This window comes from Salvia splendens, chromosome 19, assembly GCF_004379255.2.
Source record: "Salvia splendens isolate huo1 chromosome 19, SspV2, whole genome shotgun sequence".
In the NCBI taxonomy this organism is placed as follows: domain Eukaryota; kingdom Viridiplantae; phylum Streptophyta; class Magnoliopsida; order Lamiales; family Lamiaceae; genus Salvia; species Salvia splendens.
In genome coordinates, this window is record NC_056050.1 from 951,932 (window position 1) to 1,023,396 (window position 71,465).

The window sequence follows — 71,465 nt, forward strand, 5'->3', positions numbered from 1 at the left end:
CCTCATCTACTGATTTCATCCCGTTGAGCCGCAAGTCCCCTTGATTTAACACTTGTGAATCACCTTCAACTCCCAAGTATTCCTCTTCACAAGAAACAAGCTTCGTAGCGGAGTGGAGGCTTGGTAGATGCGAGGAGGGGGGTGGGACAGCAGCAGATGCCATTGGTGGTATTACTGAGCGTTGGAGACTTGTCGGACTGAGCAGCGGCTGCAGCACAACAGTGGGCTGCTCGTGGCCGGATCGGCTTTGGGTTGTGGCTGCCGGGAAATTTCTAAACCGATTGAGTGGCTCCATATGTGTAGCAACAGGTTCGTGTTGCTGCCTATAGGCGTGTGTCTGCTGTTGCCTCTCGTAGGCGTGCCGACACCGCTGTGCGGGCCAACAACTTGGGGGTGAGCGTTGCGGTGGAGGCCAGCCGGGAGGCTGTTCGTGGCAGGGGTGAAAACGAGTACGTTGCTGATAGGGATCAATATCGTAGTTGGACGAGTAACGTCGATACGCTGCTTTTGATGCCTGCAATTTGCCACACGCTCCATCGAATCCAATCTAAACTCCAACAGATCGAAACGTGCTAGGATCAATTCCACATCCTGGGGCGAAAGATCGCCCGCCCCTGCAGCGGCGCGCTGTGCGTTGCTGCCCTCCGGTGTATCGCGATGGGGCAGACGTGGGTTGCTCTCGCTGCGTCGGCCGCCCGCCTTGAAACGCCGCGATGTGTCACCAATCAACACTTGAGCGTTGCCGTCCATGGAGAGTTCAAATGAAAGACACCAGTTGTTAAGGATCTTCCTCCTCAACGTCGAAGTCCACACGTAATCAAAAAGAAACAATTGCCGTCGATGTCGAGCGCCCGAACGTTGGGTCGGCGACGTGAACAGCAAAAGGGGTTATCGAACACAATCAAGAAACTAGTACCATCGTCGTCGAGCGCCCAAGCGTTTGGGTCGGCGGCGAGTCCGGCAGAGGGGGTGGCTGAGCGCGAGTGTAACTCGTCGGCAGCCGAGGGTTTGTTTCTTGAAGCAAAACTCAATTGAGCTAAATACGTTTATTTCATAGATGGGCAATTAATTACATAAAGGCTCTATTTATACTACTAAAAACCCTAACTTACCAAACAAGAAAATAATATATGGAAAGATTTGGTGAATCAAAGATAACTAATTAATTGGAATATGATTGTATCAAGTTGATACGTGTTTATTATTATTATTATTATTATTATTATTATTTAGTTTAGATATTATAGGGATTTAGCATATCTTTTTCTATATCTTTGTTTTCTTGTTCATTAAGTCAGTAGCATTATAAATAGGATAGACTGTTATCTTTTCTATTCATTCAATCAATATATGAAATTATCATTCTTTTGGCTCAATTGAGTAGCAAACAAGAAACATCTCCTAAGGTTGCCGACGAGGCTGATCTCGCGCTCAACCGCCCCTTTTTGCCGTCCAAGTCACGACCCAACGTTGGGCGCTCGACAACGACGACATCTCGTTTCTTGATTTTGTGTGGAAATCGACGTTAAGGAGGACGATCCTTAACAACTGGTGCTTTCATCCAGAGCTCAGCATCCTCCGTCTGCGTTCATCCATATCCCCAAATAAATCACCACCATTTCTACCGCAACCACGATTCAGTCCATCAACATGTCATATGACTACGTCGGCTATCGCCGTCGTCAATACGACTTCCCTCAGGCCACACAACCATTCCGTCCCTACCAGCCGGCCCAACCTCGCCGTGTAACCAGTTGGGACCCTCCGAGCAGCCGGGTGGAAGTACTCCGTCCGCCGTCGTGGCCTGATCCAGAATCACCCTACGTCTCACACCACTTGGATCCACCTGATCGTCGCCCACGGACGAGATACCAGCCCATCGGGTACCACGATCGCGCGCAAGACGCTTGGCCCCGACACCGCGGTGGCTACGTCGAGAGGGGTGGCCACCTATCTGATCGCGGAGATCATCAGACCCAATTAGGGTTTGATCGCTACCTGCCAACCCCAACACAGCGGCACCGCCCAACCTGCTGGGACCCACCGGCTCAACAGGAGGACCGCGGCTACCCGACCGTTGACCGGCCTCGACGCTCGGAGACGTGCTGGGACCGACCTCGCCCTCGGGAGGAGGTGAGAGCGCGAGTCCAGCCCGCCTCCCACCAGCCATGCTACTCCACCGAAAAGCCAACGCGGGACCTGTACAGTCAGCCCGCTCGTGTGACCAGTCAAACTCCAGAGCAGCCATGCCTGCCGCTAATACGGGTCTCCCAAGCGGAGAAGTCAGAACGGTCTAGGTTGGGTCTATGCTAGCACTGTCCCGAGAAATGGGTGATGGGACATGTGTGTAAACAACGCATTCTCTGTTATGCGGATGATGGGGAGGAGTTTGAGGAGAACATTCAAGATGAGAATTTAGCCAAAGAGAAAACTAATAGTACTCCCACGATAGGATTCGGTGATGATGTTCCCAATGACATTACCGATGTTCACAATGATGGCGCTCCTCTTGATGTTCCAAACAACGAGTCCCCTGGAGAGTTCGTCACGAACAAAGGGATTGTCATGAACGACAACAAGTCACTGCAAGTGCTCGTTGGGGTATATGATGAGAAGATTGGTGAAAAGGAGGAGACATTGCTAGAAGATAAAGAGAAGGATGGTTCTATTGGTGATTACACTGTTTTCCACGAAAGTGCTTGTGTCTATAAGGATTTGAATGTTGGTGATGTTACAAGTCTGAATCAACAATCAACATCGCTCGACGCCGATCCAAGGTTGATTCCTTTGCGAAATAGCACGCCGTGTTTGAGCATTCATGACTGTGTGGCAGAACTTTCCATTTTAGTGTTGAATTTGGACGACCACATTAGTCTACCTTTGTTGATTTTTTATGGAGGTGAAGAAGGGAGACGTTCAGCTGTTCGATGTGTGTTTGATCCAGGAGGAGTTGCCACGCCGAAGCTTCTGATTTCAACTCTCCTTTTTGCTTCGTGGTTCCCACCTTGAGGACAAGGTGGATTTTAACCGTGGGAGAGTTGATACGAGTTTATTATTAGTATTATTATTATTATTATTATTATTATTATTATTATTATTATTATTATTATTTAGTTTAGATATTATAGGGATTTAGCATATCTTTTTCTATATCTTTGTTTTATTGTTCATTAAGTCAGTAGCATTATAAATAGGATAGACTGTTATCTTTTCTATTCATTCAATCAATATATGAAATTATCATTCTTTTGGCTCAATTGAGTAGCAAACAAGAAACATCTTCTAAGGTTGCCGACGAGGCTGATCTCGCGCTCAACCGCCCCTTTTTGCCGTCCAAGTCACGACCCAACGTTGGGCGCTCGACAACGACGACATCTCGTTTCTTGATTTTGTGTGGAAATCGACGTTAAGGAGGACGATCCTTAACACCAACTGTCGTGGAGCAGCAAGATCAGGACGAGGAAGTGATACCGGACATGAAGGAGCAGCTGGTAAGGGAGAAGGATAGCTCGACGACGGCGAGGAAGTTGAGGCCGAGAGACAAGCTCAAGGCACCGACCAAATTCAAGAACTTCACCACCAAAAAGGCGTGAAGTTCATAACGTGGCAGCAGCTTTATTATTATGCTTTTCCTTGTTAATTTATTTTATTATTTATTTTGAGACATTAATTTATTTCCGTTGAGTCGGGCTAAAACTATAATTCCCCGTTCGGGTTTTCTTTGTTGGTTTTTTCCCGGATGTTTAGGTTAAGTCGAACCAACCCTAGGATCCTAGAAATATATAAATAAGCTATTTCATTAACATCCTTTTGTCAATGAAATATTTCGCCTAAAAGTTTTAGTGTTTCTCAAGTTAACAAACCTAAGGTGATACGGATGTTGTTGGAGGGGAGTGGTCTACAAGCGAGGAAAGAGGGAGGTCGTTTGGCCATCAAATCCGGAGGAATAGCGAGAAGATTTGGAAGTTAGGGCTAGCACAAATATCTCGGCGTTTGTTAATTCAATTCCTATCCTTCTTCAATTATTGTTATATTGTTATTTCAGTTCCTAGTTTAGTGTTAGCAATCCTCTATATATAGGGAGATAAATAGATGATAGAAGCATCTTGGAGGGATCAGTTATTGGACGAGTTTTTCTCGTAGGCCCCCTTCGTGAGGATTAGGCCTCTGTGGAGGATTTCCCTTTCTTGTTTTATCTTTTGTTCTTCTCATTCCAGATTCAATAAAGCCGAGTTCAATTTCCTAAAATTCTTGTGATTTCATTGTGGCAATTCATCAAATAGTTGGTGTGTGAGTTCAATGTGATACAATTCATCAAGCACAGCTCGTGCTCGCATCCGTTCGGCAGTTTTCACTCCTAACAATTGGTGCGGTGAACGTGGGTCAACTCTAGGGGCGATTCACGCCTAGACGGTTTGGAGAAGGCTACTGATGAACTCAAAGCCCAGTTCCAGCGGACGGACGAAAGGGTCTCGGCGTTGGAATCGAAACTCGACTCCTTGATAGTCGAAGTGCGCGCAGGTTTCGCGTCCCTCGATCCCAATTCCAAAACACCACCGGAGGACGGCGCGTCCTTTGAAAATCGGGAATCTAATTCGGTGTCTGCCGGCAACAAATCAACGTCGCCTATGCCTACCTTTGATGGCTCGGACGCCCTCGCATGGCTTGCACGGGCGGAGCAATATTTTTTTATCTCGGAAACCCCTTCCGAGAACCGGGTAGGCATCGCAATGATGGCTTTGGCAGGCGCTGCCCTCCCTTGGTACCAGTTGTTGCGACAGCGAGTTCCGGATCTGACGTGGACTCGGTTTGCAAGGGAGTTGATGAAACGCTTTGGCGGCAATGGGGCGTTGAATGAATATGAAGCATTCGCCGCAGTACCATCTCCTCCCCGTTCACCTACACTAGCAAAGGTGACAGCTCCGGTGTTGTCCTCTAGTCCGCCTACAACAGCCAAGGAGAACACTCTACACACCATCCAACAGCCCCTACCTATGCAGCAAATGTGCACACCCTTGACAATACAACAACCCATTCCACCTCCAGTTTTGGTGATTCTACCGTCTCCTCCTAGTCCACTTACACCAGCAACTCCACCTACACTAGCACTAGTGACAGCCCCGCTGTTGTCCACCTCCGGCCCTTACATTCTGCAGTTTCAATCTCTGTTCTCGTCCTTGCAGCGATGTTTAATTTCCGCTACCCACCAGTCCACACCTATGGCGGTTTCCTTTCGAGGATCTCTATTTTCATTGGCCGGCGCTCCATTCTCCTATCTGGTCATGCTGCGATTCCAACATATCGTTGGCAATCTTCTATGGTTCGATGCTCTGGCTACTACTCGAAAGCATGAGTTTGAACCTCCAACGGGCAGAGTGATGTATTTTGAATTTTAACAGAGCCTTGAGGACAAGGCTATTTCGAGAGTGAGGTAGTTGATACGGATGTTGTTGGAGGGGAGTGGTCTACAAGCGAGGAAAGAGGGAGGTCGTTTGGCTATCAAATCCAGAGGAATAGCGAGAAGATTTGGAAGTTAGGGCTAGCACAGATATCTCGGCGTTTGTTAATTCAATTCCTATCCTTCATCAATTATTGTTATATTGTTATTTTAGTTCCTAGTTTAGTGTTAGCAATCCTCTATATATATAGGGAGATAGATAAATAGATGATAGAAGCATCTTGGAGGGATCAGTTATTGGACGAGTTTTTCTCGTAGGCCTCCTTCGTGAGGATTAGGCCTCTGCGGAGGATTTCCCTTTCTTGTTTTATCTTTGTTCTTCTCATTCCAGATTCAATAAAGCCGAGTTCAATTTCCTAAAATTTTTGTGATTTCATTGTGGCAATTCATCAAATAGTTGGTGTGTGAGTTCAATGTGATACAATTCATCAAGCACAGCTCGTGCTCGCATAGTCTTCACTCCTAACATAAGGCTGTTGTCGGAACTCGAGTTCTGCGTTCAGCATCTCTTTTCTACTCCGAGAGGATAGTTTCCGGAGCTGTTATGGAAGACGTCCGTAACATTGTGCGATCGAGAGAAGCTAGAGTTTGGGAGAATAGAAAGATTTGTATTAAGTGATCATAATCATTTGTAAGATACATCTCTTTGGGAAAAGAACCAAACAAAGAAAAACCCATGAAATAGAAACGACTACCATCGACCAATAGTAACAGAAACCAACATCTCAGGTAATGGTAATTGTATGTTGCTGAGGCCTTGTGGTCACTCTTATTACAAATTTGGCTTTGATCCTCTTTAGCGTGGCTTCCGCTTCAATCATGTTGATTCTTTCATCAGGCGAAATGCCTAAACATTTCATTGCCAATTCAAACACAGATGTTATCTCACTCATCTTCATATCAAAATGTCGATCTCGTACCGGAAGCAAAGCAGGGGCTAACACTTGGATGATTTCATTTGCTAGCAATGCTTCACTCACCCACTCCTTCAAGCTCTTTTCCCCATCGAACATGTCATCTGTCGGCTTTTTTCTTGTGAACATCTCCAACAACATTATCCCAAAACTGTATACATCAGCACCCGTGGATACTTTTCCTTCCGACCCGTACTCTAATTACAAGTTTACAATTATAAAAAAACGTATTCATACATAGTAAAAAAAATTATTTTCTTATATAATCTTTTAAAAACATCACCTGGTGCTGCATAGCCGATTGTAGCAAGTGTTTTGGTGTGGACCATGGCTTCCCCCTCCTCAAAGAGCTTTGCAATACCAAAATCAGCAACACGAGCAGTCATATCTTCATCGAGCAACACGTTGCTTGGCTTTATATCGCAATGCACAATGGGGAAAGTATTACCGTGATGAAGGTACTCCAGAGCTAAAGCAACATCAATTGCGATATTCAACAATTGTAGAATATCTCCACAATAACCATTCGAGTATAACCATTTCTCCACACTTCCATTTGGCATGATTTCAAGAATCAAGGCTTTGAATTCCATGTTGGTACAACAACCGATAATCCGAACTAAGTTCCTATGTCGAATGGTGCTTAGTATTCTACTTTCAGTTTCGAAACTCTTGTTACCTCCTTCCAGCTCTATATTGAACACCTTCACCGCAAAATTCAGTCCATCATCAAATAACCCTCTAAAAACTGAGCCAAAGCTTCCCCTTCCAAGGAGATTCGTCTCGCTAAAGGAATCCGTTGCTCGTGATAGTTCGATGTATGAGATTATTCTCCAAGGATTACCTAACGAAGTCGAAACTTGAGTTCTCACTTTTACAAGCTTCCATCGTCTTATGTGAATAACTACAATGATCACTATAGCCATAGCTGAAACAAGAGGAGGCAAAATGTACTTCATTAATCGAGCAACACTCTTCGATTTGGATCCTCCATCAACTTCTGGACAAGGCGGCACTTCAAATCTTGCTGGTCCGCAAAGAGCTGAATTGTGCACAAATGATAGAGCGGTGAAGTTGGAAAAACAGCTTCCATTTGGAATTTCCCCTTCCAATCTATTGTAAGATACATTGAAATACTCCAAGAATTTGAGATCTTGTAAAGATTTGGGTATCATTCCAGTAAAATTGTTATTTGACAAATCCAGTGTTGTCAAGCCTTTCATATTTGCCAGTGATTGAGGAATGGATCCTCCAAAGTTATTGTTTGACAAAATTAGGTAATCTACTGATGGGCAACGGCCGATGGAGCTGGGAATATCACCGGAAAATAGATTAAAGGATAAATCTATTCCGTTGATTACCTTCAAGTTTCCAACTTGAGGTGAAATCTGACCGCTCAAATAGTTCGAGGACAAGTTTAGAAAGACGAGGTCTTTCAGATTCCATAAATTGGAAGGTAAGGTGGAATTCAACTTGTTTGATTCAAAGGAAACCATTCTCAGCGATTGCATTCCACCCAAACATTCTGGAATTGGACCTTTGAACTCGTTGTTGCTCATGTACAGCTCTACCAAAGAACTCATCTCACAAAACTCGAGCGGGATTGATCCTTGCAACTGATTTTCATAAAGGGATAATCTCCCAAGTTTCTTCAAATTTCCCATCGTTGCTGGAATTGATCCACTCAACTGATTATTATGTAGTTCGATATCAATCAAACTGGCCAAGTTTCCTATTTCAGAGGGAATGACCCCTCTGATACCTGCGTCGTGCACCAGGAAAATCTCAAGCGATTGGGATAGATTTCCTATGGAATTTGGGAGAGCACAACCCAGTAGTGGATTTCCTGATATTTCAACAACCTCTAGGTGCTCGGAATTCGTTAATGAAGAGAGAAACTCCATTTCTCGAGTTGCGCTCAAGCTATTTATGCTGAGTAAAAAGCTGGTCAAGAGCCTTAAACTAGGAAAACTGGGAATGAAGCCGGTAAATGAATTATCTAGCAAGAATAATTCTTCAAGTTGAGAAGCATTGTTGATAGAGGCAGGAATTGGGCCACTGAGTTTGTTAGAATGTAAATGGAGGTTTTGGAGATTGGGAAGTGAAAGCCCTATATTTGAAGGAAGAGTACTTGAAAAGTTGTTCCATGAAAGGTCTAATAGTTGCAAGGTTGTTATGTTGAAGAGACCATGTGGGATAGAGCCAGATAAGGAATTACCTGACATAAGGATACCATTTAGGTATACCAAATTAGAAAGCTCACCTGGTAATTCACCTGACATAGGAAACATTTCTTTGGTAAAATTTAAACTAAGTGCCTATTGCAGTTTTTCAAAAAAAATAATATAGTGTTGTTTTTTGAATTCAAATCTAACATTTAAAATTTAAATGCACTATTTCTAAAAATATTTATTTACATACAGTATTATACTTCGGATGACATGAGTTTTAATGTCATCTGAAGTATGATTAATAAATTTTCAGAAACTTATAATAATATTCTTTTGAGTTCAAGGATTTAAAAGATGCAAGCCAACTAAATTTCAATTAGAAAACATGCCTGTCAATTGATTAATCTCAAAGTTTAGCACTTCTAGGGAGGTAAGGTTCCCAACTTGCTTTGGTATTCTACCTGAAATGGAAATATAATTATATACATTAAAAGAACTAATTTAAGAATTAATTGCGAGATGATACATACCTTTGAGTTTGTTTCTCCATATATGCAAATCCTTAAGCATGCTCAAACTTCCAATTTCACTCGGGATTTGGCCGCTGAATTTATTGAGTTGCAATTGCAGGAGCTCAAGCTCTTTGCATTTGCTTATGTTTCTTGGAATTTCCCCATCAAGTTGGTTCCTATAGACAGTGAATTCTCTTAATCTTGGAGTATTACTGCATATGTTGTTTGGTAGCTTTCCTGATAGCATATTAAATCCCAAATTGACTGACATCAACGAAGAAATGTTGAAGACAATATATGGTATGGATCCCTCCAACTCATTGCTTCCTAAACTAACACTTTCCAGGAAAGAAAGCCCAACAATCTCCTCTGGGATGTTTCCATCGAGAATATTGAAGCTCAAATTCAGATTCTGAAGCCTCGAAATATTGAATAGAGAAGAAGGGATTCTGCCTGATAATACGTTGTCCGACAAATCCATGTGTCGGAGCTGGGATAAGGCTCCGAACCATGATGGAATCTCTCCGGTGAAGTTGTTAGCTGCGACGTTTATCTCTTCCAAACGTCGCAACTTAGACAGCTCAGATGGCAAGACTCCTGAGAAAATGTTGGAGCTGATGTCTAAAACTCGAAGAAACGTTAAGTTTCCGAGATGTGGAGGGATGGTGCCTCGGAGCCCGAAGGTGGAGAGGTTAAGGGAAGTAACCCTTTGGTGTTTGGAGCCACAAGAGACACCAATCCATCCACAAATGGGAGTGTGAATTGACCAATTTTTATGCAAGATGGTATAAGAGTCGGAAACAATGGAGTTTTTTAAGACAGTGAGAGAGTGTTGATCGGTGGTGAGATTGAAGAGTGGTGTTGAAGTTGTCAGGGAAATGTAGTTTGATATCAACACCGAAACACCAAAATAAAGCATGTAAATCTCCATGAATGGTTTCATGTGATGATAGGTTTTTTTGTGTAACAATTGAGGGTATATGTTAAGGATGAACTCCTTAACCTCGATTAGATTCCTCCGTGAGGTCGCGGGAACGTTTGCCCGTCGATCGCACACGACAAGAACTAGGATCAATTCCTCCGTGAAGTCGCGAGAATCTTTGCCCGACGATCAACGACGATAGGAACTAGGGTTTTGGGATTGTAGAAGAAAGGAAGGTTTTGTGATTGTAGAAGAAAGGAAAATAGCGTGAATTATCTTATTTCTTGATCGAAATAGAAGAATACAATATCTCCTATTTATAAGACTACTCTGACTTAGGGAATAAGAAATAAAGATACTAAGAATATATGGAAAGATATGCTAAATCAATACTAAACTAAATAAGAGAGATTTGGGGATATTCGTAGAGATATTCTACGTATCAATATAGAAATTGATGAAAAGTAAAATGTGGGAGAAATGTAAAGATTGCATTGTGATTGACTTATTATTTTTCTCAATGATTGGGCCACCTTTTATAGACTCTAATGAAAATATATTCTAATTCTACAAGTATTTCCTTGATTATTTGATTTTATATAATCTTTAATTGATTTCCTTCATTATTTTTTATCATATTTTCATTTCTTAATTTCTTTGTTCTCCAATTAATTGACTTCTCCATTCCAACAAAATGACTATATATACAGAAGGAAAGGTTCAATTTTTTTAAAAAAAATTAAAGGTGGAAGTGTAGAATCTGAGTGAAAATGCATTTACATGTTCAATATGGTTAGATCAATTTGATTCCAAACTTGACAAGGACTTAAGTGCTTTTATAATTATATAGCCATCACGTTAGAGGATTGGAGATAAATTATCTACACCCTACTTTTGAATTTATCAACTCTAATAATCAATTTGATTCCAAACTTGTAACTTTCAAATTTCAGAATTTAAAGCATACACATGTGCCGTGTGATGACCGCAGCCTGGAGTTTAAATCGTTATAACTAAACTCAAGAATTATGGCCTCTAATAAATACATTAATTTATTATTGTCAACGCGTCTTGTAGCTTAGAAAATATACAAAAAAGCAAATATTGTATATACATACTAGAAATTCCTGAACACCTAATTAAAAGCAATTCATGAAATATGGAAAACCAGTAAATTGCTCGAGATTATTATTAATATTTGAGATAAGTAAATATTGGATTTGTAATACTTTTAAATTTGAAACAAAAGATCATGAAACAAAAGAACTTCCACTTGTAGGGTTAAAGAGGTTCATTATCGATTTGGACCCGTCATAACATATTGAAAATGAGTCACTTATCCTCTTAAAAAACCTCATAAGGAGAACAGTTATCCATACTTATAAATAAAATGAACTAGTATTATGAACATATCAATATTACATACTCCCTCCGTCCACCATTTAAAGAGCCATTTTGACTCGGCACAGATTTTAAAAAATTGTTTGACTTTGTGAAGAACAGTAAATGGAGAAAGTGAGTGGAATGTGGGACCCATTTAAAGTATTAGTTTTATATTAAATTGTAAGTATAAAAAGTTGGTGGGATGTGAGATCTACATACTAAAAGTGAAATAAAGTAAATGATTCTATAAATCATGGGAAACCAAAATGACTAAATAGTTCTTTATACCATGGTCTGAGGGAGTGCTTGACTAAAGGAGACCGTATTTAACAACACTTTCATTCATTATAACAGTATTTATATCTGTAAAAACAATTACTCATACTCCTATCATTTTTAGTCGAACATAATTAGACAAAGTGCTTCGCACTAAAAAATAAAAACATATTTTAATAAAATTTACACTTGTTAAAATATGAATCCAAGCCCCCTAGCTCAAGTGGTTGAGGAGGGTGGCAAGGATACCGCGCCATCCTGGAACTCGAGACCTCCAGGATGGCGCAACTTGGGATTAATTTCTCCTGTGGGCCTAAACAAGGCTTGTTGCCTTGGGGCTTTGCAAGCTTACGGGCCTGGACCCGTCTGGGGGAGGCAGGCTAGTTCATGCGGCCACGAGGGATTGGGGGAGGTTAGTTCGCTTGTCAATGTATCTCGAACTCGGAAAAAAAAATATGAAAAAAAAATATGAAAAAAAATATATGATAGGAATTTGCAGTAGGCTTATTATTATCAAGGTTTTGGGCCATTGAAGATTTGTAAGCCCCACTTCCAAATTGGGCCTCTAAATATTCCGTATACCCATTTCCCAATCCGGGTCAAGTCGATTCGGGTTCGGTACTATCCAATAATCGACGGATATATTCAATCCATTGGAAAAACGGAGCTCTCAATTCACTGGCACTGCAGTCGCCGGTGAACACCGCCGAATCCGACACACCCGGCCCGCCTCCAGTTTCCACCACCATCGCCGGACTCAGCTCTTCAGCTACCGCCACTGATCGCGCTTCAGGTTAGTTGTTTGCCTCGAATTTTGGTAATGTAGAGAGCTCGAATTTCTTTCTTTTTGGCGTTGTTTGAGTTATTGTGGCTGCCTGAGTAATTCTGTAGTCGATTTGTGGAAGTGCTGGTTGTTTGCTGCATTTGTAGTTGAGAAATCGCCATTCACTGCACATAACTTGTTCGATGATATGCTTGTTCAGGTTTTCGCATGATTTTTTTTTTAAAATTATGGTTATCCGATTATTGTAGTTGAATCTGTTTAACCGAATATTGTCAATTTTGAATGAAAAAAACTTTGATGCTACAGTTGATTATCGTTTTAATTGATTTATGAGACGATCTCAATCATTATAGCACGCATATAAATTATTATTATAAATTATTTCGTAAATAATAAATAGAGTTAATGCCTATCGCCTAACTTTGAATAATAAATCATACACCCAACTACTTCAGTTTCCCTCTTCTTTTGCAACCTCACTTTCATTTCATCCGTGGGTTCTCGCAGTTCAACTCGATTTTAGGTAATTTGACTTTTTTTTTCTTTGCAAACAATTCTTGATTTCTTGTACTAGCTGGGCTTTTCTTTTCTGGGTTCAAATGAATTTTTGGAACATTTGGTTGTTTGACTTTTGATTTTTTTTAAAAAAAATTAGGTTGTTGTATGATTGTATCTGCCAATGTATGCATTTGAGAATTGTTTGGTGAATTGTCGGTTAACTTATTCTGCGGTTTCGGTAGCTTGATTCCATTGAATTATCAGTTTCAGCTTTCTGTGGTTCTTGTTGGTTTCTCTGATGGCATAATTGACCTACTATTTTCTTGTAACTGTTTATCTGTAAGTTTAATTATTAGTTTGGAGTTTTTGATATTGTGATCCCTTAATCCTTTGCCACACTGTGGAAATTTTAACCTAGGAAAATTGGTAAATCACTTCTTGTTTGTAGGAAATAATGCATATCTTGACTGCTTATTCTTCGAATGTTTGTAATCTTATAGAATAAGAAGTCATGGACTGTTCAAAATGACACTGATAATTGCAGATAATAGAACCAGCTCTCAATATTTCTGGATATTTATGTTATCTTTGTTGAAACATCGAGAGGGTCAGCAATCTTTCTTTCTCTGCATTTTTCCTGTTTATTGGATGGAAAATCTGTTCATCTCTTTATCAAAGAGTATGTGGTTTTTAGTTGAATAGAATAGACTTTGCTAAGGTAGAATGTATTGTTACTGTTTTTCTTTTTTTACTCGTCCTGTATGAATAAGAGATTGAAATGGCACCCACCACCCTGTATCTCTCCTTATTCAGCTGAGAAATGTGTGAATACATCTTTTCTAGTTGTAGTGTTGACTAAATCTTTCTTTTTAAGCTTTTTTTCTGCCTAACACAAGCCATGTCTCAATGACAATGTCGAACAGGATATGGCACACGTAGAACCTGAGAATGCAGACATGAATCTGTATCAAGTAAATAGTTTTGTGAGGAGACCTCATATCCTGCTTGCTGCCAGTGGAAGTGTCGCTTCAATAAAGTTTGCTAATCTTTGTCATTGTTTCTCCGAGTGGGCGGAGGTGAAAGCTGTTGCTACCCAGGCGTCTCTCCATTTCGTAGACAGGGTAGCTCTTCCCAAAGATGTAGATCTTTACACTGATGAGGATGAATGGTCGAGTTGGAAAAAGATAGGTGATAATGTGCTCCATATTGAGTTGCGTAAGTGGGCTGATATCATGGTCATCGCACCTTTGTCTGCCAATACACTTGCCAAGGTAAGCCACTGTGTAGGCTGTTTAAATTTATTTGTTAACATCTCAATCCACCCATTACTAACGATAGGCTTCTTAAAGAATCTTGTTACACTTCTGGTTATTTTTTTAACTGATAAACAGCAGGCTACTTCCACATTGAATGATCATTTGGGAAAAAGATTTAACTTTTTTTGGCATAGACTGTTGATAAAAGTAAAATGACCATATGTTTTTAATTCGAATGATTGGGAGCTCATTGTAGGCTATGGATAGTTCTTAAGAATACAAGTATTTTTTCAAGATATCTGTCATATCTTTCTTACAATAGTTAATTATACTTTACGTCCATATCTTTGGTCAAATTCCAAAAATAGCTGTAATTTGAAAAAAATAGAACAAAACCCGACCTTTTGATAAAGTTGCAAATAAAGCCCAAGCCTATATTTTTGGGGCTCAATATTCAGACGTGGAAGGCCTGAAATCGACATCATCTTGATGCTTGGGTAGAACATACAATTCCACATTGGTTTTGGGCCTTCTACATGAGAATTCCAAGTCTGTTGCAACTTTTACGAAAGGTCAGTTTTTCGATTATTTTGAGGGTCAAACCATTTTTGCAATTTGGCACGAAAGTGTTGTTAACTAACCTTTGTTCGACTTTTTTTTTCCTTTTCATCCTAAATAGATTGCCGGAGGTTTATGTGACAACTTGTTGACCTGCATTGTCCGGGCATGGGACTACAATAAGCCAATGTTCGTAGCGCCAGCCATGAACACCCTCATGTGGGACAACCCTTTCACTGAACGCCATCTCATGGCGATAGACGATCTTGGTATCTCACTTATCCCCCCAGTGAAGAAGAGGCTGGCCTGTGGAGACTATGGCAATGGCGCAATGGCTGAGCCTTCCCTAATATACTCCAATGTAAGACTTTTCTATGAGTCTCGAGAACAATCCAGTGGTTGCAATGTTTAGTCTGATATATCGCATCCATTTCAATGTGGAAATACTGTCTCGAGTTTATTAGGTGATGAACAATCTCTTACTTGTGGTGCGGTTTATCAAAACTGTAATCTGTTAATTAGGAATTTAGTGTGTGCCATTCGAAATCGTGTGCTTATGTTGTTAGAATGTTCTCTACTTGCCACAGTTATTCGAGAGATTTAGATTCATATTGTCAAAAGGCATAGGCCATAGATTGATTTTATATGATTTTTCATGTGTGATGCATATCTATCTGCTGTTGTGATGCAGTTTCCATTAATTTGTTCATTTGAATCTTAGGTAACATTTTTAGCTAACTTTTATCTATCATGCCTTCCATCAAATTGAATATTTTTAAAGGCATATATTGCAGTTTTGTTCCAGAATTTGTCTCTTAATGTGGATAAATCATAAATATATGGAATGGTTTTTGTCGTTAAAAATTAGTACAAAAAATGGATGTTTCCTTTATATTTTTGGCCTAAGCAAAAAATTTAAAAACCCAAAGCATGTTTTGTTCAAAGATTTTGTTCCAATATGAACAAATGGGCCAGCCCACATCTTGCCTTCAAAAAAATGTCCCCTTTTGTCATTATTATGCAACTCTAACATAGTAATATCAATTTAATTTGGTTGTTATTCACTCATTTGTTCCAAATGCTCTGATTTTAGGCCTAAATTCCTGCAAATCTTGTTGAAATGTGTTGCGTTCAAATCTTGTTTACATATGTTGAAATCTGTTTTAACTAGTATAGTATTGAGGTAACTCACTATATATTTTACTCCCTCCGTCCACCTTTGATTAAGTGTCTCAAGTTTCTTTTTCGTCATTTCACAGTTAAGTGTCTTCCTTACTCTTTACTACTACTACTTTACTCTTCAAAGGACTTATCACATTAGGCAATACCTAAGATTTTCAATGCCAACAAATATTTATATATCTACATGCATTTCGTAATTGCAGGTAACAACTTTTTTGGCCTATATACATATGAACCATGCATGCATCGAATATTATGAACTTTGCCATATGTCCATTTCTTAGTCCAAGGGAAAAGAATCAAAGAAATATATACTTATAGTGATTAAGACACTGGTTAACGTATAGTTTGTCTTATTCATGTATATGGTAATCGATTTATACCCCAAGAAATCATACAACTTTGTCCTCATCTAAACCCAAGGTCACAGAGGTGGGGACGCTGGGCCGGGCCGGGCGGCCCACAAGAACATCCATCAGGTCACCGCCCAAGATTATCCACTTTGTGACAAAGTTGGACACCAAGTTCCTTAATCACAACTAATAAAGAACACGTATATATGACATTCTTAAAATTATTTTCAAGTTGTTGCCAAGGTGGGACACCACACTAAACCTAACACTGTCTTTTTTGAAGTTTTATGGACCCTCGAATTTGTAAAAAGACAACCAACTCACCTAAATGTCAATGCCGGATTAATACAAAACAACATATGATAAATTTTCTCAAATAATTTGATAGATAACCAATTGTGCAAGAATATAGAGATGCATGGTTCAAACGGATTCGACCGCTCGGCTCAAAACCAGGCCATTCATCATGGTTTCAAGTCTAACCATAACCAGAACTGTAAATCGGGTGGTTGAAAATTCAATTTAAAAATTTCCAAACCATGAGGTGACATTTCGGTTCAAAATCGGAAAAAAGAGCAAAAATCAAGAAAATTTTGAGGAATAACCATATTAAACCGCTGGTTTGAACCGGAACTATATCTCGGATTTTGGTTTAACCGGATTCAGCGGTTCGGCTCAGAACCAAATTGCTGATCATAGTTTCATTCAAAACCAACTGGAACCGTCACTTAGGTGGTTCAATTTCGATATAAAAATTTTAAGCCGGTCCAATTCTATCTTTCGCTTAACCAAAACCGACGATTTCCAATCCGACGGCATCAGTTCATGACTATGATATATAGTCATATTATCATCTTCAATAGCGTTGAAATCTACGTCACGTGCGAGCTCGAAGCTGCATTCACATTTGACTTTTTAAGGTTATATATATGCATTGCTTCATTCAAACGGCAATTTAGATCAAGGAATATTCAACATTTGTATTCGTTTGCTGCTTCTAGATTTTCTTGATATTTGAAAATAAATAAATGCTGACAGAAGATACAAGTTATAATTCAATTGCATAGAAAATCGATTTTGTGATAAATTAACTATGAGACAAAAGTTCATAATTTCTTAAAATAGATCTTTAATAAGTAATTAAACTAATCAATCGTGACCTATAAGTCATCAATCCAAGGCAAGCATTTTATCAACTGCCTTACAAAAAAAAATTGGTGGACAAGATTTAGTTTCTAGTTCAAGTCTTTAAAATTGGTTCAATAGTAATCGCATGATATATGCAATAGGGAAAAAGCAAAAAACCTCAGTTTCAACACCTACTCTAGACAACGTATGAAGGCACCGCGTGGTTTCATACCACCAGTTCAAGCCTCGCTCAATGCGTCATTTATTTTCTCCCGCAAGAAAGGGAAATCCGGACTCCACCCTCTGATCTACATGTCAAGACAATATTCAATTCTCAAATGACTAGGATTGATTAGTTACTTATATTGTAAATTAATCGGATGAGTATTGAAATTAATTGTACTAATTTAGATATAGTCTATATATGAATGCCAATGGAAAATTAACATACTCTAATTCGGGATAATTACATGTTTCATACAAAATATTTTACCTTTGTTTCAATTTAGTAAATTTAGTACAAAAAATATTAAGTTTACATATTTCATACAAAAAGTTTACTTAGTGATCCAAAATAATACATTCTGTTAAATCCCTACTAACACCGTTACTTCCAATTACATCATACATACAAAAAGTTTCATCAATGTTTAGAATTTGTACAAAAAGTTTTAAATTAAAACTTTTCATTAATTATTTCAAACACAGTTATTTTATAACTCACACAAATGGAAAACACGAAGAAAAAAATCACCACTCTTCACCATCAAATTAGCGAATTGCATTTTATTGTCGCAGCTTCCTCAAGTAACAATGGAGAATACAACTAAAATGATATTGAATCTTCTTTGAAAAAAAATAAATATTGACTTATTGACTGTTTGAAGCTCAAATTAGCCATTTTGTGAAAATGAAATATGGACTTATTTTATATTGTGTTCTATAAAGAATACAATAAAAATAGAGTATATTGAGAGGCAGATTTTTTTTAAACCACGATCAATTGTTGGAAGAATTGATATTGACTGTTATTTTTTAGAGTGATTAATTGTATTAAATCTCTAATTATTCTTTTATTATGATGATAAGTTGGACAAATTATAAACTAACTAACGGTGTTTAAAATATTTAGCGGAATGTATTAATTTAAAACACTAATATAACTTTTTGTATGAAATATGTAAACTTAATACTTTTGTATTAAATTGAAACAAAGATAAAATATTTTGTATGAAACATATAATTACCCTAATTCGGACATGAAACATGCCCAAATATATGCTTGTTTTCTAAGCCTATAGTCAAAAATATAAGTGAAGAATACTAAGTATACATATAAATCCAAATACATAATTTGAAACATTAACTTCCAAAAGTTGTGAATCTTTCGATTGTCAAATAATTATATTGGACTTCTAATTAGCATTGTGCTGGATCACGAGCTCTTATAGTTTATAATTAAAAGGATAGTTGGATCTTTTATTATATAGTATTTGACTATTTTCTAATAATATTATGCAACTAAAATACAAACTTCCCTCAACGCTAATGACAAAGACATATTCCATAATCAAAAGACATTCCATAATCATGCGAATAGTTGAGTATCAAATCAAAACGACTGTATACAAATAAATACTCCCTCCGTTCCATGTTCTCCGTTCCATATTAATAGAGTTGTTTTTCTATTTTGAGAAGTTCCAAGTTAATTGAGTCATTTCTATTTTTGATAAAAAGTAAATCTCCCTTTTACTTTATTTCCTCTTCATCTCTTTTACTTTACTCTCTCTTACTTTTTCCACCATCCGTTTAACACACTATTCTTAAACTCCGTACCAAAAAAAAATGTCTCTATTAACAAGGAACGGAGGGAGTAGTACGTTACATAGTTTAGTCCATGTTATTATTTTTATCCATTTAGTTTGCTTCCAATATCTTAAAAATTATTGTTAATGCCGTTCATTTTACATATATATTACATAAAAATCAAATCTCAATTTATACATTTTCTCTATAACTTTAAACAAATAAATAAAAGATCAAATCGAGCCTTGAGTTTTATGTAATTTGTACAATTAATATCATGAATATTAAATAATAACATTTCCCACGACGATATAATGCTCACATTAATTAGGTAATATAATATTTTTCTATATATACCCCACACTTATCGTAGGGTCGGACACAGTGAAGAAGATCGTCGCTAGCAATTGATGACAGACTAAGATTAGAGTGAACTCTAACCCTACAAAAGTCATATTTGATGGAATTTATAGATCCTTAGAGCATCCGCAATGGCGCCTAGCGCACCGCCTAGCGCACCGACGCTAGGCGGTGCGCTAGGCGAACCATTGCAACCGCCTAGCGATTTTCGGATAAAAAAACCGCCTAGCGCTAGGCGATTTTGTGGCGCTGGGCGATCCGCTCGGCGCCATTGCAGCGTCCGGATCGCCTAGCGCATCGCCAAGCAGATTTTTATTTATTTTTTATTTTTATTTTCGAAACACTATATATACGCGGTTTGCACGTCATTTTCATTCACACCACTTGTTTTAACGAGTACTCTCTCTATCTTAATTTATGTACAAGATCAACACCGAGAAATGAGTAACGCGGGTGGTATTAGTGGTGGTAGTGGGGGGATGCTGAGGAGTACGAACGTCGAATGGCCGAAGCGTTGGAGGCCTATGCGACCCGCGAGATAAACCAATGGATGCAAAGGGCCTTGCAGCCGGCAGTACCTCGACCTCGCCCAGTGGTCCACCGCCGAGAAGTGATTGATCGTGATCACGTAGCTGCACATCAGCGCCTATACGAAGACTACTTCGCACAGGAGCCGCGGTTCAACGCCAACCTTTTCAGGCGCCGTTTTAGGATGAGTAGAGCCCTGTTTATGCGTATTGTTAACGCTTTGGAGCATCGATATCTGTATTTCCGCTTCAGGCACGATGCGGCTGGCAGACCCGGCCACACACCTATTCAAAAGTGCACTGCGGCAATCCGGCAGTTGGCCTACGGAGGCGCGGCAGACATGTGGGACGAGTACCTCCACATCGGTGAGACGACTGCCCTGCAATGTATGAAGTTTTTCTGTCAGGGCGTGATTGAAATATTCTGTGATCAGTACCTTCGAAGCCCTACCCCCGAAGACTGCCAGGATCTGATGCGGATGCACGGGGAGCAGCATCGGTTCCCGGGGATGTTAGGCAGCATAGATTGTATGCATTGGGAGTGGAAGAACCGTCCTGCTTCGTGGAAGGGGTTCTACACGACCGGCTACAAGAGAAAGAATCCCACGATGATCCTAGAGGCCGTAGTTGATTACCGGCTGTGGATTTGGCATGCGTATTTTGAGATAGCCGGTTCGAACAACGACCTCAACGTCCTCAACTCGTCGCCACTTTTCAACGAGCAGTGCCAGGGCGTCGGTTCGGCCATCAGTTTTGTCGCCAACGGCAACCAACATGATATGGGCTACTACTTGGCGGATGGGATATACCCTAGGTGGCCCGTCTTTGTGAAGACGATCTGATGCGCATCAGATGAGAGGAAGGCCTACTTTGCGGCACGGCAGGAGTCGGCGCGCAAGGACGTGGAGCGCGCATTTGGTGTGCTCCAGTCTCAATGGGCGGCAGTTAGGGGTCCAACGCGTTTGTGGCATGTCGACGGCATTGCTGATATAATGTACGCATGTATGTCATGCACAACATGATTGTCGAAGATGAAGGTGTACAACTGACTAATTGGGCCAACGACGATAATGAAGCCGGTCCAAGCCACGGCGTGGCCGCCCCCAACGTACAGAGTGGGGTACCTCACGATGAAGCCGGCCGCCTCCAAGCACATGCCGACATGCGTCAAACGGAGGCTCATATTCGACTCCAAAAGGATTTAATTGAAGAGTTATGAGCGCGGAGGACTGCAAGGCGTTAGTTTTTTTTAATTATGTAATTTTTTTTAATTAATGTACTTTTTAAATTTTAATAATATTATTGAATTTTCCCGTATCTGTGTCGTAAATTTAATTCGGTATTTTGTGTGATTGTTAATTATTTGTTTTATATAATTTTGAGTGATGTGGCTAGGCTATGGCTAAGCTATTGCTGGGCTATTTGCTTGTCTTGATGATGTGGCAGGAGAATTTTTAGGGCTGATGATGTGACAGGAGAAGTTTGTGGCTAGGCTATGGCTAAGCTATTGCTGAGCTATTTCTATTGTGGATACTCTTATGAGTCGGCTATGAAGTCGATCGACCTTCAGAGTTTAGCCCCACCTAGATCCGTCACATTGTGGGGCCCCAAAAATGGCATCTGTATGCATGGAAAAAACAGTAGCTGTATCAAAAAAGCAAAAAAATGTCCATTTGATATCCATTATGGTCAAACAGAGAATACCAAACTCTGTAGCACTTTCCAACCTCTTTTTGTTGTCTTCTGACAACTACTCCCTCCGTCCCAAAGAAGATGACCCCTTCCTTGGGCGGCACGGAGTTTTATGAAATTTTATTTTGTGTGTTGAATGCAGAGAGTAAAGTAAGAGAGATAGAATAAAGTAGAGATAAATATGTTTTCATTTATAGAAATGGGTCATCTTGGATGAAACAAAAAAAAAAGAAAGTGGATTATCTTTAATGGGACGGATGGAGTACTTTTTTCTCGATGGAAAGTCAAATAAACTTGTTTTAAAATGACATAGAATCTAGAAGGTTTTTTTAGTTTTTATCAATTCTTTTAGCAAAGAAAGAATCACGAAGTTGGAACATGACATTTTGTACAAATTGGACAAAGTCTCGAAGCCGACTGTTAGTATATTTAGATGCTTCAAAAAAAATTTTCTTTATTTTTTATTTGTCGACTGCAAATATATACATGTCATTTCTTGACCTATCCGAACTGTCCCATCACAACAAAATACCATTTTCGTAATATTAAATTAATAGATGAATAAAATGCAATCCAATTCTTGACCTTGAACGTTGAAATTTAAGCCCAAAAAGATATTCTTTTTCTTTCTCCATCACCATACGTACGAGTATTGAACTAATTCAAATTTAAAGTTAAATCATCTTGTCTATATTCTCCCATGAAATTCCCCTCCCTTTCCTACTTTTATTCCTTCTCTCTCTAAAAAAACAATCTCTCTCTCATGTTGGAGATGGATATCATGGACCAAGAGGACTTCTTGACCCTCAAACTCTCCCTAACCCCGGGCCACGACCGCGAGGGAAAGAGGAAAAGGACTGGAATCCCGAGTTTGCCTCATGAAATTCCCGATGAGGGCAAGATCTTTGCCCTCCTCCAAACAAGAGAGACAATGCTAAAGATGGATCACAACAAGAGATCAAACGGAGGCGAAGGCCTCCATTTGATCCACTCGCTCCTCGTCGCCGCCGCCTCTGTGAACGAAAACCATGCTGCCTCGGCCCTCGAGAATCTCGCCCAACTCTACCGTTCCGTATCCTTGAGAGGCGACTCCGTCCAAAGAGTTGCGGCCTACTTTGCCGACACCCTACTCGCCCATCTCCTCACCCGGAAATCGCCCTTCTACGACGCCATCATGAAGGGCCCCTCGCCCGAGGAGGAGTTCTTGGCATTCACGGCCCTCTACAAGGTCTCGCCGTTCTACCAATTTTCTCACTTCACGGCCAACCAAGCCATCATCGAAGCATTCGAGAGAGAGGGCGGTCGGGCTCTCCACGTGCTCGATTTCGACGTCTCCTACGGCTTCCAATGGCCCTCCCTCATGCAGTCCCTATCAGAAAACGCCACCGCAACAAACATCATCTCTCTAAAGCTCACTGCCTTTGGTAGGAACATGGAAGAGATTCAAGAAACTGAATCAAGATTGGTGAGTTTCGCAAAAGGCTTCCCCAATCTCGTTTTCGAGTTTCATGGCCATGTTCAAGGATCCAAGAATGCGAAGGTGAGGACGAGGAAGAACGAGACAATTGCTATCAACTTAGTATTCCATCTGACTTCACTCAAAACCCCCTCCAAAATCTCCAAAACTCTATCCTACGTCTACTCGCTTAACCCCTCGATCGTTGTCCTAGTCGAGCACGAAGGCAAGTGCACCAGCAACAAGTTCTTGCCTAGATTCATGGAGTCTGTGCATCAATTCGCAGCTATTTTCGATTCACTAGATGACTGCCTTCCATTAGAGAGCGATGAGAGGCTGAGCATTGAGAGGGATCATCTAGGGAGGGAGATCAGGAGTGTGATAAACTACGATAGAGAAGACAGCGAGAGCTGTCCGAGGTTCGAGAAGATGGAGACGTGGAATGGGAGGATGGAGAGAAGGGGGTTCGTGGGAGTTGAGCAGAGCTGCAGGGCAGTGATGCAGGCAAAGTTGCTGCTAAAAATCAGAAGCCATTGTTGCCCTATAAAATATGGAGAAAATGGTGGTTTTAGAGTTTTTGAAAGAGAGAATGGCAAAGCTATCTCTCTAGGATGGCAAGATAGGATTCTTATTACAGCCTCATCTTGGTGTTCTGCTGTATGATAGATTCTTGTATGAATTGAAATTCTTTAGTTCTTTTCTTTTTCTTTTTGTTGTGTAAAGTTTCTTCAAATATGAAAGACATGAAGCCAAAACCAGAAACATAACAAAATGAAGAGAACTTTCCTTTAAGCTTATTTAGTATAAAGAGCCTAAGTTTAATATTTCAAAGAGTTTTTAAAGGGAGAGCACAATTTACTTGTTAAAGATGGCTGTGTCCAATCATTTCGGCCCTCTTCCCGGTAAGCTTTTCATCAACATCCTTCTGTGGAGATAACGTAGCGCAGCCCCAGCTAGGGGCCAAGATGACATGATGGCAATGTAAGCAAGCAGCCAGATCGATTTGTTACTTTGACGCGAAAGTTGGTGCAAGCATCTTCGAATGATCCCTGAGCCCTTCGATCCACCACTATCTTCGGAGGTTTTATCATCATTGGTAGCAAAATGGGATTTCCTTCCACTAGGGACGTGGTTGTCGGTAACTGGAGCTGTTTGATCAGTTTGATCATGATCTTCGGATGTCTCCTCGACATCTGTGTGCTCGTTGCCCATTGCAGCAACCATCCCATCAGTTAGGTTGAGATACGGGCCTTGATCGATGGAAGTTTGCATAAGAGGAGAATGAGGCCAGGCGCCTTCCACCTGCAATCATGAGAACATATTAGGGGGATTGATTAATGACATCATAAGATTGATATTTTATATTTGAAAGATCAGATGATCAATAAAGCTCAAAAATTGCTCAGGTTATCGAAGCATGTGGTGGATTAGACGACGTTATTTGCTTATCACCAAAAGTAAACACCAGAGATAGCTATTAGATGGACGAAAAGATCGTGCACCTTGTTCTGTTTGTGCATGTATGGACTCGAGAGTAGAACTCCGAGAAATTCATTAACGGCTCTCACCCACCTGTGGAAAGAAGAAGAATTTGCATTTCAACATAAAGATGCTAGATTCTTGTAATTTCTACAAGTTTTTACTATGTTTACATTTGAATTTCGAGGTGAGGCTATTCTACATTCGAGGGGAACGTAGTAGTTTATGCAGTAACATAGAAGCTATAAATAACTCGACCAGAAAATAAATTTTTCGAATGAAGTACCATAGGCGAGATCCAGTTATGCCTTCAAAGAACGCAAGATGTCCACCGTGCAGAGATGTAGCTAAGACTACGTTTTTATTTGCTCTGCCATAAAAAAAACATCTTAGCAGTATACACGGTAGAAAGGAAGTCGGCAATTATGGAAAAATATAAGCAACTCTACCGGCATTCATCCCAAGGAATGGCTTCTCTGGTGCAGACTGGATCATCCAATGCACTTATGCAGAGCAACGGAACTGAAACTTGTCCAATAAAAGCAGAACTGCTACAACGTCTATAGAATGTATCCACAGTCTTCAGCAAACATAAAATAGTTACAATATGTTAGTTAGGTAGAATTTATGCCGAGTTGGAAGGAACGGAGTAAATTTGAAAAGCTCCATATATTCAGAAACGAGGAAAGAGAGGTACCTCGTATTTACCAACTAGGCAGGTGGCATGGGTATCAAAATCCCGAACAGTACGTGACTACATATAATAAAGGTATCATCAGCGAATGAAAACACTACTATAAGGCTAAATTACTTCAATGTAAAACTGTTCGAACAAAAGTAAGATTCTAGCTTGAGATTATTACGTAAGATTCTAGCATCAAGCCTCAATTAACCTTCACTAAGATCCTAGCTTGAGAACGATATAGTTACTTATTTTTCGTATGATTATCACAAAAATATGACGTGTATGAAGACGTATATTTTGTACAGGTAAGTGCAATCACTAAAAATATTCAGATGAACAATAAGAGAATTTATCATAAAGGGTCTTGAAAAAAGGTCATCCGGGTTCAGTGTTATGTATACATTTCGAAAATAAGAGCTCACAGTCAAGATAGTTCACAAATAGGCAAGAACCACAGGCACGGCTGAGAGTCTGAGACCCAAAGGATCATATTACGAATGTGGAAGACTAACCTTTATTATACCATCCCAATTAGCAAGGCGAGTATAACGAATTTCATGTCTGCATCATGCAAGCAAACATACTTCAGTTAGTTAAGAGAATAACAGTCCTCGACATATAAAGAAAAACCTACCCATGATGGAAAACAAATAGATGTAAGACTCTGGAAACCATCCATATTTCAATTTCAAGTCCATCAATTTTGGCATTCCCAAATTATTCAATTGCCTATATTGGTACAAAATTATGTAAGAAGGCAATGCAACATACAGCTTCGCATAGCCTTGAAGACCAATAGTAAGAGCTCGGTCATATAACTTTTGAATAGGCCTTCGAGATATAAACCTGGAACTGATCTGGGAATGTAGAAAATGGAAAAACAAATTTGAATATGAAATTAAATAACCAAAACAAAATCATAACACCAGGAGAAGAGTCTGTTAGGATATAGTGTTCGAAAAATATTATATAGTGTAAAATTGAAGTCACAAAGCAGCAGCAGTTTCAGACCTCACTCGGCAAATTTGATAGAGTTTTCACGTAATGACGTAAAATCACAAGAATTTGTCCGATCAGAGTACTCTCAAGCCAAGTCTAATTGTTGTTAAATAAACATTTTTAGTTCAAATACATGTAGTTCAGATCAACTGACCAAGAGATCCCAAGGAGAGCAAACTGCTGCAGCGCCTGCAATCGGAACATTTTCTCCGTCCTCTCCAAGATATTTTACCTAAGTTCAAAAGGGCATGCTCGATCAACATTGTCATTCCATTGTAAGCATGAAGACATAAGGCAGAACTCTACCAGAATGTTTGCACCGATACTTGTTCCCACTACAAACAACGGAGCCGCAGAATATTCTTTATGTAAGTGGTTTATAACTTCCCGTACATCTTCAGTCCATCCAGCATTATAAAAGCAATCACTCTGTTAAGTTACAAATTAATATCTGTCGCTGTACAATGATTGATATCAAATGTACAGTGATGGATTTGCCAAAATGACCAAGTTCTCATGGATTTGCTAAGATGACATATGCCCATGTCTAAATTAAAACGTGCTATCACTTTAACAAATTCTTGAGAAAGTGCAATTGAAAAGTCATTCTTTTGCTTATTTTGCTTACTTCTTCCATCTTTAGTACTTACAGTAATTGAAACGCCACCCAGTCCACGATGATTGCTGACAACCACATTCAATCCATTTTTGGCAGTACCAAAGGCGATATGTTTCATGTACTGCAGCCATAGAGGAGTAGATAATTACCCATAAAAATTGTAGAGAACAACAACTCTTTACCAATTCATAATGTCCCAATCTATCATATGACTACCCGGTTGACGTCAAAAGATATCAAAATTCTGGATAGCATGTAAACACTGCAATGATCAAGCCAAAGCTCGATTTTCCCCTTAAAATATTATCTTGAACTTCTGTTGATAAATTCAGGTTCAACTTAAAGGCAGACGAAAATTACCAAACATGACACAATTTAACCAAAAACAAGTGTAGTATGGCTATGCGATACATTTTCTTTTCCTGTGTATTGGATTTCATTTCACATTTCTTTAAGATTCATACTCACATATTAACGACAGAGACAGAGGCAATACATCAAATAACTGATTTAATACAATAAAAAGAAAATTAGATGACTAACAGGATGCATAACTCTTGTAAATTGTGGTAACAAAACTGATGGCTTACCGGAGAAACCGAATCACTTGTTAGTCCAGGAATTATAATAACAATAGGAGTTGCATCGTCCTTTGCAAGGACATTATCACTTTGAACAGCTATGCCAGAAACTGACAAAAAGCAAGGTAAATATGAAAAGGGACTAACAGAATTCAACAACCAATATAAGAAACAAGACACTTATCCAAAACATACCAACAAGACAAAAGTTTTGAAACATTCCAAGAAAAAGAAACTTGCATTTCATGCGCTACAGATAGATAATTCTTCTCTGTTGTCTAATAGTTATATTTTACATTGTTTATTCATAGCCTTACTCAGAAGATGATGCTTGAGAGAAAAATTTCATAACCAAAGTCCAAAGTAGGAAATAGTTATTGAATTCCATAGAGGTAACTAACTAAAAGCCAAAACTCCCAAAAACCATAATGGTTTTAGATTAAATAGCAATCCAATTCAAGGAGACATAGTAATTGAACATGGAACATGTAATGATAGAACTATTCACACAAGTTTTATATGCCATTTAGGTATTTGGATATTCACAAAATTCATCGTGACATTCTTACAGTAAACTATTGTGTGTGCCATATATTTGCTATGTGCCTCAGCCAATTTCACTTAATCACTTCGGTGTGATATCTTTACCATCTGAATGCAACAGCCAATCCAGAGCAAAAGTCCCACCGTCAGATGCATGAAACATCTGCCTGGAGATACACAGACAAATCAGGCGAATAAAAATAACACATCTATATACAATATCATCAAATCAAAAATTCCTAATTCACTAATTCTATTGATGCAAATGCTAACAATAATATAATAATCTTTGAAGAAGCAACAGATGATTTCACAGCTCTGTTTTTCCAGCAAGGAATGCAACTGGAATAAAATGGACGGCTCAAAGTTATCAATTTAGCTAAATAAATCCTTATTCCGCCGATAATTTATATACTACTTTGTTCATGACAATTTTCCGCATATTCAAGCATAACTTTGCATGAAATTATAAAAGTGAACGGCAGAAAACATTATACAATTGACATTAGAAGAACCTCACCTTCTATATGTGAACACCGGAGGCCTCCCAAAGAAGTTCAGAAAAGATGTTTGGATATGCGGGCTCGAGAGCCACGGTGTAGCCAAGTACCTATTGTAGCACAGAGAATTATATAGCAGATAATTAGCTAAATAAACTGGCTTAGCTGAATCAAAAAAATATAGTAAAACCTAAATGAAGTACTCCCTCCATCCCGATTCCCAAGTCAATTGAGTCGCGTTCCTTTTTGGAATGTATCGAGCTAAATTGATCATTTCCATTTTTGGCAAAACTCAACTATTTTAAATCCCTCTTTCTTTATTCTACCTTCCCTTAACACACTAAACATAACTTTCTTAATTCGCATGCCAAAAAAATATCATATAAACATCAAATTAAGCATAATAAGGCTCTCAATATCACTAACAAATCATAAATTCGATGTGAACATACAATTTCTTCGACACTACCTCCCGTGAAGCGTCAGGCACTTCGACACAACCCCGTGATAAATCTCCGAGCTCGAATTGTACGTCAAAGAAATGGGGGCCCCACGAAATCCAGTGAGAAGATCGTGAAGAAAATGGAATTCCAAGAAATTGTACGAGACGACGGAGAAGCAGAAAAGGGCCGCCGCTAAATAATGAGACAGGGGAATCGCGATGGCCGACTTTAGAAGCAGCTCGTAAGCAGCAGCAGGAGTTTCCAGAATTGCGTCGGAGCAATCCATGGAGATGAGAAAAGCTTCGATTTTTAATCAAACACAAGGAGAATAAAAGCGATTTCCAAAAAATAGGGGAAGTGGCCAAGTGGGTCGGATTTATTTTGCTGGAATTGAGATTTTATGTCGCGTTTTTCTACACTGCGTTGCGACGGTGAGTGCTGACGGTGTGAGAATAAACCTGAGGTTTTGGTGCGGTGGTTTTGTCTACAGTAGTTTACAGTTGCAACTTGAGTCGCTTATTTTTGGGAAGAAAAGGTTCTCCATTGCAAATTCGAGAAAAATAATGGAAAAAATTTGAGTATATCAATATTACTCCGTCCATCCCAACAAAAATATGCACTTTGAGTTTGACACGATTTTTAATGCAAAATTGATAAAGTAAAAGAGAGGTAAAGAAAAAAAATAATTAAAGTATTGTTAGGACGAACTAAAAATGAAAGAGTGCATATTCTTGTGGAACGGAATAAGTACAATTTACTCCCTCTATTCCAAGAAATAGACAAACTTGATACGACACGAGTTTTAATGTGCAATTGGTAAAATAAGAGAGATTGAGAAAAGTAAGAAATAGAGAGGGAAATGGTAGTCGAAGTAGTCTTAGTGTGTTGTGGGGTCCGCATTATTAGTGGTGTGTAATTGGTTAAAAACTTTCCATATATATGCTTCGTCTAATTTTAAAGGACAATCCAAAATGGTAAAACAAGTTTTTTTTGAGGACTAAAAGAGTGTATTTGATTTGATGATTTTTCGACTGATTACATTATATGAAAATTAAGGTTTTTATGTTAAAATAAAATGTTCACATCATATTATTGTAATACTACTATGTTTTTTGTTTTTATGTACCTAAATGAACCTAATTTGCATACTCTAGTGTTATTTGTTACTACTATTTGTTATGTGCTGTTAGTATTTAGTTTGATTCGAATAACTTAAAATATTATTGACATCATTATAATAAAATATTCAAAAATCAAAATTTAATTTATTTTGTTATTTCTTTATCTGAAGTTATACATAAAATGGATAAATCAAGTTATTGATGTGATAATTTTCTACAAAATGCGATAACATATCATCACAAAAACTAATCTACATGTTTACATGGAGTACTAATAAAGGCGGATCTAGCTGATTTGAGTTTCATGTTAATTTTGGCCTAAACCTTAGTTGTTTTATAATGGATACCTATTAAACTTCCATTTTTCCTTGGGTTGTAGTAGTAATTATTTAGTTTAGCCTATATATCCTGAAAATGATGATTGACTAAGTTAGTAATTTTCATGAAAGAAGATTAGATAAGTTTAAGGATCATTTTTAATGCTTTGAGATTTTTTCTTTCTTTATTAAAAAACGTTGTAATAATATATTCATATTCTATTAATTAATTTATAACGTATTCCAGTTCAGAAAAAAGAAATGGAATGTTAGCAATTTACTTGGCATAATTTTGTAAGAAAAGAAATTTACTCAATTTTAATATGTACTAATTAAATGTTTAATATTTTGGTCGAACACAGGGGGAGACATAAAATAACTTTGGATCTAAAAGTTATCGATTCTCATAGTTATTTGAGACTGAGCTATAAATGACTAATAAAGAAAATGACTACTATAATTTAAATATTTTAGATTCTCATAAAGCCATTTAAGGCAGAAATGTAACTAGGTAAACCATGATAATTAATTAAGAAATTAACTCAATATAGTTGATAAAGCTAAAGACAGACATAATTTAAAGATAAATTAAGACACCAAGATTTAATAATAGGCATCACATACGATCACCTTTCATCACTGATAATGGAAAAAAATGTTACCACCTCCGTCCCTGAAAATTCGTCCCAGTTTTCCATTTTCGTCCGTCCCCCAAAATTTGTTCCATTTCACTTTTACCATTTTTAGTAGTAGGTCTCATATTCCACCAACTCATTCCTACTCACATTTTATTATAAAACCAATATATAAAAGTAGATCTCACAATCCACTAACTTTTTCAACTCACTTTCCATTATATTTCTTAAAACCCGTGCCCGGTCAAACTGAGACGAATTTTGGGGACTGAGGTAGTAAATCACAACAACTACACTTAGCGTGTACAAAATAATCCGGAACAAAAAAAATAATTTGGGCAAAAAAATTTAAAAATCCCAATTTAATTTGAAGGTGAATATATATAATGATAATTGATAAGAATCATAAGATGCTGAATTTGGTAGCTAGTAACCCCCTCCGCCACTCAAATTTGTCAAGGCGCCGGTGGGCGGCGACGGGAGCATCGTTAGGGCCAAAATACCGCTCACGACTGCGGACACTGCTCCGACGATGAATGCCGGTATGTTTCCGCCGCCAAAGAGGGCATCCCATGGACCACTCAGAACAGAAACAAACATCTGCATACATGCATGAACAAAAACATCTACATATTTTTTATGAAAAATTATTTTTAGAAGTATTAGAATCGCGTGATCGTGTATCAATACATATTAACCTAATACACAATCACGCGATTTTAAATCACGTAACAACATAAAATACACCATCACACGATATATATACGATCAAATGCATCGTTAGAGTGCATACCTTGTCCGGACCCGGAATCGCTAGAGAAAATCGAAGCCACAGCGAAAGGGATACTGAAAGTCACCGCCAGAGGGATTCCAAGGAACCCGAAGATCGCCAAGGCCCCAATCTTCACCCCAGAGTCCGGCTTCAGCAGCACGCCATCGAGGCCATGGTGGCGAGCGCCCTGCGCGGACTTGGTCACGACGACGGTCATAGCCAAGCCAATTGCAAGGAGAAAATTAGCGCCACCCCAAATCTTCTTAACCCCAACGTACCCCTTGGACAGGAACTGCACCCTGAGCGAGGCGAACGCTAGCACGACCGAGTTGATCATCAGCCCCAGCGTGGACTCCCTGGTCGTAGGGCGTGCCCACTCCGACTGTGCCGCCGTAGACCTCTTTCCCCATCCAATCGGTGTCGAAGAGGAGGAAAGGGAACCAGGCCACCCAATTGAATGCGGTGACGAGCATCACGATCCACATTGGCTTAGGAAGCCCCTTCAGCGCGATGAATAATTCCCCGAACACCGGGATCTGCTTCTTCTTTGCAGGATCTGGCTCTGCTCCGGGTTCGTGGGGGGATTCGGTGACGAAGAGGAGGGCGAGGACGGTGGTGGTGAGGAGGAGGAGGCAGATTGTAACGCCCCACTTTTCGAACCTAAAGTACTTGTATTAATGCTATTAATATTGCGAAGTCCGTAAATTAATTGTTGGTGAATTAATTGTTGCTAGACTAGAGATTTGTGAAATAAATTACTGCGCGAATCTAAAATAATTCTTGTTCGTGAGGAATATTTATTGGACTCAATCCGCGTGTTGGATCGGATAAATTGAACAAATAATATAAAAATCCAGTCCGTGATAAATAAATTGTGGACTGCACAATTTAAAATAAAGTACAAAGGACCGTTAATTAAACCAAATTAATTAATTTTCCCAGTTGATCTGATCATCAATCAACTGTAATTTTATTTAATTAAAGATTTTGTAAAGATATTCCCCCTCCGTGAGTAGATATTCCTCCTCCGTGAACTGCAAATAAATACCAAATAAATTCAAATTAATTCAAAGAAGAAAAAAAGGGGAATTTCGAATTCTTCCCCCCTCACACACGTCAAAACCGTTCTCCCCTCTCTCCCCACTCCCTTAAATCTCTCCCACATCCAAACCACTCATCCCTCTAATTTAATCACCAAACCAATTCATTCTGCCTATTCTACACGTCCTCTACAGCAAGAAAACCAAGCCTTCTTCTTCACAACTTCAATTCAAGGTAAACTCTACAGAATTTTTCTCTCTATTCTACATGCTCTAAAATCAACGCATTCACTCTTCTCTATAGAAAACCAGAACTAAAATAGGGAAAAGATTCATCATCTACTCTTTCAAAATCCGTCTGCAAATTGAAGGTATACACCTCTCCCATCCAAATTTCCAATTTCATACTACTGCATCCATATATTTTACACCCTACTGTTGCCACAATCTGTGATATATCTCCTAATCGAGTGAATCGAAGCAAACTAAACTAAAGAAACAAATTTTAATTCACGAAATCAAATAAAGAACTTACCTTCGGGAAGGAAATCGGGGCGGAATCGGGGGCTGACCGGAGGCGGCACCTCCCGGCAGCGACGGCGGTGTACGCGGGGCAGCGACATCCCGATATCGATCCCGGTACAGCAGTAGCAACGACGCAGCGGCTGGGTTCTGTGCAGCAGCCTCCTCCCGACGGCAGCAGCAGCTCCTCCCGGCGACGGCTGCACGACCACCGGCGGCGGCATCCCACGGCTGGATCGAACGACGACAGCAGCGGCGGTGACTGCGCAGCAGCGGCGACGACGGAGCAGCGGCTACGCGATTCCGACAGCAGCGGCGGCCGACGAAGAGGGGTGAATCGGAGAGGCGACGACGGATGGAGAATTTGTCTGCAATTTGGGCGAGAGAGAAGAGAAGAGAAGAGAAGAAGAGGGCGAGAGAGAGAGTGTGACAGACGGGGGGAAGTATACAAATTTTTTGTTTGGGCTTCAATAATATAAATTGGATGTATGGGCTCTCATTTAATTGTTTGGGCTTGAAAATTTTAATTGGAGATATAAAGTGGGGGAAATAATTAAGTTTTAGGGCTTATAAATAAATCTTTGGGCAGATAATTAATAGTGACGAATTATTTAATTAATTCCGGAATATTTCAACGAGTGAATAATTATATCTTAAGTCCGAAATAAATTTAGTTCGAGGGGAAAATGCTTGAGATAATTTTTTTTTTTTTTTTCCTCCTCAAACACCATCACGGCGGGGGGTTAAGGCGGACCCCCAACCTGTATATATCAAAAATCACCAAAAGAACATACATCAGACGAGCCCAAAAGTGACTCGGTCCGCACGAGAGATACAAAACACAAGAGCTAACAAAGCTACTATGGTATCCCCACAGACCGGGTACTAACCATCTAACTAAAGAGAGAATAAACATAACAAAGCTATACATCATAAAAAGGACAAGGATGATGGCCAAAAGCGGGCCAAATCCAAAGGAAATAAAAAAACCATAAATCAAAACCACGAACCAAGTGAAGTAGTCATCCATCTCGATATCTGAATCTGAAGTTCGGATAGCCCAACTGGTCCATCCTGACGAGCGACTTCAAATACCGAGGCGCTGAATCCGCATCGAAGAAGGTGATGGCAGGGGTCTGGACCCCCCTACCTGCCAAAAAGTCTGCTGGTCGGTTGCCCTCTCGAAAGATGTGAGAGAACATGAACTGTATCTGTGCGAACAAAGTACGAATGCGAGCCATGTGATGTCTCACATCCGCTGCTCCTCCGCGTCCTGAAGTGAACACCGCGACCACTGCTGCCGCATCCATCTCGACCCAGACATGCGAGGAGAACTGCATAGCCAGTGTCAGCCCGTGAAGAAGAGCTAATAGCTCCGCCTCGAAGGCCGACCCAGCTGCGAGAGGCGTACAAAAGGCCCCCAGGAGAGAACCGTCTGAGCCCCGAACCACTCCCCCACCGCCTGCCTGTCCCGTCGAGCTAGTAAAGGCCCCGTCGGTGTTCAGCTTCACCCAAGGATCGTCGGGTGGATGCCAAAGCACTTGCAGGGACCTCAGAACTCGCCGGCGAGGAGGAGCCAAAGGCATGAAGTCAACGGCCGGGGTGCAACCGCGCCAATGAAGGGGGACTAGCACACCCGCCGCCACCAAGATCCGCAGGTGCCGAACAACCTGCCAAATAACATGCGAAGAACGAAAAGAAATGCCGCGATGCTTGCAGCTATTCCTCTCCGTCCAGATAAACCAATATACCAAACAGGGAATGATGAAACTAATGTGCAAGGCGGTGGCCCTGTGAGAGGACCTCCACCAAAAACCTAATCTAAGTGCAATGTCAGTGCACGTGTGAATGTGTGTGCTGATGTAAGGGAACCAGCCATCAAAGTAATCCCAAACCGATCTCGCCAGAGGACTCGACACAAACAAATGCTGATACGACTCGACTGAAATAGAAGAGACACAACAGAGACACTTGGATGCAAGAGAGATACCCCGGGCCTGAACATAACACTCAACAGGGAGCCTCTGGAGGAGGAGGCGCCAGATGAAGACAGAGATGGTAGGGGTCAGCCCAGCATTCCAAACCATGCGAAGTCCGAAATGTCTAGGGGACCGTGTCCGGATGAGCTCCCAAGCTGAGGCCGTCGAGAACTCGCCATCGCCAGTGAGGCTCCATCGCATCACATCCCGCCTGCCCACCTCAATCGGAACAGCCCTGATAAGATCCAACACATGCAAAGTCACACCATACAAAGCCAGATAATCATGCAGTTTTTCAACATGCCAAGTATGATCATGCCAGAACCTAGAAACCTCAGCTGCAGGAAGATCAGTCCCGGGCGGACAATAGGTCCTAAGGGGGAGATCCCCGACCCACACGTCATCCCAGAAACTAATCCGCCCTTCGCCTAGGGACCACCTAATGAGACCATGAACCTGACCCCTAATGTCCGTGAGACGATGCCAGATAGGACTATCATGCACAGAGTAAGGAGAAATGAAAGCGCGACCAGCATGGAAACAATACTTGCGCAAATGCTTGAGATAATTTAATTACACTTTTTTTTAATTTTGGGAATTTTATTTCGATATCGTTGAGAAAAATACGAGGAGCTAACGGAGGAATTAGGAGCGTAAGCGGCCGCCGAATAACCGAAAACCGAGATAAATAACTTCGCTTAGGATGCATGCATTTTTACCTATTTATTTGAAAAGTGTGTTGATTTATGTATTATCTAAATGTTAAAGGTGAATCATCGCAAGTGAATCGTGAGACCAAAGGGAAGAGAGTACTTGAGATATTAAGCAATCGAGGTGGGCTTCCTTTTTAAATAAGGACAAAAGTCCTAAATGTTTTATTTATGAGAATGAAAATGTGTTTATCATGCCGTGTTTTGCTTTAACGTGCATATCTGATGTGGCTCTGGCCAATATTGTTTAAATCGAATTCGGGTCCTTGTAGGGCCGCAAACCCTACTTGGATTAGTGTACACCTATGGTAGACTGCGTGCTAGCATACGGGCTGGCCGGTCTAGTGGCTTGGTTTGTGGCCACATTCCAAGTCATGTATGAGCAGATATGGCTAACGTCTATGGGAAAATGACTGATCAGTCGATGTTTAAAAAGGAAATGATTTTGAGTGCCTCGGGCATTTCTAAAGCTAAACCCCGATGGTTACTTGTGAATGGCATGATAAATTACTGTTTATTGAAAATGTTTTCGGCATGAGCCACTGAGTATATTTTTTATAATACTCAACCCTGCATGTGTTTTCCCTATGTGCAGGTTGAGCGGCGACGAGGATGTGGTGGTGTTGAGCAAGTGAATTTAAGATATTATTGTTGTCTTTGAACCTTGAGTGTCGTTGTGTCTTCACAAATGACGTCACTCTTTCTCTTGGTCGTTTCCGCTGTGACGTTTCGCTTAATTATGTTTTATTTGGGCCGACAACTTTAATTGTTAGGATAATGGATACTTTGAATTTCTTGTTGGGTAATATCAAACTCATGGTTATTTATTGGGATATTAATTGTTGGTCCAACTTGTGTTGAAACCCTAATTCTTTTCGTCTATTTATTAAATTCTTTTGATCACGATCGCCCGTATTTATTAACCCTAAAGGGCGGTCGTGACACAGATGGCGATGATGAAGCAGGTTTTGAGATTGGCGCAGGCGGTGGTTTTGGAGAAGGGGAGTATTCGGTAGAGGTGAGTGTAGGAGCCGGCGGTGTAGCCGAGGACGTTCCCCACCGCCATGAAGAAGGAGAAGAGCGCGTTTGCGGTGCTCATCTGCCGCGCTTCTCCACCGGATAGATCCGTCAGCAAAGCCCTGCACGCCCCTGCGTGTGTTCCAATATTGAAATTTCAGTTACAAAACCCTAAGGCTCTGTTTGGTACAGGGAATTGGAATTGGAATTGGAATTTAAATTCTATGGAGAATCCTATGTTTGGTAAAATGAAGAATTGATATGAAATTGAATTGACATGTTTGGTAAATATACACACACTACACACATTTCATATTCACACTTCACACATTACACACACTTCACACAACTACACACGTTTCACATTCACACACTACACACACTTCACACAACACACATTTCACCTACTACATATTAGCTATGAAATGTGTGAAATGTGTCTTGTGGATATATAGTGAAATTTTATGATTATTTGGATTTTGGAATTACAATTTGTGAAATGTGTGTAGTGTGTGAAGTGTGTGTTGTGGATACATAGTGAAATTTTATGATTATTTAGATTATGGAATTACAATTTTCTACTTTTATATGGAATCAAATTGTGGAATTGGAAGAATTGGAATTGCAATTCAATCCAAATCCAAATATTTTTGTAACGCCGAACAGTGGATTTGGAATTGGAGGCTCCAATTACAATTCCAAGCCCTCAATTCCATGACACCAAACGCACCCTAATTTTAAAAAATTAGGGGAAATTGGAGGATTCGATTGCGGAATTGAAATTTGTTGGGAAATAAACACAGACAATCACGAATATGAAAGAGAATGAACACAAGAAATTGTTTACCCAGTTCGATACAATGTGTATCTACGTCTGGGGGCGATGCCAAGCCAGGGATTTCACCATATAATTTCATAATAATTTAACAATGAGGAAACACCTCTATTTATAAGCAACTAGAGAGCCCTAATTCTAGTCAAACTAGGAAACATATATCACAAGGAAAAAATACTTCAAGGAAACAAATCCAAAACATGGTAGGAGATAAATTAGGCTCCATAATTAACAATCTCCCACTTGGAGACTAACAACTCCTAAACAACCATTTCCTCGTTATCTCATCCCTTCATCCGCTTAGCATCGCCTAACCTTCTCTTCAAGTTCCAAGGCCAATTGAAGCTATGCATGACTTCAATTTCTCTAAGATCACCACCTTAGTAAACATGTCTGCAGGATTCTCACTTCCAAGTATCTTCACAAGTTGCAGGATTTTCATCTCTACTAGGTGTCGGATGTAATGATACTTCAAGTCCACATGCTTTGTCCTAGAATGAAATCCTTCAGGCTGTGTCATGTACGAATCATTCAGGCTGTGTCATGTACAACTCATCCTCCAAATCACCATGAAGGAATGCCGTCTTTACATCCATCTGATATAACAATAGATTTTCTGCAACTACCATACTCAACACTAAATGAATAGTAGTTAGTTTCACAACAGGAGTGAACACATCTGTATAATCAATACCGTATCATTGCTCAAATCCCTTGACAACCAGCCTAGCCTTGTAGCGCTTGCTATCATCAGCTTCACCTTTGATTCGATAGACCCACTTGCAATGCAATGTCTTTTTCCCTTTAGGAAGTTCCACAAGCTCCCATGTGCCATTCAGGAGAAGAGATGCAAACTCGTCATTCATGGCAATTTTCCACCTTCGTTTATCAGGACCTTCTCCTGTCTCTGCATAACACTCGGGCTCACCACCATCAGTAAGTAACAAATAGAAATTAGAGGGCGAGTACGTATCAGGTGCACGTCGCTCTCTAGTCGATTTAGGCAGCGGAATAGTCGGTGGTGGAGTGCTTGGTTCTTCTTCAAGCACCTCTTCAGCATTCTGACTCTCCTTGCTCCCACTCGAGTTTGAGATGTCTAGCTCGACCACTTGTGGCTCAGAACTGCTGGGACTCGACGCCTCCAATTTATCCTTGTACAATACTTGTTCATTGAAAATGACATCTCTACTGCGAATAACCTTACGGTTCTGCTCATCCCAGAGTCTATAACCGAACTCATCGCCTCCATAACCAATGAAAGTACACTTAATAGATTTAGCATCCAACTTACTTCTCTCAATGGAACTAACATGAGCATAAGCAACACAGCCAAAGATGCGTAGGAAAGATAGATTTACCTCTTTTCCTGTCCAAACCTCCTCGGGTATCCGAAACTCCAAGGGAACTGATGGACCTCTATTAATTAGGAATGCAGCTCTGTTGACTGCATCTGCCCTAAAACTCTTTGGCAATCCACTTTTCAACCTCATGCATCTTGCTCGCTCATTCAATGTTCTGTTCATGCGCTCTGCGATTCCATTCTGCTGTGGAGTTCCTTTCACAGTTTTCTCCATGCGAATTCCATTCTCGGCGCAGAACTCCTTGAACTTTGCAAGTTCATATTCTCCTCCATTATCGGATCTTAGACACTTCACCTTCAGCCCGGTTTCAGTTTCAACAAGGGCTTTCCACTTCCTAAAAGCGTCAAACGCATCGGATTTACTCTTCAGAAAATAAACCCATAGCTTTCGAGTAGAGTCGTCGATGAAAGTCATATAATATTCAGAGCCTCCTAGGGACTTCACAGGTGCTGGTCCCCATAGATCAGCGTGGACCATCTCCAACTTATGTGTCTTCAATTTTCTGCCTCCTCTTGAGAAACTCACCCTTTTCTGTTTCCCAAACACGCAATCATCGCACAGGCCAACTTCAACATTTTTCAGGCCAGACAGTAAACCTCTTGAGCACATTATCTTCATCCATTTCTCGCTCATGTGGCCAAGACGACAGTGCCTCAAATCTGCATTATTTGTCTCACTTGCAATATCAATGCAATCTTTGGAGTTAGTTGTGGTATACAACGTACCCTCCTTCTTATCTCGAGCTACTATCATAGCTCCCTTGGTAATCTTCCAATTGTTGTAGCCAAACGTCACGGTGTACCCTTCTGCATCAAGCTGCCCAATCGAAATCAAACTTCTCTGCAATCCAGGAATGTGTCTGACTCCATTCAATTTTATCACGGATCATCACTACCTTCACGTTTCCCTTTCCCACGATATCTAAGGGCTCGTCATCAGCCAGATGTACCTTCCCAAAATCGTCAGAAACGTAGTCTTTCATTATCTCCACATTACTGCAGGAGTGGAACGACGCTCCAGAATCCAATACCCACGATTCCATCGGACTACTGACACTCAAGACCAACGCCTCGCCATCGTCATCAGACATGGTAGCGTTTGCTGTTTTCTTGTTCTTCTGATCCTTATTCTTATACTTCTTCGGTGCCTCATACTGATTTCTAAAATGCCCAAACTCATCACAATTCCAGCATTTAACTTTATCCAAATCCTTCTTGGATTGGCTCCTTCCTCTGGAATTTGATCTTCCACGATTTTGCTTTCCCTTCGATCTGCCTCTCTGTTCTGTATTCAGTGCTGATCCCGAAGTAGAAGATCCTGATTCTCTCCGGTGAACTTCATCACCACTCATCAGATCTCTTACTCTGCCAACTGTTAGGTTTGTCTCTGCAGCAGTAACTACTGTCACTGTGCCAGCCCAACTCTCAGGCAGAGACGATAGTAAAATCAGGGCACGAATTTCATCATCGAATTTTATATCAACCGAGTTCAGTTGCGAAGTAGTCATGTTGAACTCGTTGAGAAGTTGTTGCACCAGCTTTCCCTCTTGCATTCTAAAATTAAACAATCGTCTAATCAGATGTACCTTGTTTGCCGTTGATGGTTTTTGATACATGTCCTCCAAAATCTTCATCATCTCCTTTGTCGACTTTGCTGCAGTCGTGTGATAAGCCACATCCTTGGACAACAATAGCCTAATCGCGCTCATCGCTTTTCTGTCCAGCAGCTCCCACTCCTCCTGTTCCATCTTTACGAGTTTGGTTTTTAAAGGCTTCCAGAGATCTTTACTGTACATGTAATCCTCGATCTGCATCTTCCAAAATCCGAAATTAGATCCGTCGAACTTCTCTACAGCAATTTTCTCGTTGATCCCCATCGTGATTTCTGCCTCTTAAACCCTAGGCTCTTGATACCACTTGTTGGGAAATAAACACAAGCAATCACGAATATGAAAGAGAATGAACACAAGAAATTGTTTACCCAGTTCGATACAATGTGTATCTACGTCTGGGGGCGATGCCAAGCCAGAGATTTCACCATATAATTTCAGAATAATTTAACAATGAGGGAGCACCTCTATTTATAAGCAACTAGAGAGCCCTAATTCTAGTCAAAATAGGAAACATATATAACAAGAAAAAAATACTTCAAGGTAACAAATTAGGAGAGAATTCATACATAACAAAATTGACCTGCAACATGTTGTTGGCGCCGTCGAGGATCCAGAATCCAGAATCCGACGACGAACACGGCGGTGGCTCGGGGCTTCGGAGCTTTCCCGAGCGGTGGCGACCCCGATGTCGGCGGCGAATCCGATTAGAAAAACCGCGACGGCAACGAGCGCCGCTCCGGCGGCGATGAAGGGGCGCCGCCGCCCGAATCGGGATTTGCAGTGGTCGCTGTAGTATCCGGCGATTGGCTGGACGAGGAGGGCGGAGATGGGGCCGCAGCGCCGCACGAACGCCGCCCAAGTGTAGGGAACTCCGAGGAGCTGAACGTATGGGGTTAAGAGGGAGAGCTGTAGGGCCCACCCGAATTGGACTCCGGCGGCTATCGCCGCCACCTCGATGATCACTCGGATCGGCGCCTTCCCTTGCTGCGGCGGCAATTGCTGTATCTCCAGCGAAGACGGACCGGCGCCGTCGACTTGAATAGTCATTTCTGCTGTTTCTCTCTCTGGATGATGCTTTCTCTCTATATTTATGTATGCATGCAGAGCTCTGATGGGAGTGAAACTGAAATATAATTTGGGGTTTTATAACTGATTTTGGCGGGTAACCACATATTGGAAAATGAATAAAGAATTAAATTTAATTAAATATGGGAGTAATTTCAAGATCTCTTTACGGTTAAAAAGAGAATACTTGTGGATAAGCTGAAATTAAAGACAACAGTCGATACCAATGGATTTAGCGTAGTTGGCAGCGCGGAGCTATGGTGACCTTGAGGTTATGGGTTTAAAAAGAGAATACTTGTGGATAAGCTGAAATTAAAGACAACAGTCGATACCAATGGATTGTAGCGTAGTTGGCAGCGCGGAGCTATGGTGACCTTGAGGTTATGGGTTTAAACTCCACTACTAGCTAGGAGACTTTCGGTCTTAATCCGCAAGTCCGGTTGAGCAGGATTAATCTGATTCCGTCAAAGGCGGATTCGAAATACCTATGGTCGAGAAAAAAAAAGACATCAGCCGATGACGGTTACAAATCTTGTAATTTGCTGAGTGAATTGGAATTAGTAATTCTTATTACACTTTTGGATGAAATTGAATGCTATCCATATTGAGTTATTGACAGTTTACTTTCTTATTTTTCTCTTTTGGCGTATCCATTTATTGATTTCTTTTTTTAAAAAAATTTACTCGTATATCCTATAAAAATATATGCACTTTTCATTTTCGCTCGTCCTACAAAAATATGTGTATTTCGTTTTTAGAAAGTTATCACATTTTATTATCTATACACATCAATTTATTTGCAACTTATACTAGTACTAATAATATGATTCACATTATCCACTAACATTACTTTATCAGTTTTGTCTTAATTTCTGTGTCATATCAATTATCTATATTTTTATGGAACGAAGGAAGGAGTATTAAATAATCTTGATAGCTTTTTTTTATTATTTTTACATAATGTTATGAATGCCCAAGAGTTTATCCTAGAGATGCCCACCGGTTCCGGTTCAGCGGTTAACCGCCGAACCGGAACCGGCGGTTCCGGTTCCGAACCGGAACCGTGGCAATTTTCCCGAACCGGAACCGTCGCAATTCGGGTCGCGGTCCGGTTCAGGTTCAAGATATTCCGAACCGGAACTGTCACCGAACCGGCGGTTCGGGACGGTTCGGAACCGGCGGTTAACCGGCGGAACCGCCGGTTCGGGCGCGTATATCAAGGCATCCGGGATGGGGCAGACGGCGGCAGCTTTTCAGCTGCAAAACCGGCCGGTTTCGGCGGTTTTTTGGCGGTTAACCGGCGGTTAACCGTGAAAACCGGCGGTTTTGCCCGGAAACCGGCGGTTCCGGCGGTTTTCCGCCAAAACCACCGGTTTTCCGAAAATTCAAATTTTTTTTTTTCAAATTCGAATTCTTCCATAAGAGTTTCTCTCTTCAATCTCTCAATTCTCTCTCTTTGTCTCCAATTTCTCATTTGTGCTATCGTGCTTCCATTTAATTACGCAAGCGCTACTCTTATTACGCATTGTTATACACTTATACTTGTTCCCGTAGTTCTATAAGTTGTCTTTCTTTCTCAATTGCTAAAATATATATATATATATATATATATATATATATATATTATTCCATATTTCTACATTTCTACATAGCAATATGTCATCATCCCGAGAACTACGTGGGCTTTGATTCCTCAATAAAATTGTGGATACGTAGGCAACTCAACTTAAATTTGAAAAGTTTAACTTTGAAAGTTTAAGTTGAGCTCAAGCCCTTTTCAAATCCCCCCCCCCCATTTCATGTTTTTTTTTATTTACGTTCCCTAGTCCGACGACACTTGTAAATTATATTACATTGTTGTATGTTGTATACTTGTAGTTGTAGTTGTAGATGTATAGGTATTGTAAATTGTAATGTATCGTTGTCCGTTACAACTCAAACTCAATAAAATTGATATCATTTTCTCCTTATTCGTCGTATTTCTATTTGAATTATACATTGTCTTGTACTCTTGTTCCAAATTGTTGTATAAATCCAAATTTCAAATTAAAAAAAAAATTCGAACCGCGAAACCGCCGGTTCCGAACCGGAACTGCCTAAACCGCCGGAAAAACCGGCGGTTCCGAACCGGAACCGGAACCGCCGGTTTTTGAACCGGAACCGGAACCGGAACCGTGAAATAGCCTCACGGTCCGGTTCCGGTTCCGCCTTTGACCAAACCGGAACTGGCGGTTCCGAACCGGAACCGTCCGGTTCCGAACCGTGGGCAACACTAGTTTATCCTAATCCAGTAATCATTATGGCTAATTAAGGATGGTACAGTACATGAATTGGATTGGATGAGAGAAATGATTGAAATAGAGCGGGAATGGTATGTAATTAAGATAATATTTGTTGTTATTTAGTAATAGGAATTTTATAATAGTAATAATCGTTCCCTTCACCATTTAAAAGGTAATTTTGACCCAGCAGGATTTTACACAATAGCTTGACTTTTAAAAAAAAAAGTAAACGGAGAAGTAGGTGAAATGTGAGACTCATTTTTAGTATGTAAGTGTAAAAAATTAGCAGAATGAGGGTCCGCATACCAAAAATAGAAAAATAAATAAATCGTTAAATTATGGACAGCCTGAAACGGCAAAATCGTTCTCTCTGTCCACCATTTAAAGAACTATTTTGCCATTTCAACCTGTCCATAATTTAAAGAATCATTTACGTTTTTTATTTTCAGTATGCGGACTCACATTCCACTAATTTTTTACACTCACAATCCAATATAAAACTAATACTTTAAATGAGTTTCGCATTCTCCTTACTTTCTCTTTTTTTCACAAAATCAAATAATTTCTTAAAATTCCCGTCAAGTCAAAAGAGTCTTTAGATGGGGATGGGGATGGGGATGGGGATGGGGATGGGGATGTATTACTTATTACTAATGAAAGATGAAGTCAGGTTTTATTCAATCCACAATCATCCCTTCTTAGGAACTAATTAAATACTATAATTTCGTAAATCAGAAATCACTCGATATTATTCCATAAAAAGTAAACAATATAATGGACATATGTCCAAATAAAGAAACGGGAAAATAATTAAAGACGTGGTAGTATAACATTCAACATTAATTAATTTTTTGATTATTTTTTAATATAAATTTGGTTTATTCATGAAGATGTTTCTTTCTGGCCTCTGGGATGCCATCTTCGGCGGAAACCTACCGGCCTTTGTCACCGGAGCGATGTCGATCGTCTTGAGTGGCGTTTCGGCCCCGACCATGCTCTTGTTGTCGCCGGCCTGCTGACGTCAGCCTTGGCAAACAAGAGTTTGAATACCAAACTTTTCATCTCACCATCATATGTATTCACCTTCAAATTTTAATTAGCCCTCTTTAATTAATTTGGTATTTTCAATTTCAGACCCAAATTAATAGGAATGGATTCATTTGTACACGCTAAGCATTACTAAATTAATTTGACTGGATTTATTTGAGGTTGCTGAGACATTTACAAGTGATTAGTCAAATAGTATAAAAAATGGGAAGTCAAAATAAACGAATTTAAATATCGAGTCAATCACTCTTCGATGAATGAGATCGGATAAACTTATTTTCTTTCAATGTTGTAAGTTGAGAATATGAAGGTGTAGAGGGCAATGAGGGGTTTCATGAGATACACAAAATTAGAGATTTTTAGAGAGAAATTGGGGGAGATTTCCTAGAGAACAAAATAAATATAATATGTTTAGTCGACAATTACAATTTAACATATCTTCTAATACCTACCAAAGCAATTTGCTCAAATGTAAACTAACGCATGAAAAGAACCACGCCCTTTAATGTGTATTTTTGTTCTTCGGTTATATTTGTTCTAATTTATTAAATTGTTACAAAATTCAAGATTGCTATATTGTTACTTTATTATTAAGGGATAATTATTATTTAAATAAAAACATTTAATTGGCTTCGAGTCAATTACATAACTTTTAAATCCGATGAATTAAACCATAACTTATACTTCCTCATTTTATGTAGTGAAGACATTTCGATTAAAAAGTTGTGTAATGTATTAAATAAAAAGATAATAGAGTAGAAGAGAGGAAAAAGTAGAGAGAATAAAGTAAGAGAGATTAAAAAATAATATTGAAAAAATGTGTTACTTTTTTTAAAAAGGAAAATGATTTTATTACTTTAATAAATTGAACAATTTGTATTGAACAATTTATTAACGCATGAAAATCATTTTCCTTTTTAAAAAAAGTAACACATTTTCTTGCTGTGGTAACTATAATACAATAGTAGTTGTATGTGGATACAACTACTATGTGGATAACATATTAAAATAACATATAGTGTCTTTTAATATATTTTTGAAAAATAACATATATTTTTGAAAAATAACGTTAAAAAGACACTACTATGTTATTTTTCAAAAATATATTAAAATAATACAATATTTTCTTGCTCTCGTAACTATAAAAATTAGATTAACTTTACGGCTCACTTAAATGAGGATTCTTAGGGTATCTATGCCCTATATAAATAATTTTAATGTCATTTAAGTATCTCAGGTTAGGGATTCTCCAATAAAATCCCATCACAACTTTTGTCGCCAATTAAAGATATGTTTTCGCTCGGTAATAGTTTTAAGAAATTGTTTAATTCTATAAAAGAAATGTGTGAAAAAACAATTAGAATGTGGAACATTTTTATATATACCTATAAATTTTATAGTAAAATTGAGGAAAATGTGAATTTGTCTTTAAGTGGCGAACAACCTGAAACGACAAAACGTAGTGTCAGGTTTTGGCGGATGGAAGGAGTTTTACGTATTGAAAGATTCGTATCTAAAAATGCAAGTTCGGATACATAAAAGTCAATCAATGGGTATCGATGGAGAAAGATAAGATGTGGGGAGGGGCAACGAGAGGTTGTCCTTAGTGAAGGCAGTGGCAGAACCTTAGTTCCTTATCTAGGGTTTCGAAATATTTTGTAATAAAAAGGAGAAAAGAAGAGACAAAAGAGTAATATTTATGAATTTAATTCTATTATGGCGATAACTAAAAATAAGAGTACATATTTATGCATTTATTTCTGACTCTTTCAGTTTGACTCTCTTTTATGATCTGGGAAAGAACCGATACTTATAATTACGCTCGACTCAGTACGATGATTCAACTACAAATTATTAGATTAAATAACCTAACCGACTCAGATATAACTTATAAGGCGCCTGGGGCCGAGACACGGGCCATGTCGAGGACGCTTGAGCTGTTGGAGTATCACAAAGACGAATGTGTTGGAGCGGTAGTAATCATCACTCGAAGATGTTTCTCGAAGACTTTCATGGATTTGAGCGGCAGGCTAACCGGAACCACAAAACCATCCTTATAGCCATGGTACCAAGCTATTTGCATATTAACGGTAGGCCACAAAATTCCTTTAGCCACCCCGCCGTACGCCGCCGTGCCCCACCCAACGTCCATTTGGTTTAAACTTACGTGCATCATATTCGACACCATGTAAGTGTTCATCCCCGTCACATTAGGGCGATCTCGCATCACCATCAGACTCGCCACGGATCTCAGGTACTTATCAGTTGTAGCTTCACGTTTCGCCTTCGTCACCAACTCCACCGTGTAGTGCAGCGGATTCTTCGACAACTCACCAGCAGTTGTCACTGCAACCGGCAATGATATAACGTTGCCAGAGTACCCCACAGGAAGCGGCGGCTTTATCTGCTTCCGGTTATCCATGACGCCTATGAATCTAATCTCTTCGTCGGGTTCGGGAGAGAGAGCGATTGTCTGGCAGCGCCACGTGCAGCCTGCCACGATATCGAATTTGGAGCAGCGCTGGAGGTGCGGCGGCAGGATGCGGCGCAGGGCGGAGATTTCAGCGGAGCCAAAAAGGAAGGAGCGTTCCACCATCTGATCGAGCGGGACGTGGGCTCCGCCACTTGTACCAGTTGCGACGTCATATTCACGATGTGCACGACACGCGCGGCGGCTGGGCGGCGCTAAGAAGATGTCGGTCCCAAACTGGTCGAATAGAAGGGGCCGACGCTCCGCGAGCAAGTTCACCCACGGCGGACAGAAATTGGGAAAGGCCGATACCATCGCACATTGTGTGATTGAAACAGATGGAAAAGACAAATCCTCCACATTTTAGTCTTGTAACCTGTACGATAAGACTTATATTAATACTAAGAGTAAAAGTTAACATATGATTAAAATACGAACTTGGTCCAAAACATTTACTTTAAAAAAAAACAGTTTCATAACAAATGAAATCCTTGTCGGACTGGTCGGTTCTGTCAAAAAACTAATGGTCATGTCACTGTGCATTTAGCGTTGACTGTTAGTTTTTTGATGGAATCGTAAAAAAAATAACTACTTTGGCGACATTTTTATTTGTTATGGACTCATTTTTTAAAAAGTTAATGTTTTTTACTAAATTCGTATTTTGATCATATATTTAGGACCAAAATTGACCTTTATTCTAATACTAATGACCAAAATTCGTATTTTGATCATATATTTAGGACCAAAGTTTATTTGACTGTTTGATAGATAAGATAAAGCCCAAGTTAGACACTTGAAACCCATCTTACTCTTATTATCTTGTACTCCATCCGTCCCATTAAATATGACCCACTTTCCTTTTTGGTTTGTCCTAATCAAGATGACACATTACTAAAAATAGAAACATCTTTATCTCTATTTTATTCTCTCTCTTACTTTACTCTCTTCACTAACACACAAAATAAAGGTGCATAAAATTCCGTGCCGTTCAAGGAATGAGTCATCTTCCTTGGGACGGAGGGAGTATATTATTTTAACATGCCTACCAACTAAATGTACTACCTGAATGAACATAAGTGGAATATCAAACAATACTCCTTGGTTGTTTGGCACATCAAGAGTAATGGCATCCAAATTAGGAAAGGGAGGATAAAGGCCATCCTCTTCGAAATGTTGTAGCGTCACATCCGCGTCGGCCTCGGCAAACACTACCCCTTGGCCGGTACATTCGACCACGAGCTTCCGACCAGTGTGTTCCCTCAACCGCCCGGCCAACGGGTAGTAAAAGACCAAGGCTTTGGCAATAGCCTCACGAATAATCTTCACTAGATCTTTCCCTTCCATGGATGGATTCTTTTTGTAGAAATTTATTGCTGTAACATACAATCGGAGGGTGGTCTGATCATCTATATCAGAGAGAGATTTGAATTCATGCGGTGTGAATTCTGCTGGACAAAGCAGCTCAGGTGTTTTTCTTGTAACAACCATTATTACTGTCTATGCATTGGAACAGCCAACTTAATAAGCATATTTATAGGACAGAGCTAGTGTACGATGAGAAGGGCAAATGCCCTACCTCATTTTTATACATATAGATATATTAATTTTGTGTATGTTCATGTTGAGCGAAAATTGTCGACTCTAAATATGGGTAGTGATAAAATGCAAACTCTAAATATTGTACAAAATCCAAACTTTGATCTGGACCGTTAGAAAATATCAACAAATGACAAAATAACATCAACAAAAAATGTACTCACAGTTTCAACACAATGCCAACCCAATATCAGCCGTTGAAACTGTGTAAACATTTTTTATTGCTATGATTTTGTCATCTGTTAACATTTTTCAATAGTACAGATCATAGTTTGGAGTTTGTACAATATTTAGAATTTGCATTTGATTTTATCCCTATTTCATGTTTCTTTCTTTATTAAATCGGTTAAGTCGAATTTAGACGTATTCATAGTTAAATCATTAAAAAATTAAGATTTGAGTTTCAAATTTAAATTCTCTCCAATTATACTTGCAATTCAAATAAATTTATAATGAACTGTTTGTTCTAGTTTTTTTTTTTTAATTTTACTTATCTTGGTCATAATTATGTTAATTCATAAGATATTATCATTTTTTCTTTTATTAATATAATCTGAGCAAATATTTCTAGTTCATATGTGTTGTTATCTGATTTCATTTCATTTTCTGAACTCGTTATGGAAAAATAATTTTAAATAGTTAAAATGAAGAAAGAGAATACGGTAGATAAAACTCTTCTTTATATTATTCCTTTCTTACTTTACTCTCTATCCACTTTAACTATTATTAGTAGAGTATCATTTTTTGAAAACGAGTGCAGAAAATGAAATGACTATACTACTGTGGAACGGATGAAGTAATTAATATTGGACGGGCTTAGGTTTGACAATGATGCTGCAAAATGGACATTATTGATTGTAGTTAATTTCCATTTTATAATTTTAAATGGCCGTTTTTAGCCAACCCTATATATTGCTGATAACACGTGAGACAATTAAAAGTTAACTTAGTAGAATAGTAGATAACGAAAATTGATATATATCTAGACAGTCCTTTAGGATAGGATATTGATGGCAGAGTGTTGAAACTAGTGGATTTACAATAATACTCAAAACACAAAATTGGAATAGGAAAAGATAATGGTAAACCCAATATTATTTAACATTTTTAAAGAAAATATACTCATTTTTGGCTTAAACAATCTCAAACCAAAGATTTTCATTTATTGTATTCAAGTTCAAATTATTATGTATTTATTAAAAAATTGAAAGATGGAGGAAGAAAAACAAAATATACAAGAAAAAGTATGGGAAAAAAATTTACAGAAAAGAAAACGTAAATGGCAATAGAGGGGGAGAAGAAGATAGATCTCCTTCAATCCACAACAGTCTCATTCGTGGACGACACATGTTTTAATGAAAAATTATTAATATAAGAGAAATGAAGAGAAAAATTAGGTAAAGTAAGAAAGATAATGAGAAAAAAATGTGAAAAGTATGAGAGAGAGATGAGAAACAGTGGGAATAGTATTAGAGAGAAACTTTCCATTTTTAAAAATAATTCAAAATGAAAAAACTAGACTATTTTTTACTAATGGAGGGGGTACAATAAACTAATTAATCCCATTAATAATAGGTTAATGAATTCTTAGCCTAGTTTAAATAGTGGGCTCTTTTAGATTAGCCCATATTAATGAATATAATTATATAAACGTGTTTTTTTCATTTTTTCCAAGTTAACTAATTTAGTGGTAATTAGTTTAGCTTAGTGGACTCTTATAGATTAGCCCATGTTAGGATAGGATAATGGTGGCGGAGTAAGAACCTTTGGGTTGCCATAAGCAGTGGCGGATCCAGGGGGCAGGTGGGGGCGGTCGCCCCTACCCGACCGTACGGAGAGCCTAAATTTTTCATTGAATCAAGCCGAAAATAGGATATCCGCCCCCTCCGTAGAGTGTAGAAATATTTTTGTTTTCAATAAATGTCATATAAAATGTAGTAGTCCAATGGTTTGGTTGTTGGATTTTTAACAAAGATGTCTAGGGTTCAATCCTCAACAAAAACATATTTATTTTCATTTTTCATTTTTTATTTTATCAATTCATATTTCTTCTTATTATCAAAATAATACCTTTAAATACTACTAAGTTGCATATATTATGTTGTTATATTTATTCTTTAGTTAAAATCATTTTTAATTTTTTATTAAAGTCTTTTTTATCCTAAAGTGCTTATAATTTGATCCATGCATCTTAATTATTCTCCATGTAACAAAATAAACATTTTAAATATTTTTGAAATATAAATATTTAGTGCTCTACTTATATCACTTTTGCATATAATATTTACAGTGATTTTAAATGTACATATATTTACACTAATTTTATATTTTAAAATGAATAATACATATTTGCAAGCTAAAGCATGTTTATATTTATATAATTTTTTATTTTAAAGTGAATAATACATATTTGCAAGCTGAAGCATGTTTATATTTTATTAATGAAGCTAGTGCAGTAGTGCTACTTAAATATTAATATAATATTTATTTATTTTATTATTAAAAATAATATTAAATTAAATATTTAATATTTAAATATAAGTTCCGCCCCCGCCATTTTCGGGTCATGGATCCGCCACTGGCCATAAGCCGTGGGGCCAGAATTTTGATGCTATAGTTTATAGTTGTGGATGTTTTTGGTGTTGGCCTCGACCGAAAGCAACTATAACATCGACGATGGGGTTCCACGAGAGAATATAGTGAGAGAAAAAAAATAGAAATACACTATATGGTTGTTTGGAGAAGCAATATTGGCGTTAGAAGAAACACACATTTCAAGGGTGGGATTCTCTGCTGTGCACAAGTGCACAGCAACTCCTGCGGTTCCTCACAACATAATAAAATAATATATATTTATTTGATTGATTTATTTAATTTAATTTAATTGATTATTTTATTCTTTTATATGTAACAGCAGAGGATTCTCATCCCACATTTCAACATATTTTTAATTTTCAAATAATTTTCTTTTGTTTACTCGATTATTTACTATCTATGGCAACTCTCTCTTTCTATATATTTGAAATATCACCGAAAATATAAATTTTATAAGTAGTTTATTTCTTTAAATAACACTATTTTGTATTTATAATATTTAATAACAATTTTAAAAATATACGAGAAATTAAGAAAATGCATGAAAAACAAAATTTTATAAGCAATATGGTCCGACCTGGGTCAACCCAGCCACTTAGTAAGTGGACTAGGTTAGATTAAGTCCGAATTTATAGAAAGAAATCAAACCTAGCCAGCTTTGATGGTTGGGCTTGTCCAATTCATTTGACAAGTGTAAGCTTTGTATGGTTATATCATGAGTATTGTATTTCACAATGACTAAGTGTCAACTTAACCACATTGAAACCATTTCAACTACTATCTAGATGATCCAAAATGAGTTTTTTTTTTATCTAATTATATTACTTCGACAAAGCAAATTAAAATGAAGTAAACATTTTTAGTTATAACAACAAATGAAACAGTATTTCAGTATAACTACTTTGATGTGTTGTTCGGTATATGATATGAAACAGTATAGTACTAAATTTCTGTACCATATTCAGAAAATACGGTATGTTATAGATATTGAAAATGTGTTGGCATAGTGGTTGCATGGTCATTGCACCTGACCGAAGATCTTGCGTTTGAGTCTATCGTTTTGAAATTTCACAAAGAGTACATATTTATAGACTTATTTATGACCCTACGCGGTTCTACTTTATTCTGTGATCTGGGAAAGAACCGACAAAGAAAACTCGGAAATGAGCTTATAGTTACGAAATTTTAGAGCGACGAAGATATCGGAGTGGCAGTGATCGTGGCCTGAAGATGTTTCTCGAAGACTTTCATGGATTCGAGAGGAAGGCAAACCGGAACCACGATACCATCCTTAAACCCTAAGTACCAAGATACTTGACTAATACCGGTCGGCCAATAACTTCCTTTGGGGACCCCACCGTAGACCGCCGTGCCCCACCCAACATCCATTCGCTCTAATCCCAAGTGCGTTAAATTCGACACAATATAAGTGTTCCCAACTGACAAACTCAGCGGATCTGATATCACCATAAGATCCGCTGAGTTTGACAGCTCACAAGCAGTCTCGGCTTCGTGTTTCGTGCTCCTCACCAACTCCACCGCGTAGTACAGCGGATTATTTGACAGCTCACCGGCAGTTGTCACTGCCACCAATAATTTTAAAACGTTGCCGTAGTATCCCACCAGAAGCGGCGGCTTTATATTCTTTCGGTTATCCATAACGCCTATGAATTTCATCTCTTCATAGGGTTTGGGAGAGAGAGCGATTGTCTGGCAGCGCCACACGCAGCCTGCCACAATTTCGAATTTGGAGCAGCGCTGGAGGTGCGGCGGCAGGCTGCGGCGGAGGGCGGAGATTTCGGCGGAGGTGAAAAAGAAAGAGCGTTCCACCATCTGTTCCGTCGGCGCGGGGATTCTACCAGTTCCGGCACCGTATTCATGATGTAGGATGCTAGAAGTGAGAAGATGTCGATCCCACACCGGTCGAATAGAAGGGAACGTTGCTCCCCGAGCAAGTTCACCGACGGCGAAGAGAAATTTGGAAAGGCCGACGCCATCGCACATTGTGTGGTTGAAGTTGTTCGAAAAGATAAATCCCCCACATTTTAGTCTTGTAACCTGTGAAGTGTTTGTGTTAAAGTAACAAGAAAAAGAAACATTGTTATATTATTCAATTCTAATTGACCAAATATTGTTAGTATTTGGACTATTATTCCTAAATTTACTGGTCCTATGAAAATATGAGCATATGATATAGCACGAGAATTAAGATAAAATTGATAAAGTAAGAGAGAATATGAAAATGATAGTTAAAGTATATAAGTTGTAAATAACTTGATGTATAAGGGTATAAATTGAGATAACTTTCCATAAATAAATATTCTCATATTATTATGGGACGGACAAAAATAAAAAATGCACACATATTATCATAGATTAACGATAACATAAAATTCTGATGGAATTTTATTATTTATCCATGAATTTTATCATTTCCCTCAACATACTTAGTAAAAATTTAATCATGTCATCAATTTGAAATATGTATGTCAAATCAACAATATATTAAAAACAGAAACTCGAAATATTTTATCATGGAAAAATTGAGAAAATATTGAAATTCACGGTTTTGCCAGAAATGATAAATACTGTACTTGAATAAACATAAGTGGAATATCAACTATTATTCCACGGTTGTCTGGCGCATCAAGTGTAAGTTCGTCCGAGTTGGGGAAGGGTGGATAAAGGGCATCTCCGAAATGTTGCAGCGTTGCATCCGTGTCGGCCTCCACGAACACTACCCCTTGGCCTGTGCATTCGACCACGAGCTTCCGACCAGTGTTTTCTAACAACCGCCCGGCCAACGGGTAGTAAAAGACCAAGGCTTTGGAAATAGCCTCACGAATAATCTTCACTGGATCTTTCCCTTCCATGAATGGATTCTTTTTGTAGAAATTTATTGTTTTAATATATTTTCGGATGAAGATTTGGCCATCTATGTCAGAGAGAATTTTGAATTCATGTGGTGTGGACTCTGCTGGACAAAGCAGCTCAGGTGTTTTTCTAGTAACACTCAATGTTAATCTTTTGTTTGACTCCATGCTTAGGAAACTAAACTCATAACATGCATATTTATAAGGTTTCATTATTGTTCTAGAAGACTGTGTTTATTCTTATATCTTCTTCCGTTTTCCTTATTATATAAATTAAACCGGTCCGATCGATTGAACCATGAACCAGTAGCTTCGCCGGTTCGCTCACCAGTCCGGTTTTTAAAACTTTGATTTTAGAGCATCCGCAATGGGGCGGACGATAGGCCGCCCGATGCCCGATGCATCGTCCGTACCCTATAGATCGTCCGCGGACGATACGCGGACGATAGGGCATCGTCCGCGCCATCGTCCGCCCTACCCCACATTTATTTGTAACCTTTCCATTCACTTTTCCACACTCAAATTACACTATAAAATGGATTCCGGTGAATACCAAGTCCGAATAGTCTGATGTTTGGGGGTGGTGCACGTTGGCCGGGTACAGACCCTGACGAATATCGGTCGTTCGACTCCAACACACAGTACGATCCCGAATTCAGTACGGATTCGTACTGTCTGTTTGACATGGAGCCGTCTCCAACTCGCCCCGCCGCCCCTTTCGCCGCCACCGCCTCCGCCAGAAAGAAGCGGAACCGGCACTGGGCATACAAGGTGCCACCTCAGGAAACGAATGAAGAGTACGCCCCCGGGAGGACGAACTACCAACCGGATGAAACCCTCGTCTTGGCGAGGTGTTGGCTGGATATTTCGGAGGACCCGGTATTCGCGAAGAACCAAAAGCAGGTTGCGTACTGGGAGCACATCGCCGAGCGCTACAATGAGGCGAAGCCGCCGAGCGCGTACAAGCGCCATAGGGAGCAGCTCCGCAAGCACTGGGATCAGGTGAAGAAGCAAGTCAACCTATTCTCGGCGAAGTACGAGAAGTGCTCGAGGGAGCAGGGAAGCGGCGAGAGCTTAAGCGATGTACGAGATAGAGCGCTGTTGTCGTACCAGTCAATGTACGGCGACTTCAAGCATTTCAACATCTGGGCGCTCTTGAAGGACAAGCAGAAGTTCCAGAGCGGGATTCTGCCATCGGCTGTGCCAAAGAGGTCGAGGACCACCGAAGCCGGTGCTTACACAAGCAGCGAAAGCGGCGCATTTCCGGTGGACCTCATCCGGACGATGTACGAGGAGGAGGAGGACAGTTCCGGCACACCGGTGTCTTCCCGACGTCCCATTGGCGTCAAGGTTGCGAAGAACGAGGGGAAGGTGAAGACGACATCCTCCTCGCAAGCCGCGGCGGCCCCCCATCGCCGATCCCGACCCCGGCGGCACTTGCCTACGCGGAGTTGGCAGCGGCCGCCAACCGGAGGACGTTGTTGGACACGCACAACGCCCTCATGCAATGTCAGGACCCGGCCAAAGCCGAATACCTGCAGGGGATGATCAATGAGCTGCTCCGCAAGTTGAGATTTTGTAGAATAGTCAACTTTTTTCATTTCTAAAGCCGAATACCTAGTAAGTAGGAGTAATTAATATGGGACGCGCATATGTTTCACGCTTTAAAGGGATAGGATCCCCTGCTGTGCTCAAATGCACAGCAGGGTGTTGTGCCTCTCCCATGTAAATAAAATAATCAAATAAATAAATTAAATTAAATAAATAAATAAATTATTATTTTAATTGTATGTGAGAAGCACAGCACCCTACTGTGCATTTGAGCACAGCAGGGGATCCTATCCCCGCTTTAAAATGGAAATTACCAGTAATTGGTAGTTAATTTGTACTTTGCAAATAAAGTAAATTTTAAATGGCCGTTTTTAGTCATCCCTATATTTGCTGACAATTCATGATCCAATTAAAATTTAGCTTAGTAGATAAGGACCATGGACCAAAATCTGGACAGGCCTTCAGGATAGGATATTGACGGCAGTGTTGATAACGTGGAAATAATGTGGCAGAGTGTTGATAACGTGGAAATAATGTAAGGGACACGGCATTTTATTCAGCTTTATTTTAATTATTATATGAAAAAAGAAAAGTAGAAAAGAGGGAATAAAATAAAAATAAAAGAATTTTTTTTAGTATTAAATCATTTTGATTGGAACCAATTAAAAGGGAAACAAATTAAAAGGGAAAAGGGAAAGTGATTTATATACGAAAGGAGTACATAATATCTTTGTTTTCACCTATCCCTAACTGCTATTAATCATTCGAAATCATACTATATTATTTCGATATCTTCATTAGAAAACCCCACGATGAACTTTAATTTAGATGATAAAGAAACGAGCCAAAACATAGCATTTTTTAGAATAAAAAGCAAGAGTTTTGAACTTAAATCACTATATGATATACTCGATCCCTTCGTCATGTCACAAGTTTTTTTCGGCAAATAATTTAAGAAAATAATATTTCATTTTTTTCCGGATAGTTGTAGTTTGATTGTTTTTTTAAATGTGATATATATAATTTATCTGATCTGCTACCTGTCAAATTGCGTTCTAGAATTTACATTAATTAATTTCGTATAATTAACTCTATGAATTTTCAAAAATCATGTTTTGAGATTCTCGAGAACATGGATTTGAAGCATTCCCAATATATTTATATATTTAACGATAAAAATATAAAATCAAGTACTACGAAATAAAAAATACAACTTCCCATGTCCTGATAAATATGAGCTTTTTGTGAGGCATTAATTTTAATGGAAAATTGATTAAGCAAGAGAGATGAAGAGGAAATTTAGTGAAAGCAGTATTAGTGGATAGTGGGTCCACATTATTAGTATTAGTAGTGTTTAGTGGGATTATAATGATATAAGTTATAAATAAAATGATGTATATTAGTAATGTGTTATTCAAATACTTCCTAAATAGGAGTTCTTATTTTTTTGAGATGAACTAAAGTAAATAATTACTCCCTCCGTTTCTGAAAATTTGTCACTTATTTCCATTTCCGTTCGTCCCTAAAAATTTGTCACCTTTTACTTTTACCATTTGTGGTAGTGGACCTCATATTCCACTAATTCATTATCACTCACATTTTATTATAAAACTAATATATAAAAATAGGACCCACATGCCACTAACTTTTTCAACTCACTTTCTATTACATTTCTTAAAATTCGTGCCGGGTCAAATGGTGACAAATTATGGAGGACGGAGGGAGTAAAATTTATCATGGCAGATGGAGGGAGTGTAAAAGAATATGACTTGATTAATTTTTTATGAGCAATATACCCTTTTGCTGGCTATCCCTTTTTTTAAGACTAAAGTCTCATTTTGGTCCTTAACATATAACAATTTTTTTTATTTTGGTCCAAAACATTATCCTTTGAATTATTCGGTCCCTTACAAATAAAAACGGGTCACATTTGGTCCATTTTGGACGGTGCGTCAAATTTTTGACAGTTTTAATTATTGGGTCATAAATCCGTCACTAATATCGGGTTAGCGTAATAAAATTAAGTTGTACGCGCTAACATTGCGATATATAGCCAAGACAAGGGCCGTGTCAGGGACTCTTGAGCTCCTAGCGGATTTGAAACTCGGGTTTGATGGTTGTCCGAATCACAGAGATGAAGGTGTTGTCGTGGTAGTCATTATGACATGAAGATGTTTCTCGAAGACTTTCATGGATTCGAAAGAAAGGCTAACCGGAACCATGAAACCATCCTTAAAGGCAGAGTTCCAAGCTATTTGAATATTACCGGTCGGCCTATAAATTCCTTTAGACATCCCACCGTATTCCGCAGTGCCCCACCCAACATCCATTTGCTCGAAAACCACATGCGTCATATTCGACACCACATAAGTGGTTGCTTCCGTCATACTAGGGCGATCTCGCATCACCATTAGACCCGCCACTGATCTCAGGTACTCATCAGTCACTACTTATCGTTTTGCCATCCTCATCAACTCCACCGCGTAGTGCAGTGGATTCTTGGACAACTCACCGGCTGTAGTCACTACCACCGGAAATGCTATAGCGTTGCCATAATACCTGATGCGTAATAATTAGGAATTAACACCTTTGCAAAACAATGAAAAAGATTCACCCTTTTAGTGCATATCTAAAATTCAAATCTCAGCCACTAGATAAAAAATAAGAATGAAATTGAGTTTAAAAATTTGTGAATCTAAAAACACAAAATTCATTAAGAAAATGCATGAAAAACAAAATTTTCTAAACAATATGGTCCGACCTGGGCCAACCCAGCCACTAAGTGGGCTGGGTTAGAATGAGTCCAAATTTATAGAAAGAAATCAAACCTAGCCAGCTTTGATGGTGGGCCTAGGTTGGGCTTGTCCAATCCAGTTGACAAGTGTAAGCTTTGTATGGTTATATCAAGAGTATTGTATTTCACAACGACTAAGTGTCAACTTAACCATATTGAACCCATTTCAACTACTATCTCGATCCAAAACTAGTTTTTTGTATCTAATTATATTACTTCGACAAAGCAAATTAAAATGAAGTATAACTCGAACAATTAAATATGATACAAAAGGAAAGGAAAATGAAGCAGAATTATAGGATCCAATGCACAACAACAAGCTATTATCCAATTAATTTCCTTGCTTTTAGTGTCTCTAGAGTTACTAGGTCAGTCACTTAGCTAAATTAAACTCCGTCCCAAGGTAAGAAATCTATAGATTATAAGTTGGTATCAAAGTCCCCTTCAAATACCTAACCCCCAAAAGATTTTAACAACCCAAAGACCCCACACCGAATCTCAACTATCCCAAGTTTTATTGATTAAAGAGTGAATTATCCTTATTACAAGTTAATTATTTTATATTCCGATTAATATAATTGATCCTAACACATTAGATAATTCGAACAACTATAAGAGCAAACAAGGTAGAACCAATTGGATAAATAACTCAAAATTAGCTAGGTATGTCAACTAAATCTGTGTTGACATTTTTTATATGCAGAGTTGACAAGTTAGCTAAGTTAGCTAAACTAGTTAAAAGTCTAATAGGACCCAGAGTCATAATAGTATCGACATAGAACGATTGAATGGGGCAGCGAGAGGTTGTCCTTATTGAAGGTGGTGCCGGAACCTTAGTTCCTTGGCTAGGGTTTCGAAATATTTTGTAATACAAAGGGTCGAAGATGAGATAGATAAGGGATAGAGATCTATATATTTGATTTGAAGAAGAGAGAGAAAAGGGAAATAATATAGAATTATAAAATATGGAACAAAACATATTGTTTAAGACAAAAAACTAACATACTTAATGCATATGACCAAAAGACTTTTGTCAAATTTTTATTACATTTGTTAGATTAAAACTGATTTAATGAATTACTGTATTTGTTCTTGTTTCGTTGTAAATCTTACTTCTGATTTCTATCTTTGTTTTAGTCATGTTAATTCCCAAGATATAATTGTTTTTTCATTATTTATGAAATATTGCTAGTTCATATCTGTTGTTCTTTCTCATTCACTAGATTCTCGTGGATAAGATTTCAATTTTTATTTTATACTATAAGTAGTGCTCAACAAAACAAAGATAGCACATGGTGTTACGGACGTTCTCCGCAACGGCCCCGGGATCTTCCTTCTCGATGGAACAGCGATCAATTCCCACGACAAACTCGCAGACTTGATCGAGAAATTTGCTGACTTGTGGACGTCTTCCACGCCGCAGCAAAGGATCGACAATAATTAACTTGTTGCACAAGATAGGTTTAGGGAAAATATTTCATTCATAGCCAATGTGTTGATGAAATACCCTATTTTATACTAGAAACCCTAGGGCGGTTCGACGTAACCTAATTCATCCGGGAAAGAACCGCAAAGAAAACCCGAACGGGGCTTATAAATCAGGCCCGACTCAACAATAAGTAAATTAATGTTTCAAAAATACTAAAACATAAAAGGAGAGAAATAAAAAAAGGAAACAAAAAGAAACGGCTAATTCTTGAACTTGTTCGGTGCCTTGAGCTTGTCTCTCGGCCTCAAGGATCTCTTCGACACAATCAATTCTTCACTTCGGCCATTCACGCATTGCGTCGTGCTGCTCGGCTGCGTCGTGCTGCTCGGCTGCGTCGTGCTGCTCGGCTCCGGAAGCGCTGCGTCGTGCTGCTCGGCTATTGTCGCCTCCAGCTCGGCATGCCGCTCTGCTGCGTCGTGCTGCTCGGCTGTTGTCGCCTCCAGCTCGGCATGCCGCTCTGCCGCGTCGTCTGGTGTCGGTGGTCTCGTATCATGCTCCAACGCTGGAAGTGATATCGGGGGACCCGTATCACATGGACATGCCTTTCTTGAGTAGTCATCTTTAATGGACAGGAAATAACTTCATCCTTCAGTTGGCACTTAGAAGTGATCCTCATATATCATTATAATAGCTGGTTTGAATTCCTAGTTTCGTCAAGATAAAAATATTTACAAACTCAAGATATAAAAATTTACACAATATCTTAATTTATCATATTAAATCAAACAAACTAAACAAGACCTAACTCGATAACAATTCTCGCAATTGAATAACTCGATTGTAATTTTGCATATTTGAGTTACTCCTATATTCTTAAAGACAGGGGATCTTTAATTTTCTGAATTTTGGGGGATCCTTTTTCCAAATGCCTAATATAGGGTTGGATTTTGGGCTACATGCTTAATAAACAAATACGGCCCATTCTTTAAAGTTTGTTGTATTTCTAATGGGCCTCAATTTTACAAGTTAGTGAGAATGATGGGGTGGGCCCGACAATCTATTTTTCACTTTATAGCAGTACTAATGCCAAATACTATGTACTGAATCCGCCTTCGCTGTAATTCAACTAATTAAAAAAAGTAGGCGAAAAAAAGTTAGTGGAATATGAGTCTCACTTGTATAGATTAGTTTTGAATGAAGTGTGAGTAGAATGAGTTAGTGGAATGTGTGACCCTATTACATTATAGTAAAAATGAACCGAGACTCTTATTCGCGGACAGACTAAACTGAAAAAATGGGACTCCTATTCACGGACAGAGTGATTAATTGTTACTATTGTTAATACTACTGTTACTTAATTATTATGTTTAGCTTTTAATATAAGAAGATAAAAAAATAAGCAGAAAAAATCTCATTATCCTAATGTCTCGCATTGGTAACAATTTATGTAATGGGAGAACTATTGTATATTCATTGATTACTTGTGATCACATTACACACCATCTTTATATAACGTTAGAAGCCGATATACAAGGAAAGTATGTAATATAAAAACTTATCAATTACATAGATTTATATTCCCTCTAATTAAGACACATTATTAACTATTTCCTTTCAAACAAACTCAGTATTCATGTAAGCATTTGGAGCTTGAGCTTGATGGGCTGTCCGTATCACAAAGAGGAAGCTGCTGGAGCGGTAGTCGTCATGACCTGAAGATGTTTCTCGAAGACTTTCATGGATTCGAGAGGCGGGCTAACCGGAACCACGAAACCATCCTTAAATCCTAAGTACCAAGCTACTTGAATTATATCGGTCGGCCAAAAAATTCCTTTAAGCGCCCCACCGTATGCCGCTGTGCCCCACCCTACATCCATTTGCTTTATACTCATGTGCGTCAAATTCGAAGCTATATAAGTGTTAGCCGCTGTCAAATTAGGGCGATCTCGCATCACCATCACATTTGCCACAGATCTCAGGTACTCACCGGTCACTGCTTCGTGTTTTGCCTTCATCACCAACTCCACCGCGTAGTGCAGGGGATTCTTTGATAACTCTCCCGTAGTCATTACTGCCACGGGAAATGTTATAGCATTGTGATACGAGTCTTATCTATCTAGTTTAGCATATCTTCTATTATTATTTTGTTTAGAAATTATAGGGATTTAGCATATCTTTTTGTATCTGCACATATTATAAATATGTGTGGAGTCTTCCATAATAATCAGTCAATTATTCAATCATCTACGAAATAAACGTATATTTGGCTCAATTGCTTTTGCATCAAGAAACAAACCCTCAAGGCTGCCGACGAGAACTTCTCGCGCTCAGCTGCCCCTTTTTGTCAGCTGCCCCTTTTTGTCGTCCAAGTCACGACCCAACGTTGTGCGCTCGACAACGATGACATCTCGTTTCTTGATTTTGTGTGGAAATCGACGTTAAGGATTTAGGTCCTTAACAACTGGTGCTTTCATTGAGAGCTGACCCTCCGCATCCATTCACCCTAATTAGAGGAATTGTAAAATACATACCTCATATCACCGCAACTACCATTAACAACCGACTCCTGAGCGGAATCAGACGCCGAATCTGCCGAAGACTTGTCCACCTTTCCGCTTAGTCCACAGGATCCAAACTAGAGGTCGCGGCAAAGCGAGAAGGCGGAGAGCGCCGTGAAGGCGAGCCAGAAGCACTGCGCACTGAGCCCCGGGGGCAGGGTCCAAACATACCGGAGCTTAGATCGGAGGCCGAGGAAGGCCAATCCGGACCACCGTGGCCGCCACGATCACCCGATCAGCAATCCGATCATCACCGCCAACAAACGGGCACCGCGCAGACCAAGACGTCGACTGAACCCCTCCAATCCAACTTCATTCTCGTCCTTATTAGTTATGCGGACTCACCAACAATATCAGCCCCCGCACCAGATACACCCTATTATTGCAAAACTCGATCGCGTATTGGACATGATGGAATATCATCTGGACGCAGTAGAGCGGCGGATTGACAACCTCCGTCCACCCACTCAGCCTGAGCCAAAACCACCCTACGTCTTACGCCGCTTGGATCCACCTAATCGTCGCCCACGGATGGGATACTCGCCCATCGGGTACCGCGATTGCGCGCAGGATGCGCGGCCTCGATGCCGCGGTGGCTATGCCGAGAGGGGCCACCTATTTGATCGTGGGGATCAACGAATCCAATTAGGGTTCGATCGCCACCCGATTCACGCAACACGGCCGCACCGCCCAACGTTTTGGGACCCACCGACGCAGCAGCAGGACCACAGTTACCCATCCTTTGATCACCGGCCCCGACGCGCGGAGACGTGCTGGGACAGACCTCACCATCGGGAGGAGGTGCGAGCGCCGCGAGGCCATTCTGCCTGCCACCAGCCCCACTACTTGAGCCTTCCACCGCGGGACATGTACGGTCAGTCCGTGCGTGTGACCAATCAGACCCCGTACTAGCCTTCGCGCTCGCCTACCTGTTGGGACCCATCTGGATTGCGCAAGCAGCAGGGATACCTGACAGACGACGACGAAGAGGAGCTTGGTGATTTTGAGGACTCTATATTAGAGACAACAGCAAAGAAGACCAAGGATCGTGATGCCGACAGTTCGGATGCAGAATCTGTATCAAATGTTGCCATTAGATTGCCTAGTGAGAATCATGGATCTAGGGAAGGTACAAATGGCAGACCCGAAGACCAGCGAGTTTCATCTTTTGTGGAAATCTACCTACCGATATGAGTAAAAAGAATGAGGAAGAGGCATCGATAGACGATGTAGAGGAGGACGATTACATAGAGGAAGTGCCGAAGGTCATCGCCTCGTTCCCTGTGGTTCAAGTGCAATCCAAATCTATTGATGAGAATTGTTGGGGCAAGAAAGGAGATAGTGCTTACACCGGTTTGTGCATAATTGTTGGTGTCTATGTGGATTTGAGTATCAGTGATGTTACAAGTATGAATCATCGATCAACATCTCTCGATACCGATGCAAGGTTGATCCCTCCGAGCAATGACATGCTGGTTTCGAACATTCTTGGAGGCGTGAACAAGCTTGTCGTTGTGGCGTGGAATTTTACCGACCACATTGGGTCTCCTTTGTTGATTTTTTATGGCTGTGATGAAGGGAGACGTTCAAATGTTCGGTGGGCGTTTGATCCAGGAGGAGATACCTCGTCAAAGCTTCTGCGTTCGACTCTCGTCCTTGGTTCGTAGTTTCCACCTTGAGGACAAGGTGGATTTTAACCGTGGGGGAGTTGATACGAGTCTTATCTATCTAGTTTAGCATATCTTCTATTATTATTTTGTTTAGATATTATAGGGATTTAGCATATCTTTTTGTATCCACACATATTATAAATAATTGTGGAGTCTTTCATAATAATCAGTCAATTATTCAATCATCTACGAAATAAACGTATATTTGGCTCAATTGCTTTTGCATCAAGAAACAAACCCTCAAGGCTGCCGACGAGAACTTCTCGCGCTCAGCTGCCCCTTTTTGTCGTCCAAGTCACGACCCAACGTTGGGCGCTCGACAACGACGACATCTCGTTTCTTGATTTTGTGTGGAAATCGACGTTAAGGGTTTAGGTCCTTAACACATTGCCATAGTACCTTGTACGTATTAATCAAGTAAAGTATGAGAGAGATATAAAAAAAAATAATTAAAATATTGTTAGTGCAGAATATGACCCACCTCATAAAAGACAAAAAAACCTAGCAAAAAGGGAATTTCTCTATAGGATAGATCAAAATAGAAAAAGAAGACTATTTTACATTTCGCATTCATGACTAAAAATAGATGAAGTGAAATAGATATCCGTATCATTACCCTATTGGAAGAGGTGGGTTTATTTGGTTTCGGTTATCCATTGCCCCCGAGAATCTAATCTCTTCGTCGGGTTTAGGAGAGAGGGCGATTGTCTGGCAGAGGTGGGTTTACGGGCAATACGGTACAGTACCGATATTGAAAATGTTTAAAGTTGAAACTTGGGTATGGAATAAGTAGTAATTTACATAATTTTTGTTAATAGTTAATTATAATATGGGATAAGTAGTAATTGATGTGGCATATGAGAATCTAAAATGTGAGGTATGGAGTCCATTCACCTTATCAAAAAGATAAAAGTCGTACCTGAATGAACATAAGTGTAATATCACCCAATATTCCAAGCTTGTTTGGCACATAAAGAGTAATGTCATCCAAGTTGGGGAAGGGTGGATAAATGGCATCCTCTCCGAAATGTTGTAGCGTAGCGTCCGCGTCGGCCTCGTTGAACACCACCCCTTGGCCGGTGCACTCGTTGAACACCAGTGTGCTCCCTCAACCGCCCGGCCAACGCGTAGTAAAAGACCAAGGCTTTGGCAATAGCCTCGCCAATAATCTGTTAGGATCGTCGACTGCAACATTAGTTTGATATTGTCCGCTTTGGGTCAAGCCCGCACGGATTTGTTTTTGGGTCACTCTCAAAAGGCCTCAAACTAATTGGGGTTGGACAGGAATTATATACACCTTCCAACTTCCCTTACTCATCCGATGTGGGACGGGTTTGTAACCCAACAAACCTCCCCTCAAACCGACGCCACATCGGGAACGCAGTTGACACAAACATGGGTCGTTCCAGCCCTGGCCCCTGGGTCATCCTGGGCCCGACTCTAACCCGAGTCCTTCAGGGCCCGACCCTAACCGGGGCTCATCCAGGCACAACCCATAGCCACCTGGGCTCTGATACCACTTGTTAGGATCGTCGACTGCAACATTAGTTTGATATTGTCCGCTTTGGGTCAAGCCCGCACGGATTTATTTTTGGGTCACTCCCAAAAGGCCTCAAACTAATTGGGGTTGGACAGGAATTATATACACCTTCCAACTTCCCTTACTCATCCGATGTGGGACGGGTTTGTAACCCAACATAATCTTCACTGGATCTTTCCCTTCCATGGATGGATTCTTTTTGTAGAAATTTGTTGTTGTAACATATGTTCGAAGGAAGGTCTGGTCATATATCAGAGAGATGTTTGAATTCGTAGGGTGTGGACTTTGTTGGAGAAAGCAGCTCAGCCGTTTTCTTAATAACACTCAATGCTAATCTTTTGGTTGATGCCATGCCTTTTGGTAACAAAACCCTTAATATGCATATTTATAGGACTTTTGATTCATACTATTGTTCATTACTAGAAGTCATGTTTATTCTCATCTTGTTCGATTATTCTTTTTCAATAACACTTAGTATTTGACACTATATCTTAGATCTGTCTTCAAAATGTTAAGATTACATTGTCTTAAGATTATACATCTCACCATCATCAATATGCCTAATTTGATTCAAAATAAAATTTATTAATTTTTGTTTATCCTGTATTGTATTTCATCATTATCTATTATCTAATGCTTCGAAACTCATGAACCTTATGATGTTGTACCTAACACTCTGTACCCTTTTGCAAATTTTGAAATTATAGATGCGTTTGCTAAATTAAAACTGATTTAATTCCTTCCCTTTACTACTACAATATTTTAATGTTATTTCAAAATTTGTATTTATTTTTTATCAAGTGGGTGAATTTAAATTCTGAGTTATTTAGTTTACTCATTAAAAATTTGATTGATTAGTACTACTATAATGCTTTGTTTGATTTAGTTTCTTTTTGAAAATTTATTTCTCAATTCTATCTTGGTTTTAATTATGTTAATTCCTAAGATATTATTGTTTTTTCTTTATTGAGTGGTTAATATTATTTGTTTATTCGTATCCACTGGATTCTCGTGGATATGATTTCAATATTTTATTCTAAACTCACTCCATCCTGTCTCTAAACATTAGTCTTTTTTTTATTTTGATTCGTCTCACAAAATTAGTCCACTTTCATTATAATTTGGCAAGTTTTTCTCTTTTATATATATAGTGAGTTCTCCACTAAGAATATTTCAAACACTTTTTTCTTTCTACCGCTTCTCTTCCGCTTTACTAATTTACCAATTTCACTAAAATTCGTGTCATCCCCAAGTTTTCATTTTTATGAGACAGATGAAGTATATAAGTAGGGCTCGACAAAACAAATAGTACTACTAAGTATGTCGTCCTTCCCTGAACGGCACTTTCATGCAAGTTGTCGCATAATAATTCGGCTTCGCTCGAGTCACAATCCGGATTGTCACTTTACCTAACAAATTGATATGTGACACATAGGTTAGACAACGTTACTGGAAATTGAAAATGACTAAGTAGTTAATTTCCATTTTGAATATGAAGCAAATTGTGATTGTATGTGCAAATGAAACAATGCAAGAACACGAATTATGTGGTTCGATCTTAATCAACAACACACCCAAGCAATTACAACTACAATGTGATGCAAATGGGATAAAACAAGATCTAGTACTCAAAATTTAGAAAATATCAAATTATTGGGAGTTCAACTCTGATGTTCCTTTGATTATTTATTCAATATCCACATTTTATTTTATTTTAGTTATTTGTGTTCTTAACGTTTTAAGTTATCTAGGCAACAATTGAACGATTTGTTGTGTTGATGTGAGATTCAAGTGAGTAGCAATGCATAACTAGGAATAATAAACACCTTAACTAGACTTCGGTTAATTTTGAGAACGTCCTAAAATGATAAAATTAGTCTATTTTTTTAAGGACGGATGGAAGATGGAGTATATTTCTCGCATTTTGCATTTCTAGTCATATTTTCATGTTTCACATTTTAGAGTTTATATCGTTGGAACATGCGGTGGATATAGACATATGTGGTCATGTCACGAATAGTATTGGTTGTTTATTTAATTATAGCTTTTGATTTATTATTTAGGTTTTTTTATTCATTTTTTATTTACTTTGCTATTATATTGTGATTTATTTTTCTATCATTGAAGAGTAAAAGCATTTTTGAAACAAATTTTTCCCTAAAATGACTTGAAATTAACTTTTTTAAGAACTTGACCCTAACAATGAACACAATGTTGAGAATCCAATGCAATGTAAATTTAAAATCTACATTCTTGGACTATATATATTGAGAAGAAAAAACAATTGTAAAGTTGACAAGATTTAATTAAGCATCACACACGATCATCTTCATTAGTGAAAACAAAGAAAAAAGATTAAAAAGAAAAAAGCCACAAATCTTATCACGCTTAGCGTGTATAAATTCTGCCATAATTCGGGATTAAAAACTCATAAAAAGGCCATAAGGGACTAAGATTCTAGTGGAATCCTCCGGCAGTCATGGCCTTGGTCGCCACCACTTCAGGAGGCGGCGACGGAAGCATCGTCAGTGCCAAGACGCCGCTGATGGCGGCGGCCACAGCCCCGACCACAAACGCTGGCAGGTTCCCGCCTCCGAAGAGGTCGTCCCACGGCCCACTTGTGACAGAAACCAACATCTGCAGCAAAGGAAAATTCCAAAAGTGTTGAGAATCAATCCACACTAACACTTTCTGATAATGTGCTCAATCTTGATAAGATATGGCATGTGATTTCATCAATTCTTTTTGTTTCTTTTGCAATCAAACAGAAGTCAACTGGACAAACAGATTTTTGGCAGAAGTGGAGGATTTTTGTTGATGCATTGTTGGAATAAAGTGGTGTTAAATTATTACCTGTGGAATGACTATTGCAAGGTTAAGAACTCCAAGTGATAAGCCTGCAAATATGATAAAATGTAGTTTAGAATATAGGAATAGTACTATATTTTGTAGAGCATGACATATTAATTGGCTAAATTATTTACCTTGTCCTGAACCAGAATTACTGGAAAATATAGATGCCAGAGCAAATGGGATGCTGTAAGTTACCTAATCAACAACAGTAAGATAAGTTATTTAAGAAAAAAAAAAGGCATCTTTAAAAGAACAAATAAAAACTCAAGTAGAACAGAGTTATATGATTAGTAGAAGTCAAGAATCTCTGCCAACCTAAGCATCTAAAGCAAAATCCAAACTTTTTTTTCCATCTCCATCCACATCCCCAAACATCATGGAATGAAAACTTGCCAACTCACAAATTCATCATGGGGTTTATTTCAAAATTGTGTATATGTAAGATGAAAGATCACTATCATGATCTAACTGTATTACCCAACCACCAACTTCCTAAAATTAACTGTAATCATCATTTTTAAAGGACTAAACTAAAGTAATCAAGGAAATGGCTCTCCCACTCAGTTTAATGAGTGTTTATGATGTGATGTGTGTCTTTTTTCTAATCTGCACTTTTTCCAAAAGTCAACATCTCAACTAATCTGCCACCCTTCCAAGAAGGGAGCAAAGCATGCAATATGCTGCCATCTCATCTCAATCCATAAAATCATGCCAAGTCACACAGACATCATTACAAGAGGAATTTTTAAAATTCTTCCCAACTAGAGATATGGCCATGGTTTGTTTCTTCATTATGATGTTGAAATGGTGCCAAAACTACAATTATTGCTATTTTGTTCCTCACACGAAAGGAGCAAATAGCATTTACTTTCAACAGATTCTGTGTGTGACTTAATCACTTTCATTAAATTAGGTTAGTATTAGCCAAATAGTAGATATTGATGCTTTGACAATATGAAAAAACACAGCCATATTTATTCCTTTCGGTATATATATGGCTATGTGCCAAATTTGATCACTATATTCAAATTGATTCTCTCCTATCCATAGCAATCAGTCTCCATTTTTTAAAAACTAATTAGGCTGCAATATGAAATTTATTTTACCATAAGAAATTAAACATAGCGGTAAACAGTCACTTTTCATGATAAAGCTAGTTTCTTTTTTATCATAAAGTGACAAGATGATTCTTCTTAAAATATTATACCATCACGTGACCAAATAAAATACTACACCTACTACAAAATCCATTATCTAAACAACCAATACAACACCACTAATGGTTACTTAACCATGTGATAGGATAGATAAATAAAAAAAGTTTTAGTTTTTCACGTTTCTCATAATCCATGTGATTTTTTAATCGAATTAGGAAACTATACTAATATACCTATGCTCACACTTGAAAATCAACAAAGGGGAAAAATGATCTCATGATTGTTTAAAGATAATTTTTCACCAAAGGGGAAATATAGTCTCACTTTTATATTAATAAAAATAAAATAGATCATTTATTGACGAACAAATAAAAAAAAGGAAAAATGAGATATTTAATGTTGATGATGGAGTAATAAAAACAAAATTGACCATTTATTGGTGAACAAACCAATGAAAAATGGGATATTTAATATTGTACTGACTACTAATTACAATTTAACATGTAGCAGCATCTAATAATCATTTCATGCAATAAATAAGCAAAAATTCAAATTCAAACACATGCAATCATTAAAAAAAAATTAAAACACCAAAGAAGAGAGAAACTCACCGAAAGAGGAATGCCGAGGACTGCAAATAGTGCCAAAGCTCCGATCTTGACGCCGGGCTCCGGCGTCTGCAGCGCCCCATCGGCGGCGTAGTGGCGCGAGTGCTGCGCCGTCTTCGTGATCACCACCGTCATCGCCAATCCGATCGCCAGCAAGAAATTGGCGCCTCCCCAAATCTTCTTCACCCCCACGAACCCCCTCGCGCAGAACTGCACCCCAAGCGACGCCACCCCCAAAACCACCGAATTCAGCATCAGCCCCAGCGCTCCGGCGCGGACGCCGCGGTCGTACAGCTTCCCCTCGCCGACCTTGCCGCCGTACACCTCTTTCCCCATCCAATCGGTGTCGAAGAGGAGGAAGGGGAACCACG

At 39.2% G+C, this 71,465-nt stretch overlaps 7 protein-coding genes and 2 pseudogenes across 9 annotated transcripts in view; 2 read left to right on the forward strand and 7 right to left on the reverse strand.

Moving 5' to 3' along the window:
- Window positions 1-6,183: 6,183 nt before the first annotated feature.
- Window positions 6,184-9,986, reverse strand: LOC121780091 (probable LRR receptor-like serine/threonine-protein kinase At3g47570). The gene is made up of 5 exons (XM_042177613.1): window positions 9,074-9,986; window positions 8,933-9,004; window positions 8,636-8,647; window positions 6,656-8,590; window positions 6,184-6,569 (listed from the first exon to the last, which is right to left on the reverse strand). The coding sequence occupies exons 1-5, from the start codon at window positions 9,984-9,986 to the stop codon at window positions 6,184-6,186; spliced, it is 3,318 nt and encodes a 1,105-aa protein (XP_042033547.1).
- Window positions 9,987-12,272: 2,286 nt separating this feature from the next.
- LOC121780037 (probable phosphopantothenoylcysteine decarboxylase) lies at window positions 12,273-15,376 on the forward strand. 2 transcript variants are annotated; one of them, XM_042177557.1, is made up of 3 exons: window positions 12,273-12,429; window positions 13,842-14,189; window positions 14,854-15,376. In XM_042177557.1, the coding sequence occupies exons 2-3, from the start codon at window positions 13,845-13,847 to the stop codon at window positions 15,142-15,144; spliced, it is 636 nt and encodes a 211-aa protein (XP_042033491.1). In that variant the 5' UTR covers window positions 12,273-12,429; window positions 13,842-13,844; the 3' UTR covers window positions 15,145-15,376. The 2 variants fall into 2 exon arrangements, with proteins under 2 accessions (XP_042033491.1, XP_042033492.1); XM_042177558.1 differs by lacking the exon at window positions 12,273-12,429 and adding an exon at window positions 12,856-12,943.
- A 7,176-nt stretch (window positions 15,377-22,552) lies between these two features.
- Window positions 22,553-23,899, forward strand: LOC121780092 (GRAS family protein RAM1-like). Its single transcript, XM_042177614.1, has one exon. It carries the CDS (start codon window positions 22,553-22,555, stop codon window positions 23,897-23,899), a length of 1,347 nt encoding a protein of 448 aa, XP_042033548.1.
- Window positions 23,900-24,000: 101 nt separating this feature from the next.
- Window positions 24,001-29,621, reverse strand: LOC121780237 (embryogenesis-associated protein EMB8-like). Of its 2 annotated transcripts, none has more exons than XM_042177775.1 (14): window positions 29,112-29,621; window positions 28,663-28,752; window positions 28,248-28,309; window positions 27,609-27,709; window positions 27,050-27,139; window positions 26,706-26,828; window positions 26,554-26,631; window positions 26,172-26,257; window positions 25,913-25,961; window positions 25,413-25,469; window positions 25,165-25,295; window positions 25,002-25,085; window positions 24,739-24,808; window positions 24,001-24,538 (listed from the first exon to the last, which is right to left on the reverse strand). In XM_042177775.1, the coding sequence occupies exons 1-14, from the start codon at window positions 29,369-29,371 to the stop codon at window positions 24,119-24,121; spliced, it is 1,701 nt and encodes a 566-aa protein (XP_042033709.1). In that variant the 5' UTR covers window positions 29,372-29,621; the 3' UTR covers window positions 24,001-24,118. The 2 variants fall into 2 exon arrangements, with proteins under 2 accessions (XP_042033709.1, XP_042033710.1); XM_042177776.1 differs by having other exon boundaries at window positions 29,095-29,229.
- A 1,963-nt stretch (window positions 29,622-31,584) lies between these two features.
- On the reverse strand, window positions 31,585-42,053 carry LOC121780093 (annotated as a pseudogene).
- Window positions 42,054-47,091: 5,038 nt separating this feature from the next.
- Window positions 47,092-49,358, reverse strand: LOC121780094 (annotated as a pseudogene).
- A 3,663-nt stretch (window positions 49,359-53,021) lies between these two features.
- Window positions 53,022-55,102, reverse strand: LOC121778555 (benzyl alcohol O-benzoyltransferase-like). The gene is made up of 2 exons (XM_042175928.1): window positions 54,656-55,102; window positions 53,022-54,119 (listed from the first exon to the last, which is right to left on the reverse strand). Exons 1-2 carry the CDS (start codon window positions 55,100-55,102, stop codon window positions 53,247-53,249), a joined length of 1,320 nt encoding a protein of 439 aa, XP_042031862.1. The 3' UTR covers window positions 53,022-53,246.
- A 7,279-nt stretch (window positions 55,103-62,381) lies between these two features.
- LOC121780097 (benzyl alcohol O-benzoyltransferase-like) lies at window positions 62,382-62,777 on the reverse strand. The gene has a single exon (XM_042177620.1). The coding sequence runs from the start codon at window positions 62,775-62,777 to the stop codon at window positions 62,382-62,384; it is 396 nt and encodes a 131-aa protein (XP_042033554.1).
- Window positions 62,778-68,782: 6,005 nt separating this feature from the next.
- LOC121779927 (sucrose transport protein-like) overlaps window positions 68,783-71,465 on the reverse strand; it is a 3,821-nt gene continuing 1,138 nt past the window's right edge. Inside the window, exons 2-5 of the mRNA XM_042177403.1 lie at window positions 71,098-71,465; window positions 69,461-69,524; window positions 69,330-69,373; window positions 68,783-69,113 (exon numbers count right to left, since the gene is read on the reverse strand). The exon at window positions 71,098-71,465 is cut by the window's right edge and continues 403 nt beyond it. Coding sequence (XP_042033337.1) covers window positions 68,934-69,113; window positions 69,330-69,373; window positions 69,461-69,524; window positions 71,098-71,465 — 656 coding nt within the window. The 3' untranslated portion in view covers window positions 68,783-68,933. The remainder of the gene's footprint in view (window positions 69,114-69,329; window positions 69,374-69,460; window positions 69,525-71,097) is intronic.

Coding starts and splice junctions, on each gene's coding strand:
- LOC121780091 (XM_042177613.1), bottom strand. CDS start 9,986: ATGGAGATTTACATGCTTTATTTTGGTGTTTCGGTGTTGATATCAAAC. Junction 9,005..9,073: donor ATGGAGAAACAAACTCAAAG/GTATGTATCATC, acceptor TTTCCATTTCAG/GTAGAATACCAAAGCAAGTT. Junction 6,570..6,655: donor AATCGGCTATGCAGCACCAG/GTGATGTTTTTA, acceptor ACTTGTAATTAG/AGTACGGGTCGGAAGGAAAA.
- LOC121780037 (XM_042177557.1), top strand. CDS start 13,845: ATGGCACACGTAGAACCTGAGAATGCAGACATGAATCTGTATCAAGTA. Junction 14,190..14,853: donor CTGCCAATACACTTGCCAAG/GTAAGCCACTGT, acceptor CATCCTAAATAG/ATTGCCGGAGGTTTATGTGA.
- LOC121780092 (XM_042177614.1), top strand. CDS start 22,553: ATGGATATCATGGACCAAGAGGACTTCTTGACCCTCAAACTCTCCCTA.
- LOC121780237 (XM_042177775.1), bottom strand. CDS start 29,371: ATGGATTGCTCCGACGCAATTCTGGAAACTCCTGCTGCTGCTTACGAG. Junction 27,710..28,247: donor TTGGCTGTTGCATTCAGATG/GTAAAGATATCA, acceptor GCTTTTTGTCAG/TTTCTGGCATAGCTGTTCAA. Junction 24,539..24,738: donor ACATGCACAAACAGAACAAG/GTGCACGATCTT, acceptor TCATGATTGCAG/GTGGAAGGCGCCTGGCCTCA.
- LOC121778555 (XM_042175928.1), bottom strand. CDS start 55,102: ATGGAGTCAAACAAAAGATTAACATTGAGTGTTACTAGAAAAACACCT. Junction 54,120..54,655: donor TTCCACTTATGTTTATTCAA/GTACAGTATTTA, acceptor AACACTTCACAG/GTTACAAGACTAAAATGTGG.
- LOC121780097 (XM_042177620.1), bottom strand. CDS start 62,777: ATGACTACGGGAGAGTTATCAAAGAATCCCCTGCACTACGCGGTGGAG.